The sequence below is a fragment of the Chrysemys picta genome, chromosome 12 (assembly GCF_011386835.1).
Source record: "Chrysemys picta bellii isolate R12L10 chromosome 12, ASM1138683v2, whole genome shotgun sequence".
Lineage (NCBI taxonomy): Eukaryota > Metazoa > Chordata > Testudines > Emydidae > Chrysemys > Chrysemys picta.
This window is the reverse complement of record NC_088802.1, coordinates 34,396,651-34,468,080: the sequence shown is the minus strand read 5'-3', so window position 1 is coordinate 34,468,080 and position 71,430 is coordinate 34,396,651. Positions and strand designations below refer to the sequence as shown.

Genomic DNA, 71,430 nt, shown 5'->3' with positions numbered 1-71,430 from the left:
GGAAGGGAAAGTGACTCAATGGACTTTGCACTTCAGTAAAGAAACTCACGGTTCCGGCTGGCTCAGGTTGTACCCAGACTGCTTCTTCCATCCTTAGCCGAAAGAAGGGGATTTCCCCAAGGTTTGACCTTCCCATCCCTACACAGTCCCCTTGTTCTGCCATCTTCTTCGGTTATGCCTTCACTGCAAAAACTAGGTGTGTTCTCACCCCAAGGTAGCTAGGACAACGTACAACCCCCGGGGAGGCCAGATGCAGGTAATCTGACCTTGATGTAGCTAGTCGAGGTCAACCCTATCCCCCCAGCTGGGGCTGACCTCCGCTAGCTCCCTTGGGGTAGATTCTCCAGAGCTGTGTCGCCACTAGGATTGTACCTTGCAATAGCTATCGTGATATGAAACACCCCTATTGTTACAGCCACAGGGGCTCTGCGGCCTGCAAAACCATGTGTGTGCTGCCCTCTGCTGGTCACTAGAGGGAAATGGATTGTTATTGTTTCAAAACAAATCAGCAGTTGCATATTAAAAAAGGGGTGTGAAGCGATTAGTTGTCCTGTTTTTAACCCTCCCCTCTCCTACTGCCCAGGGGCAGCTCCAGGCACCAGCGCACCAAGCGCGTGCCTGGGGCGGCAGGCCGCGGGGGCGGCAAGCCGCAGGGGGCGGCCTGCCGGTCGCCATGAGAGCGGCAGTCAGGCTGCCTTCAACGGCATGCCTGCGGGAGGTCTGCCGGTCCCGCGGTTTTGGTGGCAATTTGGTGGCGGGTACGCCGAAGGCGCAGGACCAGCGGATCTTCTGCAGGCATGCCACCGAATCCGCGTTACCAGCGGACCTCCTGCAGGCATGCCGCCGAAAGCCACCTGACTGCTGTGCTTGGGGTGGCAAAATACATAGAGCTGCCCCTGCTACTGCTGCTGGATTGTTATGGAGTCCCACGGTTCCAAGGAGGAAATATATGCTCAGTAAAAACACACAAGAACAGAGTTCACACAGGACATGACCCATCAATCCCTCCCCTCTGCCACATGTTAAGCCTGGGGGTGCACAACCAGCCAGGGCAGAGGCCCTGGCAGGTGCAGCGTCCGAAGGTCCATGGCCAGCTCGAGGCTATTGCAAAACCACAACCTCAGGAATCAGCCAAGCAGTGATCAGTGGAGGATGGAGCCATGCCACAGGACTGGGCAGGAGAAAATGGAAACAGGCAGGGAAGGTTCATCAGGGATGGGCTAGGTAGGATAGAGATCATCAACCCAACTCACCATGCGGGTGACCCCAGTGGGAAGCAGCAGGGAACCGGTTGTGCTTGGGAGACATCCCAGTCATGATGAGCTGATGTCTGGAATCAAAAGTCCATGTTTCTCCCTCTTACTGCAGGCTGGTGTTTGCTTCCTCCTGGCCCACAATAATGATAATAAAATTTTAGGGTTTTGACAGAAGTCCTTGGGGTTCAACCTAGAACTGGGGTACCATTGAGCCCTCTGGCATACCAGTCTGGACCGCCTCTCATATTGTGAGGCTGTGACAAACTGCAGTCCTCTCCAGGACTTGCACTCACACAGCCATACACAAACAGGGACACACCCAGCTGCAGTTACATGAATGCTTCTCTTAGCCACTCATGAGCTAACAATAGAAAGGCTCCAGCCAATTCCCTCCAGCTCCTCAGCCTAGGACCCCAGAACTGTACCGTCCTGCCCTGGTCAAAAGCCTGACCAGCGTAAGTTTATTACCTGGTCCGTCCCTCCCTCAATGTGGAGAGGACATGCACCAGTTTTTGTTCACTGAGTAGATTTCCCATGCATTTCAAACAGCACATTGTTTTAGGGAAAAAAATATAAAATAAATGTATTAACTACAGAAAGATAGATTTTAAGTGATTATAAGTGACAGAGTACAGATCAAAGTTGGTTGCCTAAAAAATAAACAAAACTGCAATCTAAATTCTATAAACCAGACAGGATTTGAATCAAGCAGTGTCTCACCCTGATAGTACAAACAGTCCACCAATCTTCCATACACAGGCCGGGCTTCTTTTTTTCCCCACCTGGAACCACCTTCCCCAGTTCAGTCTTTGTTCCTAAGGTGGTCCCAGGTGTTGTGTTGGAGGGGGAGTGAAGTCCAGTGGCGATGCCACTTTCCCCTTTTATAGCTTCTTGCATGTGTTGGGAACTTCATTGTTCCAAGCAAAGTCCCAGCACAGTTTGTGGAAAAGTACAGGCACAAGATGGAGTCCAGTATCACATGCCCTTGCATGCTTTGATAGGTCATGGCAGGGGCTATTACCTATATTCTGGCTAGAATGTCCACAGGAAAGACCATTAGGTGAGGATAAGCTGTTCCCATGGCCCATTGTTTTCACTGATGGGTCATTACCTTGAACAGTTCATTTACAATGTGCTAGCTAGACTGTACTTTGTGGGAGTTACCCAGGAGCAAACACATTTGAATTACAGATGCATAGTCAATATTCATAACTCAAGATACAAAAATGATACATGCACACAAATAGGATAATCATATTCAGCAATTCACAGCTTTTCCATTAACACCTCACATGACATATTTTGTACAAAATGCATCATAATCATATCATACTCATATCGCTATGGTGAATATGGGGTGCAGAGTGTCACTTGGGGTACAGAATGTCATAGAGGTCCGTTCAAAAATATCTAGCAGTCCAGATTCAGCTCACCGTCCACTATTGACCACCCCCGCCTTAGACATTCAAAGATGCAGCCCCCAGAAAACAAAAGGCTTTATAGCTTTCATACAAGACAGTTTCATAGCTACACACAGCAAGGGTAAAATGCTCCCTCCTTTAACCAGCTACAATGATGGAGTCGACCCTAGTTTGGCTCCGAGGGGGTATTTCTGGCTAGGGTTCCCCTCCCCTGGACCCTGGGTGGCCCCTGGCCTAGGGATAGTTAGGGATCCCTGCCGGTCCCACTGACTGCAGTTCAGTTCCATGGTATGCCTCATCGGGGCCCCTCTACACTGTCTTCCTGCTCGGAGGCAGTGGCTGCCATTAGCTGATCCAGTTGTGCCTGCGTAACCCACTCCGGGTGGCACTCTGTCCCCTGGAGGTGGCTGGGCTGCAGACACAGGCTAACGAGCCTGCTACAGCCTCAGCTGACAGAGGTGGGTCATTTAGCTCAGGCAGAAGAGGCTCAGCCGTTCGTAGAGGCCATGGGTTCAACCCTCCTGCGGGCCCAGTGTTACAACGTCACCCCAGGGCAGCTGTTCTGTCATCACAACAGCTCATGCAACCCAGCAACCTCCAAATGCCATGCTCCCCGCAAGGCAGCCTGACACTCTCGAACTCCAGCATCCTCCCAAGTGCCACAGGGCCCCTCCCCCCTGCTACCCTATGGCGCGAGAACCCCCACCCACTCTGGGTGGCGCTCTGGCTCCCTCTGATTGCTGCCAAAATCCTAGGCTGCCTGGACCCAGGAGTTTCTTTCAACCCATCATGGGGAGGGGGCCAAGTGTTACGTTGAGAACTCGGTGGCTGGGCCATAGAGGTGGACGAGCCGCTACAGTCTCGGCTAACAGAGCTGGGCCTTTTATTTCAGGCAGCAGATAGCCCCATGGTAAGATCAAGAGGTCCCAGGTTCAGTCCCAGCTGGTGACAACCCACCTAGGGTGTGACATTACTGCTGCTCAGCAGGCTTGTCACACACCCTTTCTCCTTGAGAAGCTGAGCCCCCCTCCCCTTTGGATCGACTGGATAGCTGCCCACTCCCCTCTGGGCCAGCCAGACCGTGCAATGGCAAAGAAGAAGGCCCCTAAATCAGGCCATTTTTGCCAGCCAGCTGCTGGTGCGATTGCCAGAGCCTTGTTCTCCTGGACATCCGCACAAAGCCCTGCCTTTCACAATCCCGGGTGAGGGGGATGATCTCCAAGCTGTCATGCATCCCAACTTTGTGCACACTTATTGATTTACAGCCACATTTAACAAACAAGCTCCCAGGGCTGGAAGTCCCTGGGCATATTTACATCTGGAAAACATTGTTAAGAAGAGGGATAACTCAAAACACTGAGGAGAGGGATAGCTCAGTGGTTTGAGCATTGCTAAACCCAGGGTTGTGAGTTCAATCCTTGAGAGGGCCATTTAGGGATCTGGGGCAAAAATCTGTCTGGCGATTGGTCCTGCTTTGAGCAGAGGGGTTGGACTAGATGACCTCCTGAGGTCCCTTCCAACCCTGATATTCTATGATTCTATACAAGAAAATAGTCCTTGGAACAGCAGCGCTCTTCACCGAGCAGCTAAGAAAATGAACCTTCGAGCACCCTGGGGATTATGCTTCCCAAATGTGCATATCAGGGAGAGACTAGCCCAGGCAAAGGAGGAAATCTGCACCCTAACCTTGCTGGGTGCTAAAATACATCCAGAAGTTTACCAGCGTAAAGGGGCCAGGAATTTAGGAAAATAAAGAAGGCAATTGTGTTTCCAATAATAAACTCCAGGCTACTTCTAAATCCTGGTTCTAGCATTGCTGATACTATCGCAAGAGCTATGTGTATGATCCAGCTCTGCCGCTCTGGGTATGTATGGGGGCAGGGCAAAGAGCCAGGGATGGACTAGAATCCGAGGACGCCCTCCCGCTTCTCCCCCAGTCTCCCAATGGGGTCAGAACAAGGTAGGGTTACCATATTTTGTGCCTCCAAATGGAGGACACTCCCCGGGGCCTGGCCCCGCCCCCAGCCCCGCCCACGCCCACGCCCACGCCCCAACTCCGCCCCCTCCCAAAGTCTCCGCCCCCTCCCCTGCTTCCCGCGAACATTTAATTCGCGGGAAGCCTGAAGCAGGTAAGGGGGAGTGTGGGGGGAGGAGGCGCGGCCCAGGCTGGCCCCCCTGCGGCTCCAGCCTGGGTTGGCTCGGGCCCTGGGGTGCCGGCCCCGACCGACCACCCCCCGCGGGCCCGGCGCACCCCCCGGCTCCCCGCCCCGCGGGCCCGGCTCCCCGCCCCGGCTCCCGGCCCCGCGGGCCCGGCGGACCCCCCGGCTCCCAGCCCCGCGGGCCCGGCGCACCGACCCCGGCTCCCAGCCCCGGCCCCGCGGGCCCGGCGCACCGACCCCGACCCCGGCTCCCGGCCCCGCGGGCCCGGCCCCCCGACCCCGGCCCCGGCTGCCGGCCCCGCGGGCCCGGCGCCCCGACCCCGGCCCCGGCTGCCGGCCCCGACCCCGGGCCCGGCGCACCGACCCCGGCCCCGGGCCCGGCTGCCGGCCCCGACCCCGGGCCCGGCGCACCGACCCCGGCCCCGGGCCCGGCTGCCGGCCACGACCCCGGGCCCGGCGCGCCGACCCCGGCCCCGGGCCCGGCGCACCGACCCCGGCCCCGGCTGCCGGCCCCGACCCCGGGCCCGGCGCACCGACCCCGGCCCCGGCTGCCGGCCCCGCGGGCCCGGCGCACCGGCCCCGGCCCCGGCTGCCGGCCCCGCGGGCCCGGCGCACCCCCGGCCCGGCTCCCCGACCCGGCCCCACGGGCCCGGACCAGCTCCCCGGACCGGCTCCCGGCCCCGCGGGCCCGGCCCGGCACCGCGCTCCCGGCCCGGCACCATGCCCCCGACCCCGGACAAAGAGGCCCCGGCCGAGCCTCCCGATTTTCCCGGACATGCCCGGCTTTGGGGGATTTCCCCCCGGACGGGGATTTGAGCCCCCAAAAGCCGGACATGTCCGGGAAAATCCGGACGTATGGTAACCCTAGAACAAGGGAGCAGGAGTTTCTCCCCACCGTGCCATCTCCAATAGGCTGTTATTCCTGCTAGACCCTCCAGGAGGCCCTAGTGCCCTCTGCTCCTCAAATACTGTTAAATCTGGTGATTGATTCCATATATAGTGCCTTCTAAGAGTGGTAGGGACTTTGCAGACAGGCCACTCCCAAAGCAAACTGTTCTGTTCCAAAAGATCTGAACATAGAGAGTCTGGAACGAACAGTGCAGGGATCCAGCCAGGTCCCACTGCCGGCTAACTTCACATCCTTCACTCTCATCTCACCAACCTACCCCACCTAACGACACACTCCTTTGTTCCCAAAATGCGCTGGTCTTGCAGTTTGCAGGACAGACCTACACAGGACTAGGGGGATGGCCCTCAGTGACAACACAGCAGAGCACTGCTCATCAGAACAAGACTCCGAAAGGGCGAGGGAAGGGCACATGGACCGAGATGAGCTTATGTTTGGCCTCTTAAATCTGACCATGCCCAAGGTTCCCAACGCTGCACCTTTTGCGTCATGCCGCTCAGAACAGCACGTTGCATTCTCTAGCGCCTCAAAGCACTTTATGCATCTGATGAAGTGGACATTCACCCACGAAAGCTTATGTTCCAATACATCTGTTAGTCTTAAAGGTGCCACAGGACTCTGTTGCTTTTTACAGATCCAGACTAACACGGCTACCCCTCTGATTTATGAGCTTAGGCACAGAGCTGGGAACCAAGCCCATGAGCCCTAAGCCCCAGTCCCCATTTAAGAGTCACAGACGCTCTCGCCATTACTCGTAGGAACGAGTGAAGCAGTTTGAACAAGAGAAGATGCTACCCAAAAGCTCTCCCCACAACCACGGTCCCGCTTTGTTCTGGGGTTAAAACAAGACTGGTCAACTTCTACCTCCTTTTCATGTGCTTTCCCTGCCATGGGCTAGGCTCCAATCAGGCTGAAACACTATGGAGGCTGCTTTCCTGGGGCAAGACTTTTTAAAATGCCCAGTGATTTCAACTCGAGACACCGGAAAGAAACTTGATTTTCTGGACGTGCTGACCCAGCCCCCCGGAAAACCAGGCCCCTTTCAAAACTCTTAGCCATGATCCCTGCAACCCAACCAGAAACAAGGAGGCACAAAGACCTGCCGGAGAAAAAGTTCCATTCTTGTGACATTTCCAGAGCGAAGATTAAGTACTAATCCATAAGTGCCAGGTTCCTCCGGGACCAGGGGATGCTCAAGCCCCGGCCCTGCCCCCACCCGACCTCTTCCCCCAAGTTCCCACTCCCACCCCGCCTCTTCCCATGCTACCCTTCCCCATTCCTGCCCAGTTCTGCCCCCTTCCCCCAGCGTGACCCATCCCCACTCCTCCTCCCTCCCTCCCAGAGCCTTCTGCACACCACAAAACAGTTGATTGTGGCAGGCGGTAGGCACTGGAAGGGAGGGGGAGGCACTGATTGGCGGGGCAGCAGGCGGGCGGGAGGCATTGGGGAGGGGGAGAGCTGGCTGCCAGTGGCTGCTGGAGCCCTGGAGCACTAATTATTTTCTGTGGGTGCTCCAGTCCGGGAGCACCCACGGAGTCGGCGCCTATGGACTAATCAGCTAAGATTAGGAGAAGCGGGGATGTGCTGGGATGCTGATCCCATCCAAAGCACTTGAGGTTTGTCTCACTAGAAGAAGAAGAAGGCACCAATGATCCAGTAGATCACACCAGCTCTTTGCTCGTTCCCATGTTCTTTAGCAGTGATCCAGCTGCCAGCTCTTCGGTATCTGGGACTCTGGGAAAAGGGGAGGAGATCAGAGAAGCAGACAAAATTTTTAAATAGTCCTAAAATCCTTGGAGGGCTGAAAGTTCCCTCAAAGGCAGCAGCTGTCCCATGAGTGAGTTGCTTTCTCTTGTGCTGCGGGGTGACTGGGAGCCTGCCCAGACAGACACACGACTCTGAGTTGTTGACAAGAGCAAGGAAACAGCAAGCTAATACATTTTTAATCTGGAATGTTGTTTACGGGCTTTGAGTCGACGTTTCTTATTTCCCCAGAGACCAAGACAGCAACATTTGAAATATGCTTGTTCTTTGAATTGGCTCCGACTCATCTCAGCCCCACCAACTAACATGATAGCAGCAGAACAAGAGCCATCTGGAAAGGGGGCGTTAGACTTGCAAAGCACTGAATTAGCCCCCGGCGTGCATGTTTCAGCTCCCCGGAGGAACAGAGAATGTTGCCCATTCCAGGAAATAAATTCTCCCCTGGCCTCTCGGCTTTGACTGGCTTATGTCTCCTAAGGGGCAAAACTTAAACAGGCTCTTAAAGTTTATCTCTGAAAGACGATTGAGCAAGAGGAACTGGAGGAGTCGGGGAACTGATCATGAGACTAACATCACCAATTCACGCCAGCCCAGGATTGTTTGCTGGCCTCTGCAGGGGAGATGATGGGTCTCGGTCCAGTTATGTCCACATCACAAAAGCCACGGTCAATTGGCACTAGTCTGCTCCTTTGTGGGGAACCTCGGCAGGAAACCCAAAGGCAGCGGAAGGGCAAGGCACGTTAGCCAGACACTGTGCGGGGGAGTGGGCTCGCATTACCATTGCTTGTGCAGACTCTGCCATTTGGCACAGTCGCTAACCACCACCAGCAAGCAAAGCCAGTGGCAGATGCAACTCGCTGAGCTGCAGTGGGCTACAATCCTGGGATACACACAGGGACTACAGAAAAGCCCAGGCAACCCGAGTGAATAGGGCACTGCAGCAGCATGAAAATCACAGGCTTTAGTTCCCTGGACCTACTGAAGGCACTGGCAGAGTTCCCACTGACTCGAACAGGAGCAGGACGGCGTTCTGTGTTAGGAGCTGACATACCACGTCCATCCCATTTAGCCCATACAACATACAGGGCAGGAGATGCCCTGCCTAGGGTGCTGAGTACCATTTGGAAATACCTGTGCCTTGCTTTTACCGGGCCCACCTGGACGCTAAAGATTAGCACTAAAGCTCTGGCTCTGCACTTGAATTGATCCGGGGTTGCTGTGTTCCCTTGGTGCCCTGGATAGTTTGCACATGCAGCCTCAGAAGGTCGTTTGTCTGTGACTGGAGCTGGTCAGGAATGTACTGACACACTCTTTAGTCATCAGAAAACGCCGATTTGTCGAAAGTGAAAGAGTGAGTGACACAGGGCTGGGTTTGACGAACTGCCCGACTCAAAAGAGTCAAGAGAAAAGTTTAGAAATTGCCAAAATGGTTCGTTTCAACATTTTCAAAATTAAAAATTCCCTATGGAATGGGGATGTGGCCTGATCTGGCCACCAAGCGACTTGTCAATAAGAGGTGCATGGAGGAGCTCATCAAAGCATCCCACTACCAAAAGGCATGTTTTCCTCTCTGCAACAAGCAAGGGCAAGAGCCATCAGCTTAACCTAAATCGCCAACTCTCCCTAGGCGGGGCTGTAACCAACTCATATTCTCTGTGGATCGTCCCCAAAGGGGCTTCAGCGACACACTCACTAGCGGGTCTCACTAGCATCTACTCCCAGTCTACAATTGTTGCTTTAGACTATGGAAGCGTGTCAAGTCATCAGGAGAGAGCACAGTGTGTGCATCTCCTTTGTAAATGGCAGCCAATCACCAATCAACTGCTGCCTCTGCCTACTGGAGGAAGGCTTTGAAATTTAAAGGCACTGTACCCAGAAAACAAAACCACCACAGTTCCATAGCTATATGCACAAGCAACACTGCCCTCCCGTGGCCATTGAGAATAGCATGCCGTGGCATGCAGGGCACAGGACTGTTAGCAGCCTCAGTCATGGCTGGCCTATCATGAAACAGCAGCTGTCTGTAAGCTCTCTCTGCTCTGTTCCCCTAGTGGCATGTGCTGCCAGATCCCTCCTAATAAATCAGAGAATGTTCCCAGCACAGCACTCCTGCTGCTAGAGCACAGAGCTCCACTTGCACCATTGTTTCTCGTTCCAGATGGCTTTCGTGTTGTTTGCTTGTTTGTGGCCTTTGCACTGGCATTGAATCCCTTTTTTCGGAAAGGCCCATTTTTAGCTGCCTCCCAGAGGAGGCAGCGTTTTGCACAGTCACAATGCTGATGTTGGTTGTTTTCCCCGTTGCATGGCTGGGGATATGGAACAGAGGGCCCTCTTTATTCACAGGCCAGGTAAGGCTGAGCTCTGAGCTCCAGTCCCAGTGTAAGGTGCCAGCTCTCAGGGGCAGCCGGAACTGGGGCTCTGGGGTGATAGTCAGCAATGGCAACAATTTTGATTTTCAGCTGGGCTGCTAGGCCTGGGCTTCAAGCACTAGGCCATGCCAGCTCTCCACGCATCAGACCAGGGGATGGCTGGTTTTTCTGAAGAAGCACCACAGCTAAGGCAGGTAGGAAACTGGTCAGGATAAAGGTTTGGGGTGTGATCCTTTTCTTTACCCCAGTGTAAATCAGGAGTCAAGCCGCTAAGGGAGCTACGTGCCCATGTGAATGGCGTGAGAAGAGAATCAGGCCCTTTGTAAGAGAGAAATCGCTTCAGATCCTGACAAGGCCCCTTGCTGGCTCTCCCCTTTCACACTGGGGTCAGGGAATGACTAGGGAACACTTCAGTCAGAGACTGTAGCTCTCCCTAGTTCCCCCTCAGAACCCAAGACCAGCTGCAGCCCCCATGCCACTTCCCACTCTCCCTAGCACAAATCATCCTTTCAATGAGCGCATCTGCCACCCCCTGATGCCGCCACAAGCAAAGTCATTGCAGAAAATCCTTCCTCGGGCCTATAGTTGGACAGACTCTTTCTGTCTGAATCGCTGCTGTAGGTGGCGCTGTGCCACTTTCCCATCCTGAGTGTGTTACCAGAGATGATGTAGGAGGATAGTATTCTTTCTCCTTTTATTCCAGTCATTTAAAAAAAGATATCGAGCCAAAGAGGGCATGTGCCTGGCCTTCAGGTGAGAGCCATGCTGTGCATCTCAGGTGAGACCGTGGTGGGCTTAACTGTGGAATGAAACTGAACTGATTGTTGTTGTTGTTGATAATAAAACTTTGCCCCCCCAGCACTGTCTATGAGAGATTTGCGACGTGCTTTATGAGCATTCCCTCATTTCTCCTTCCCAAATCTAGTAGAGAAACCGAGGCACAGAAAGGATAAATAACTGGCTCAAGACTATACGCTGAGCCTGTGCTACAGCCAGCTCTCCTCCCCCCCAGCTCTGTGCTTTAGCTCTAACACCCTCATTGGCAAGAGGCAGCACCAGCCTGAGTTGAGGGCCAGTTTCTGTCCATGATCTTTCTGCTGTTTACAGAGGTTTGGACGTGCTATGGATGGGAGAAGCATTTCCCCTCAGTTGAGATTAGAGGAGGAGAAAGCTGTCCTGCCTCTTGGGGCAGATGGAGAAGCAGCCCCTTTTCAGGAGAGTTGGTGAGGACTGTGCTGGTTTCTAGGTGCTGGCATTTGAAAGATCAGATGGGTTGGTTCTGGGATGGAAGAAGGCTCATTGGGGCACTGGGGCAATCAGCACATTACGTACTAATATCTCACTGCACCCAGGTTGGTGTCACCAGCCTGGGCTTGCTTTGGCAGGTCTGACTGATGCTCCAACCCCCACCATACTGCAGCCGTGACTCTCAGCTCTGGACCCAGGAGTGGTTTCTTCAGCTTCCTTCTTTCTGGGCTGGACGTTCTCCTTAGAATCAGTGCAATTGCTTGCAAAATAAGATGCCATAAATATATGACAGGTATATCACCAATCTCACAGGCCAGCTATCCTAGCTCTGAATTCCCAGCAGGCCTATGACCAGACACTCAGAGGGCATCTGCCTCTCAAAAGCTGCCCCGGGGAGGTCCACCGCATTCCAGCTCCCTTCTCCCCTTTTAGTAAGTGTTTTATGGAAACCCACCAGCTAATGGGTTTCCAAAGAACCCTACCAAGGTTCCTCTCTGAAAGACCAGGAGCTGCTTCATAACCCTCTCCAACCCTTCCCGTACTGGTAGGGTTGCATTCCTTTGAGCTAGGAAGAAAGTCTGATGTGCAGCAGTCTCAGTTGTACCTTTATTGCTCCAGTGACTGGCCAAGTTCTCTGTCACAAGGCTGCAGAGTGTGGATGGAGAATCAGATCAGTGAGGCTCCCAATGGGATTTGGTCAGTAACAAGGCCTGTGTCTAATACTACTGGAGCCCTTGGAGTTGGAGAGGGATGCATCTGATGTCACCCACAGCTCACTCCCTGTGTACCCCAAAATCCTACAGTCTCCCACTGCCCATCTTGTGCACCCAGAGACCACGTAGTCAGAGGGAGAGACAGAGACGTGGTTTCTTTTCACCGACTAACCCCCCGCAAAGGACACGGGAAGGCCGTGGCATTTGCATGAGCCCAAGGAATAAAGCATAACTGCAAGTTCTTTGTGGCAAAGATAATCTCTCTGTGCGTACAGCACCTAGCACAATGGGGCCTTGAACCTGTCTGTGGCTCTGAGCGCTACGGCATACAACTGATAAGTGACATACCACGTTCCCTTGATAAAACCCTCAGCAGGGGAAACTGGGCCATCCTCCAATGGGTAAAAAACCCCACAAGCAGAGGAGCAAAGGGGGGCCTCATGCTGCCATTTGCCCAGGTGATCCTGGTGGCTGTAACTCCAAACCAGGATTCTCTGTGATGTCCATGAGCCAGAGCTGCTGGGATTCACCTGCCTGTAAACATGGCGGGATCAAGCAAAGGGAAGAGACACCTGGGTGGCAGCATGTTCTCAGTATTTGGATCACTGACAAGACCAAGCACTGAACACGGGATGTTCCGTGACTTAGTGTAACAGGGTGGTGAGGACGGCTGCCGGGCCTGTCATCATGGCATTGGCAGGGACAGAGGAGAGAACAGCAGCCCCATCCCGGAGCTCCGCGCGTCCAGTCTAACCTGGGCATCAAAATGGGGAAGACGACAAAGGGCAACCGCAGGCCGTCTGCCACTTGCTGGCTGGACGCAGGAGCGCACTGAACCGCTCAGCCTCTGGGGCCAGACTGGCACAATTACTCAGGGACATGTTTTACAAGTGCTCAGTGAGCACCCGCAAGCAGGGCCAGATTTTTAAAAGAGCTCAGCTCCAACTGTGTGCCCTGTATGGCTGGAGCTCAGCACCTCATGTACACTCAGCGTGCTGACCGTGGCCAGACTCCAGGAGCCTCTGTCTTGTACCCACCAGAGCTCAGACCAGCCACTGGGAAACTGATTTGTCAACAGCAGCTGGGCTAGCTCCGCCTGTCTCTGCTGGATGTGGCTTTCTACCTCTCCTAAGTAACTCTAAGGTCGCTGGTGCTAGAGTATCTGAGCACCTCACAACCTTGAATGTATTTATCCTCACACACCCCTGCGAGGCAGGGCAGTGTGGTTATCCCCACTGTACATATGGGGAAACTGAGGCTCAGTGGCTAAGTGACTTACCCAGGGTCACACAGAAATCTGCGGTGGAGCAGGGAATTGATTGACCCCAGGTAGCCCAAACCTAACCCCTAACATCCTTCCTTTCTCACATGCCAAAGGCCGATCAGTGAGACCTGGGGCTGGGCAAACCCGTGGGAATGGAACCATCACCCAAAACTTAGCCCCAGTTGGAAACAGTCTGGTTCCCTCCTTTGTTCTCCTTTCCTGCATCCCTGGCTCCGACACAACTCGGGGACTATTTGTTCTCCCCAAATCCATGCAGCCCCCTTGAATAGCACAGCAATATGGCACTCTTGGCACGTGTTCAGACAATTCCCCAGCAGGAAGCAGGGTGAACCTTACCAAATAAATGTGTTGTTGCACAAGATTCAGACAGCTTGATCGTGCGCCACAATGTAGCTGTTTCTAATGATCCTTCAGCATTTGTGACAAGAAGAGACAGAGAGAAACAAGACGTAAGGAAACAATCCACTATCCTACTTTCCTCCCACAAATTGGGGGAGGAAGAGAGAGTTTCTCGACACTGTTTGTCTCTTTAGAACCACTGGGGAAGCGCTCGGATACCAAGGTGCTGTGAGCCAGCTCAGTAACTAGCCAGCGTCCGCTGCTCTTTGCTTGGTTAGGTAGGATTGAGGATGATGGAGGCATAGGCTGATTTCACACTCTCCGGGTTCTAGCTCTGAGCCACCTTTGCACTGAAAAAAGGGAGGAGAAGGGGGAACTGGCTCTGCTGAGCGTGAGCCCCCCCTCCCACCCCCCATTCCCAGACTCTGAAATCAGAGAGAGAACAGTCGTGCCAGGGAAAGCAGCTTACAGCACTTGGGGCTCACATTACCAGCACTTCTGCAGCATGTCTACCCAGGCCTCGGCAACTTGGCCGGGATCAGACTCTCCCACGGCTGAGCTGTTCTTAAGCAATTTCACTGAAACATCAGCTGAACCCAGGCTCCTCTTCCCAGCAGGCTGCCAGGTGCCTGCTCTCCCCTAATGTCTCTTTGACAAACCTAGATAGAGCAGTGGCTTTTGGAAGAGAGCCACCTCCCCATCCTCTGCTCTGAACATGCCTCCTCTGAATTAATTCCATATGGTGACCCCGAGGGAATTCAAAACACTGTCAAGAGATTCACAGCACCATGGTCCCCAGGCCAATGATTCTGCAGTTGCAGAGGGGACTGCTTGCCAACCTCATTTCCCTAGTGAAGGAGGAAATCCTGCTGGAGCTGCGGAGGGGCTTCGGCTCTGCTGGATAGATGCGGGAGGGGAAGGGAAGGCTGGAGACTCAAGGGCATTCACTTCATTCTATAAACTATGGGCAGGCAGCTTAGCTGGGAACTAGAGCTGAGAAAATGTTGGAATCTGCATCCCATGAGAAAAAAAGTCTGACATTTCTTGGTCTGTTTTCATCCTGAATTGGGACAAAAAGTCAAAATATTGACTTCAGCACAGAATGGAAAGTTCTAATACGTTTCAATTTGGAAACATTAAAACATTTGTTTTTGAATCCGTTCACTATTAAACTGCATATGTCTCAGGTGCCACGGTACCTCTTGGGAGTTGTAGTTCAGATACTTCAGGCGGGACTCAGTGGCTGGACTACATCTTCCATGATGCACCACAGGGCTGAGTCAGAGGGAGACTGCAATGCATCATGAGAAATGTAGTCCAGGTGCCTGTAAGAGAGAATGAGGGCATAAAGCCATCAAACTACAACTCCCACGAGGCACCACAGTCTGACCTAAAAAGATATATTTTGAAAAAGGACACACATCAGCAGAGGATCAGTGAGAGTCCACTGAAGGTAAAGTAAGTGTTTTCATTTAATAACATTATATATATATAATACAGAAGTTATATGATGTTGCATAGAAGTTATTAATATTTTCCATATTTATTTAATGCAAGCATGTTTCCCTTGGAGTTCAAATGAGTAAAGGAAAACAATGAGCAAATTTCAGATTGTGAAGTCCTCAGATACTTCTGTAATGGGTCCTTATAAGTGTGACAGATAGAAATAAAACATATCTCAAGCAATTGATAGTCTCTGAAGTATAACCACAGAATGAACAAGTGTACATATGATGACCAGTGCTGCAGAATTTAAAAATGTTTACATATCCCCTTTACAAAAATCTATCAAAGAATAGGGGCAACTTTCAAGAAACTTGTATGGTCTATTTCCTCCAATCTGATTGTAGACCAAAAAATTACTTTGAATGAAAAGATCAACATGAATGAAAATACGAAACATGATTTACAAGAAACTATGTGAAATTACTGGTAAGTTTGCTTATAACACCCCAAACTCAATGCTTTAAAAATGAAGGAAATTAAAAGTTAAAGGTTTTCATAACTATTCATTGGGAAAATGTACCTTTTTTCCAAAAAGGATTCCAAAGAGTTATGACAATCACATTTTTCTATTAAAAATGTAATTAATGACGTTACTATGATGTTAAATTGTCCTATGCGGTCTTAATTATGACCACTTATTTTACATACCACAGCCTACACAATAAAATAAATGGATGAAATGAAGTCCATTGACATTCACTTAAATTTCTTACTAGCGTAACGCCGATGGACCCTGATCATCGGTGAGCAGGATCGAACCTGGGGCCTCTGGAGCTTAGTGTATGAGCCTCTACTGTATGAGCTAAAAGCTCTATGGCTGCTAGCTAAGGCTGTAGAGCAGACTCATAATCTCTCTAAGGCTACGTCTACACTACGGGGGGAATCGATTTCAGATACGCAAATTCAGCTATGGGACTAGCGTAGCTGAATTCGACATATCTGATCCGACTTACCCCGCTGTGAGGATGGCGGCAAATCGACCGCTGCGGCTCTCCCGTCGACAGCGCTTACTCTTACCTGGGCTGGTGGAGTACGCGCGTCGATTCGGGGATCGATTATCGCGTCCCGACGAGACGCGATAAATCGATCCCCAAGAGATCGATTTTCTACCGCCGATCCGGGCGGGTAGTGACGACGTCTCAGTGCCACTCGATGGGACAGAACACCACACCTAGGAAGTGTGTGGGTTACATACTTCCCCTAGCTGAGGAAGCGCATCCAGAGTTTCAGAGAGACTTCCCAGTTGAAATCCTGGAGGAGCCCCCACTTGTAACACTGACAGACCCCCGGTTGTTAGTGGGTGGGATCAAACCTGGGGCCTGTGGAGCTTAGTATGTGAGCCTCTACCACATGAGCTAAAAGCCATATGGCTGTTAGCTAAGGCTATAGAGCAGACTCATAATCACACTCTCCCTCCCTTGGGAACAGAACACCACACCCAGGAGGTGTGTGGGTTACAGTAGCAAAGAACCACATATTTAATAATTAGTTTTTTTTAAATCAAATTAATGTCAAAGTTTAAGAAACGTGAATGTGTTTAAAAAATGTAAGACCATAAACAACTACATTGACTAGGTAAGGTTCTTTCCAACAAACAATACACCAGATATTGTAAATGAATGCATTTTTTCCCTATAGCAAACACAGCTTGTTTGTGTAACTTTACAGATAAAACAATTCCCTTTATCTGTTAGTGTAGTGGTACTTAAGGCTGTATATGACAGTTTTAGCAGCCTGAGGCATGAATTACATTTTTAGTGGATAAATGTGATTATGGATAAAATTTTCAAGAGTGCCTAAGGTGCAGCTCTTCAAAAGTATTTAGACACCTAATTCAACAGGACTTAGGTTCCTAGTTGCTTTTGACAGCACCACTAGCCCCCTAGCTACATCTTTAGATTCCTAAATACCTTTGAAAATCTGTCCCCAAGTGCTAAGACACATTTGAAAATGGGACATAGGTTCCCAAGTCACTGAGGCATTTTTAAATGTTTTACCCTAGATCGCCTTATTTCACTTCTTGGAATCCTTAGGGGGTGCGGGGGGAGAGAAATGTACAGATTGTGTTTTTCAAATGATGAGTTATGAAGAACCTTAACTTTTAATTCCCTTCATTTTAAAGCACTGGGCTTGGGGTACGATAAGCAACCGTAGTCATAATTTAATGTCGTCTTTTCTAAGTCATTCTAAATATTTATTTCAAGAAATCCCTCAGCTCTTCTTGCCACAGAGCCAGGGCCGGCTCCAGGCAGCCAAACAAAAAAAAAAAAAGCCGCGATCGTGATCTGCGGTGGCAATTTGGCAGGAAGTCCTTCACTCTGAGCAGGAGTGAGGGACCGTCCGCCGAATTGCCGCCGAACAGCTGGACGTGCCACCCCTCTCTGAAGTGGCCGCCCCAAGCACCTGCTTGGTAAGCTGGTGCCTGGAGCTGGCCCTGCACAGAGCCCCTGAGGTCGCTGCAGGTACAGAGCACCCAGAGATGCCAGTTGTCCTCTTGACCTCCCCACGCTGTCCCTCCTGGCTGCAGGTGGCAAGCTGCTTAGGGCAGGAGAGCAGCACAGCCGCCCCCTGGTCCATGTGAATATGTGAGGCAGGCACACAGCCAGTGTACCAGAGCAGCACAGTGCCATGCCTAACATTCGGACGTACACACACAGACTGCGAGCTGCAGCATACAAGTCTGATGGGCATGAATTTGAGTTATAGGGGGCATCTCTTGGGGCTGCACTAATTTATGCAGGCTAGTAACAGCGCCCACAGGGCCTTTCCACCTGCCAGGAATCACTGGAGCAGAGCAGCCCTCTGGCCCCTAGCCACACCCTCTGACATGCCACTGGGGCAATCTTCAGCTGCTTGGTTTGGGCACCTTTACCACCCCTTTGCACTACAAGAACCACTTCTTTTACCGGTGTAAGGAAGAGGAGAAGCGGGTAAAGCCTTGGAGGTGTCTGTTATGGCTCCTCTGGTAGCATCTAATGGTCAGTGCCTCACTTGGCTGCTCTCTACCTCCTGTGCCAGGTTCAGTAAATCTAGGCCCACACCTCTTGCCTTTTTGTTTATAAATTCTGGATCCTTTTGTCGCTCTGGTGTCCAAACTCCTTACTAAGAAGTGGGCTGTAGTCCACGAAAGCTTATGCTCTAATAAATTTGTTAGTCTCTAAGGTGCCACAAGTACTCCTGTTCTTCTTTTTACTAAACCAGCTAGACCTGAGGTCAGGCACCGAATGAAATGCAAGGGGTCATGGCCTAGGGTAGCATCCGCTCACAGGAAATGGCTCATTCACAAACCAGGAAGCCTCCAGCCACACTGGCATTGGAGGTGCCAGCATCCCAGCAAAGCTGATTTGATCATATCCAAGCACTCTGAATCCACTGGATGTGAACCCGTGGGGCCCTCACAGCTTAATAACTGGGACCCACTCAGTGCGGCACTCTGTCCCTGCTAGTGGCGGCTGGGTCACAGACAGGTTGATCAGCTGGCTACAGCCTCTCCTAATGGAACTGGATCTTGCAGCTCAGACAGTAGAGGTTTGTGCTTTCAAAACTAGAGGCCCCAGGCTCCACCCCCGCCCAGAGGTGCTGGGCTACATGACCTTCACACGGCACTCATCCTCAGGGAGAGGGGGAAATGGTCATCAGGGCTTTGGGAAGAGAATCTGCCTGGAAGTTAATTTCCCTCAGATTCCATAGGGAAATCCCCACCGACACATTAGGATTAGGAAGTACTTCCAGCCAATAGCTGCTCCCAGCTGTGGGGAGACAGGAAACATCTGGATTGTCATAGATAGCAAGCCCTCTAGAAACACAGGATGCAATCATCAAACAAGATATTTCCTCTCTCCTCCCGCTGGTAGGGATAGTGTGCCACGGGCCCTGGGGCCAGCACAGAGCACTGGGAATGTGGCCCGGCATGCTCATTTCACCAGGATTTGCCATCAGGATCAGCACAAAGATCAACAGACCTGATTGCCTCACAACTCACATACTACACACCCCTGTGCCAAGTGGGTGTAAAATGGTCAGTATTCTCCACTCACTCGGACCACAGGGGTCACACTGCACATCCCGCACTCACGCTGTGTCAGGGTCACGGCTGCACAAATTCCAAGGCAAGGGAGAATCAGGCCCAGTGGGTTAATTCTGAGCTAGCGGTGATTCAGGATCCAATTCTGTGTGGTGCTGAGCATCTCCTGGTATATTCTGTGTGTCCTGGGCTCCAGATTTGAGAGCGCTGAATTTTGCAGGGTTGGGCTCTAGCGTCATCGCTGTCTGATGGGGGCCTGGTGGCCAACATGCAATGTGTGGGTGTTGCTAGTCCAGAAGGACAGATGTCCACATCACAAGAGCCCACTCCCACCTGGCTTAGAAATCTCAGCACCGACACCAAGAAATTGAACGGACCATGGCAAATAAACTCTTCCTCACCCTTAGAGGCGGCAAGTCCCTCCTCCATTAGTGCCCATATTGTACCTCTTTGGAGGACAAATAACTCCAATTTCCAGGGCTGCCAGCATGACAACCTCTTAACAATGGAAAAAGAAGGCAGGAAAAGAGCCAATTTACCTTGACAAGTTAATGTCATAATTGACTCCAGCAATCAGTAGCTTTTAATGAGCTGCTTTGCCCAAGACGGTACTCGAAGGTTCCTGGAGGGACTCAAAAGCTAATGCACATGCCTTTGTGCCAGGATATTAGAACAAATTAATTTATGCCAAGATACTAGAGTAAACACGGCAAACACCCATAGAAATCCCCATGTCAAGTACTGTAATTCTCTCCATATATAGGTATAAAGCAGAGTGCCTGGGTCACACAGCCTCAGGATACCGGAGCCCCGCTGCCCTTGCCCTGGCTGTCAGGGATGTGCAGGGAAGTGAGGCAAGGAGTGCCCCCTTTTAAGAGCAAAGCAGCTGAGCAACAAACTCAGATCTGTGTGTAGACAGGGCTGCAGGCCAGGCTGGGGCTGGGACCGGGTGGGTTTGGCAGTGCTGTGAATGCCAAGAAATCCGAAGGATCCATGTGCTGTGTGTAGCTACGGTCCCCTCTTGTGGGTTTCATCCCTGGGAAAAAAAGAAAAGGATGGTGAGGGACAGCACAGCCCTCCCTTTGCCCAGCTGAGATGGTCAGAATATGGGACCAGCAGATCCCGAGAACTATTCCTGGCTCTGCCAACCCCCCATATGACACTGGGCAAGTCATTTCACTGCTCTGTGCTTTCAATTCAGTGGGGGTGTTTTGAGGGTTAATTAATTGCAGCTTGTTCTGCTGCCTCACTGCACAACTAACCCCACTGATTTCAAAGGGCCACACTCTCTGCAGAGCCTGTGCTGCTCCCCCATGCACAGGGGCTGGAGACCTGATGCCCAGGTGGGAGCTCTTCCAGAGTAGGGGGGGACCCTGGGTAGTGGAGAGCTGGTGCTGTGGCCCTGCACCACCCCTCCCCCTCAGATCCCCCAGGGCAGGGAAAGCACTGGGGTGTCTCTATGCTCTGGCCAGGCCCACCAGCTGGAACAGCCCTCCGGCAGCTCTGACTCACACCAGGAACCCAACCAGCCCCGTCCAGCCTCTCCCACCCCCCAGATATTTTGAAGGGCACCACAGTCATAAAAGGGCCCGGACCCCAGAAGGTGGGGGATGGTGTTGGGTCATCAACCCGCCCCAACCCTGCTCAGCCGGGGCTACCTCCTACCTGCAGGCAGCCTCCATGTCAGGCTGCAGCTCCCATCCCAGCCCTGGAGCAGAGGGAGCTCAGCAATGGGGGAGTGGGGGGAAGAGGATCCAGGGAGGGGAAGGGGGGGGAAGATGAGCAAGTGGGAGTGGGGCCTCAAGGGCAGAGGCTGAGCAGGCAACGGGGCAGAGGTGGAGCAGGGAGTCCGGTTTTCACAAAGCAGTAGTACCTTAACACAACTGCCTATGGTCTGGTCTACATTACAGAGGTAGTTGGACCCCCTGGGTACGCCTGTCCAGCCCCAAACCACCACTCACAAGTGCTTGCAGCAATGCCAGGCTTTCCATCACCTCTGTGCTTGCCCTTGCTCTGAGCAAAGCTCAGCACCATGCCACTCAACCCCAGGACACTCTGCACTGCTGCCCTGATTGCACGGATTCTGCTGGGGTCCTGGAACCAGCCCCTCGCTTCCTCCACCAGCAGACAGGCTCAGCTGCACCATGGGAAGGGGCCACTCGGGAGGTGCTGGAGGGAAGCACAGGGCCTCCAGCAGCTCCCACCACAGAGCTTCCCCACACAAGCAGCCAGCTCTGCAGGTGGGTGAAGGCTGAGCCCTAACCCTGCCTCCCCCCCAGCCCCATTGGGGGACCATGTGCCCTTGGCAGGATAGGGTTAAGGACACAGGCCAGATCCTCAAAGGAGGAGTTAGGAGCCTAAATACCTTTGAGGATCTGGACCATAGCAGCCTCGCCATGCCTCCAAATGTGGAATTGCAGTTCTGCCAGGCCCACAGATGGGCTCACTAAAGGGGAAGGCCCCCATAGCACACCTGTGTCAGCATAGGAAGTCTGACCCTGATCTTCTCACCTTGCACTTAACCTTTGGCTCGAGGACTTTCCAAGTGCTTTTGCTAATTGGCAGCTGATCATGAGTTCCCTGGCCCATCCCATCAGCTGGAGGGAATCACACACAGTGAACATAAGAACATAAGAAAGGCCGTACCGGGTCAGACCAAAGGTCCATCTAGCCCAGTATCCTGTCTACCTACAGTGGCCAATGCCAGGTGCCCCAGAGGGAGTGAACCTAACAGGAAATGATCAAGCGATCTCTCTCCTGCCATCCATCTCCATCCTCTGACAGACAGAGGCTAGGGACACCATTCCTTACCCATCCTGGCTAATAGCCATTAATGGACTTAACCACCATGAATTTATCCAGTTCTCTTTTAAACTCTGTTATAGTCCTAGCGTTCACAACCTTCTCAGGTAAGGAGTTCCACAAGTTGACTGTGCGCTGCGTGAAGAAGAACTTCCTTTTATTTGTTTTAAACCTGCTGCCTATTAATTTCATTTGATGACCCCTAGTTCTTGTATTATGGGAATAAGTAAATAACTTTTCCTTATCCACTTTCTCCACATCACTCATGATTTTATATACCTCTATCATATCCCCCCTTAGTCTCCTCTTTTCCAAGCTGAAGAGTCCTAGCCTCTTTAATCTCTCCTCATATGGGACCCGTTCCAAACCCTTAATCATTTTAGTTGCCCTTTTCTGAACCTTTTCTAGTGCCAGTATATCTTTTTTGAGATGAGGAGACCACATCTGTATGCAGTATTCGAGATGAGGGCGTACCATCGATTTATATAAGGGCAATAATATATTCTCAGTCTTATTCTCTATCCCCTTTTTAATGATTCCTAACATCCTGTTTGCTTTTTTGACCGCCTCTGCACACTGCGTAGACATTTTCAGAGAACTATCCACGATGACGCCAAGATCTTTTCCCTGACTTGTTGTAGCTAAATTATCCCCCATCATATTGTATGTATAGTTGGGGTTATTTTTTCCAATGTGCATTACTTTACATTTATCCACATTAAATTTCATTTGCCATTTTGTTGCCCAATCACTTAGTTTTGTGAGATCTTTTTGAAGTTCTTCACAGTCTGCTAGTATCATCTGCAAACTTTGCCACCGCACTGTTTACCCCTTTCTCCAGATCATTTATAAATAAGTTGAATAGGATTGGTCCGAGGACTGACCCTTGGGGAACACCACTAGTTACCCCTCTCCATTCTGAGAATTTACCATTTATTCCTACCCTTTGTTCCCTCTCTTTTAACCAGTTCTCAATCCATGAAAGGACCTTCCCTTTTATCCCATGGCAGCTTAATTTACGTAAGAGCCTTTGGTGAGGGATCTTGTCAAAGGCTTTCTGGAAATCTAAGTACACTATGTCCACTGGATCCCCTTTGTCCACATGTTTGTTGACCCCTTCAAAGAATTCGAATAGATTAGTAAGACACGATTTCCCTTTACAGAAACCATGTTGACTATTGCTCAACAGTTTGTTTTTCTATGTGTCGGACAATTTTATTCTTAACTATTGTTTCGACTAATTTGCCCGGTACAGACATTAGACTTACCGGTCTGTAATTGCTGGGATCACCTCTAGAGCCCTTTTAAAATATTGGCGTTACATTAGCTAACTTCCAGTCATTGGGTACAGAAGCCAATTTAAAGGACAGGTTACAAACCTCAGTTAACAGTTCCGCAACTTCACATTTGAGTTCTTTCAGAACTCTTGGGTGAATGCCATCTGGTCCCGGTGACTTGTTAATGTTAAGTTTATCGATTAATTCCAAAACCTCCTTTCGTGACACTTCAATCTGTGACAGTTCCTCAGATTTGTCACCTACAAAAGCCAGCTCAGGTTTGGGAATCTCCCTAACATCCTCAGCCGTGAAGACTGAAGCAAAGAATCCATTTAGTTTCTCCACAATATCTTTATCGTCTTTAAGCGCTCCTTTTGTATCTCGATCATCAAGGGCCCCCACTGGTTGTTTAGCAGGCTTCCTGCTTCTGATGTACTTAAAAAAACATTTTGTTATTACCTTTGGAGTTTTTGGCTAGCCGTTCTTCAAACTCCTCTTTGGCTTTTCTTATTACATTCTTGCACTTAATTTGGCAGTGTTTATGCTCCTTTCTATTTGCCTCACTAGGATTTGACTTCCACTTTTTAAAGGAAGTCTTTATCTCTCAGTGCTTTTTTTACATGGTTGTTAAGCCACGGTGGCTCTCTTTTAGTTCTTTTACTGTGTTTCTTAATTTGGGGTATACATTGAAGTTGGGCCTCTATTATGGTGTCTTTAAAAAGCACCAGTGCTCCTCTTTGTACCCTGTCCAGGCAGCTGGCTTGGCTGTTTAGCTGTGATGGGCTTTGCTGGATTCATCAGAGCTCACAGGATATGCTGTAAAATGCTGTTGCAAGGGGTCTCTGCCCTGTTAGGAGCCCAGCTCAGGCTGCAGATCTAACTCATATCCTGTTCTCCAGGCTTAACAATTCCAATCTGAGTTTCACCTTGAAAGACCCTGTGATGGGGGCTGGGAGGCCTAGTGGGTAGTACACTTGGCTTCCAGTCCCTTGCCTCTCTGTCAGAGGGTCAGGAACAGGCACCTCTGCCCCAAGTCAGGAATTTCAGTTTTCCACCCATATCTGGGCCTCAGCCCTTATGGGGTGCAGTATGGGGACCCAGGCCCTCCCCTGGGTCCCAGCCCAGGGCCCCGTGAGAAGCAATGCCTGCAATAAGTCCAAGTCACCTGCCCCGGGCCACTTACCATCCATCTCCCTTCAATTTGAGGGTGTGGCCCCTTATAGTCCAAACAGTTACTTACCAAAGGGTCCAAAGGAGCAGGGCCACGCAGATTCTCAAAGGGTGGGGGGCTGGGGAAGGTTCTGCCCGTGGGCCTTCCCCACTCTCTGCTCCCCCCTCAGGCTCAGCCCTGTCTGGCCAGCAAAGGACTCCTCTCCCCTGCAGCCTGGCCACCACCCTTGGCTTCCACCAGTCAGAGGGGCAGGGCTATCTGAGCCTACAATTGCCTTTTCACCCCTTTGGGCCCAGTGTAGGGTTTGTATATCCCATCTAAGAGCCCAGATTGCTCCACATGCAGTGGCGCGCGAACATTTTTAATAGCAGGGGTGCTATTAGCCCTTACCTCTGTCCACCACCACCACCCCCAGAGCTGAGGCCGGGACCCTGGGCACGTGGGGCTGGTGGCCAGGATCCTGGGTGTGCTGCAGCACCCCACACACCCTTAGTTCCCACGCCTATGTCCACATGCACACAGCATCTCCAGGGGAGGGTGTGGGAGCCACCGCACAGAGCCAGCAGGGGATGTTTTGGGGGATGATGTCTCAGCAAAGCTCTGCTTTGCTGAAGAAATGCTCCGGTCTCTTCAGGGGCCAGACACAGTGCACAAGATGGTGGATTCTTTAGGGCTTATCAGGGAGGCTCACACAGTGAACACACGGAACTCAGTGGTTGCATGCCCTGTTGTAGCCGTTTGGGTCCCAGGATATCAGTGAGATAAGGTCTATCAGTCCCCATCCTCAAAGGAAACATTCAAAAGACAAGCCTGGGAGCCAGGGGCGTAGCCAGGTTCTAAGTGCAGTGGGAGCAAACACAAAAAAGGTACCCCCGCTTGGCTCCTCCTCTGGCCACGCCCCCCTTGGTTCCTCCTCCGGCCACTCCACGCCCCCACTGGCTTCTCTGACCACGCTGAGGCCATGCTGTGCGCCCCCCCTCAGAGGGGATCGGGCGCCTCCTCCTCCCCCACAGCGCCAGGGTGCCCAGCTCCTGGCGCTGAGTCTGGCGCAACCTAGGAGCCGGCTCCCCACGGGGAATGGAGTCTGTCCCCGTGGCTCAGGCGGGGAGCTTCCAGCTTGTCTCCTCCTGGGCTGGGAGCAAGTGCCGGGCTCGCCGTCCCTCCTCCCCAGCAGGGGCTCAGGCAGAGCAGGCTGGCGGCGACGGCTGGCTGGGGCTGCCGGCTCCCCCCGGCAGAGCAGCAGGCGCAGCCTCGGGGGGGCCGGAGGGCTCCTCATGGCGGAGGTGGGGGGAGAGCCCCACGGCTCCGGCCGTGTGCCAGGAGCGGGGCAGCAGGGACAGGGGTGGCTGCGCACCCTGGCTTGTAGGAGGTGTCCCCGCCCCACCCGGGAGGGCAGGCTGGCTGACGGACAGGGCAGATGTCCTGCCTCCAGCCCTCTGCCATGCGACTCTGCCCGCTTCAGCCTGCGCGGGACTGCAGCCACAGCAGCTTTCCCCCTGCCAAGCCGAGCCGGGCTGCACAGGGACCCAGAGTTCCAGCAGCCGCTTTTGAAAAATGTGCTGAGGGGAAGTGGCTGCTTCCCCTGCACCCCACTAGCTACGCTACTGCTGGGAGCTTAAATTCATCACTCTGCTAGACACTAAAAAAAAAAAACGGTCTTAAAACACTGAATTTATGGCTTATTACAGCAATCTGTAAACCCCCACTCCCCCCCCCCCCCCGCTCACCCTCCCCACTTTTGTCCTATGACTACAGGGGTGTGAACAGGCCACTTCACCTTGAATGGTCCCATAGAATATGTACTAACTTCTTATGCTCAACAATCTGTTTGATCTGGTATTTAGCTGTGACACTCTGGGTAAGCTTCCCAGACGTGTAGAAAAGGTCTGGGACTCCAAAGCTGTCTCTCTGACCAACAGAAGTTGGTCCAATACAAGCTATTACCTCACCCACCTTGTCTCTGGAATTTAGTGGGCCAGCTTAAGAAGTGAGTCTGAATTGACATATATTTACAGGTTCTTCTGGTCTGCTCTAGGTGTATATTACACCATTTTAGGCTCCCTGATACTCTGATGGTACCAGTAAGCAAGTATAAATAGGGCTAAAGCAGTGCTTCTCAACCAGGGGTAGGTGTACTCCTGAGGGTATGCAGAGGTCTTCTAGGGGATACATCAACTCATCTACATATTTGCCTAGTTTTATAACAGGATACAGAAAGCACTAGCAAAGTCAGTATAAACTAAAATGAGAAAGTCAGCAATTTGTCACTCAGTGTGCTGACACACTTGTATTTTTATGACTGATTTTGTAAGTAAGTAGTTTATAAGTGAGGTGAAACTTGGGGTATGTAAGACAAATCAGACTCCTGAAAGAGGTACAATTGTCTGGAAAGGTTGAGAGCCACTTGGTTAAAGGGCTCTAACCTACACATTGCCTCTGGCTTTGGCCCAGGTGCCCTACATCAGAAGGATGAAGGGGTGAGCAGACCATGCTGGGATTTGTGATTTCCACAGAGCCCAGGTGCTTGCTGTTAGTGCAGAAAGATGGCCCAGTGGTTAGATGCTGTGGGAGACCCGGGTTCAATTCCCTGCTCTGCCCCAGGCTTCCTATACAAGTTTGAGGAAATCCCTTGAGGTCAGTCTATGCTGCAGTCAGTGGTGTGATGGCAGCATGTGTAGATCTAGCTCAAGTAACAATAGCACTGAAGCTGCTGGAGCATGGCTTAGTCCCTGAGTACACAAGCAGGGTCCCAGGTGGGCTTGTGCAGCCCATGCTGCTCTGGCTTCACTACTGTTGTTACTTCAGCTGGCTATTGGGAGAATAAGTGGCCTGAAAATGGAGAAGAGAATGAGGAGTACTTGTGGCACCTTGTACTCCTTGTTCTTTTTGCTGATACAGACTAACACGGCTACTGCTCTGAAAATGGAGAGGTGCTCAGGTACTACAGTAATGGGGAGCAGGGAAGGAGCTTAGCATGACATCTTGCTACTGTTCCTTCAAGTTCCAGCAATGGTTTGCGACTGGTGACCTAGCAGGTAGCCGCTCTGTATCTCATGCCCTGCTTTTGAGTCTTGCTTGGTCCTCCTTCAGCTGCAGCGATGGCTTTTTCCTAAAGCAAGGCAGGCTGGTCCTCGGAGCTTCGTCCAGAAGGCCAGGCTCTTTGAAGGGGGAGGAATTGAGAAACTAGCTGGCTTTAATCTCCAAGGACTTCTGGCTGAGCAGAACAGGGCTAATTAACCCACTGTTCTTGCTCTAGTTTCCTCTTGGCTCAGCTGTGTCTTACACAGGCAGAATGCAATGTATATATTTGGGTCAGGCCCTTTAAATAGCCTGTGATTTATGGCGGAAGCAGAATTGTTTTGCCATCCCTGGCAGGCAGGATGTCAGATCAATAAACTCTGCTTCCTTCAACATTCCTTTTTCTCTACAGTTGATGCCACAATATTGCCTTGTTTTAACTAGTTTACAAAACTCTGGAATTCTTGGCTGGCTCTGCTGTTACCCTAAATACACTCACAAGCTGCAGAGCCACTTAAACAGATACTGAGCCAGATGTTCATTTGAGCCCTCCTCTTGCCCTGCTTGAAGCTGCATTCCTCTTCAACACCATATTCTTTTGTCTGCTGTCTTGTTATACCCTTATGGTCCCCTCCCAGCTATGCACCCACTGGCTTCACTAGTAAGCAGGATTGGGGGCCTGATGAGGATGTTCCTCTGAATCAAAATGCTGCAGCCAAACATGCCCAAACTGGAGAGTGCTGGAACTTCAGTTCTGGATCCCAATGCTGTGCTTTGGGCTCCACGCTCCTTCAGTTATTTCCCCCATAAAAATCACAGGCTGTTTAAAGGACCTGCCACGAATCTGTACATTGCATTCTGGCTGTTTAGGACACAAATGAGCCAGCTCACTAGGTCTGCTGTTTGCAGCTTATAAAAATCAGTAGTAATATTATGGATGTGCCAGTCATGATTCCCTATATTCATAACTGAAAGTTTCTCCTCCATCAGAAACCTTAACTTTGCCATATAGCAGCACTTTGCAATAACCACATTCTGATTTGGGTATTTTACTGTTTGTGATACCAGAGTAGATTAAAAGAAAAAAGGTCTTTAGAAATCAGTATAATCTCCTGTGGTGTGACTACAGGGCAGAGTTAAGGTTGTTTGGGTGCCCTACCTGTGCATTTAAGAAGTTTGCATTTCTTTTAAATGTAACTTTAGCTGGGTTTATAACACCCGGTTTGGGAAATAAACTATAATCAAATTACCTCATCAGTCTATCATCATCTAGTCATAGCTGTTGCAATTTTATCATATGGCCCTCAATATTTAGTGTTTTTCTTAAAGCCCAACTTCTGGAATAGAAGATGGCATGAGACTCATCTTTCAATTTAAAAAGAGTAAGTTTCTAGACCTCATGGTTACAGAGAGATGGTCTAGACAGTATTTGGTCCTGCCATGCAGGCAGGGGACTGGACTCGATGACCTCTCGAGGTCCCTTCCAGTCCTAGAATCTATGAATCACCATAAAGGCTCAGATAATAAAATTGGCCATCTGTTTATTTGTATTTCAGTATCTGTAAACAAAATCTCATGGTTTTTAAGCAAAATGGTTTTGGGGCCTGCCTCATGATTTCTGAGTGGCTGGGGTTGATAATTCTATAATCAGCTTTCCTATCCATCAGTCACCTACTCACTATCTAGGGACATGCAGGAAAGGAAGGGGAGGGAAAGTGAAAGGCCGGGGAAGGGCAGAGAGAGGTGGGATAGGGAAGAAGGAAAGTGTGCAAATATGCCCAATGATACAAGCAACATGCAAACCAAGAATTATCTACAGAAGAGATCTGGTCTGTAATTTTGAATATTGACTAAATGTTAGAAAAATCACTGTTCTTGGACAGAACAGGCTGAAATTCATGGAGCAAATGACTGGTTATGAATGATTTGCTCAGACAGGATCTAGTTTAAAAAAAAAAAACACTACTTAGCTTTTTTAGAGAACTGCTGGTCCACTCTGAAATCCTGCTTCACTAGAATCACCCTGGAATGTGTCTGTTTGGGTCAGCACTGATATAGTCAGTCCCAGCCTGTCCCTAAGGCCTGGATCCTCAAAGGTATTTAGGCACCTAATTCCCATTGAAATCAATGGGAGTTAGGTGCATGAAAACCTTTGAGGATTGGGCCTAGGTGACTCATGGGTCCACTACAAAAACTACATAATGTGGGCTTCATACTCCACCTTGTCACCCCAGTTTTATACCAATGCAATTCCATAAACTGTAATGGTGTTACACCAGTGTAATTGGATAGAGAGAATTAGGCCCTGACTGGACTCTGTAGTAAATGACTATTTACTGGCCTCTCAGAGTAGCTATTGTTCTTCTATATTCAATTAAGTTGTTGTTTCATTGCAAAATCTTTTGAGTTCTACATTTAACAATGTTGGAAGTAAAACAGGTTTTACTTGAGTAAGCTAAATACTGGGCAGCACAGTATGGGGAGCAGCCCTCAGTGGTGAAAGAACAGGTTAGGGACTATTTAGAAAAGTGGGACATGCACAAATCCATGGAGCTGGATCTAATGCATCTGAGGGTGCTGAGGGACTTGGTTAATGTGATTGAAAGCTTTGAAAAATTGTGGCAATCAGGGGAGGTCCTGGATGATTGGAAAAAAGGCCAATCTAGTGCCCATCTTTAGAAAGGGGAAGAAGGAAAATCTGGGGAAACTACAGACCGGTCAGTCCCCGGAAAAGTCATGGAGCAGGTCCTCAAAGAATCCATTTTGAAGCACTTGGAGGAGAAGGTGGTGATCAGGAACAGTCAACATGGATTCACCAAGGGCAAGTCATTCCTGACCAAACTGATTGCCTTCTATGGTGAGATAACTAGCTCTGGATATGGGGAAAGGATGGAATGATCTATACCTTGACTTTAGCAAAGCTTTTGATACAGTCTCCCACAGTATTCAAATCTTAGACACTCTAGAATAACACCCTACCTACTCAATGTGAAATATGAGTGAGACACCAACACACCTGCTGAAAATTAAATTGAAATCCCCAAGCATTCATTATACAACTGGGCTACACCAGTGGCATTATATAAATCTGGGCACTTAGGGTCTGTCCACACTGTAATCAGAGGTGTGACTGCAGTTCAGGTAGGCATAATCTAGCTAACATGGCTAAAAGTAGCAAAGACAACACAGCAGCACAGAATCCAGCCTGGACTAGCAACACAAGTATGTACTCAGGGCTCTGAGCGGCAGTCACTGCTTTGACTGAACATAAGAACGGCCATACTGGGTCAGACCAAAGGTTCATCTAGCCCAGTATCCTATCTTCCAACAGTGGCCAATCCCAGGTGCTTCAAAGGAAATGAACAGAACAGGTAATCATCAAGTGATCCATCCCTTGTTGCCTATTCCCAGCTTCTGGCAAACAGACTGAAGTGCAGATCTTCTGAACAGGTGAGTGGAGACTTTGGATGAGCATAGGTGAATATAGTTTGTATGCAACGTCAATCAGATCTGGAACTCTTCTACTGTTTCAGGTATGCCACAGCAGAGAATAAACCAAACAGCTACAGACACAAAACAACAGAGCCCTTCACATCAGGGCACCCCTTGCCCTCCAACACTACTCTGGCCTCTTTACAATCTTCCCCTCCCCCTCCATTAGCCTTGAACCCCACCTTTGTCTTCTTTCCTACTTCCCAGTACACCTGAAATGTGGTCTTATAGCCTGTTTGTCCAGCTGCCTCTCTTCAGTCAGTTACTTGCTAAAAGTGCACTTGGAGCCTCCTACAGGCTCTGAGACAGGCACTCATTTAACAGTAACGATTCAAACAAACAAACAAACAACCCACCAACTAACTATTTTGGGAAACATTTACAAAGCAAAGGAGTTTAAATTTTTCCATGACATTTTTTTTGATGAAATGTCTAAAAAATTAATGTTGGATATTTTCTAGGTTTTTTGTTTAAATCAAATGTTTGTTTCAGCAGTAAATTAAAAAACCCGAAAACCTCTCACTTTTTAAATGTGTTTTCCACTGGGGATTAAGATGGGGAGGGAGAAGCAAAAGTGACATTTTTCCAAAATATCCCCCCCACCCAAAAAAAAAAAAAAAAATCAGACAGGCAAAAAGTTTACCAAAAATCATTTTGATTGAAAAAGCATTTTCTGTCAAAAAAGATTGACACACACAACATGGGTTTATTGGACCAACTTCTGTTGGGAAGGGAGACAAGCTTTTGACCTACACAGAGCTCTTTTACAGGTCTGGGTCCTAGTAAAAGTATTCAGTGTTCCATCTTGTATTTAGCTGTCAGATAGTTTAGCACAGCGGTTCCCTGTTTTAATAGGGTCACCAGGGCTGGTTTAGATTTGCTGGGGCCCAGGGCTGAAGCAGAAGCCTGAGCTCCACTGCCTATGGTTGAAGCCAAAGTCCAAGGCAGGGCCAGCTCCAGGCACCAGCGGAGGAACCATGTGCCTGGGGTGGCACATGCTAAGGGGCAGCACATGCTAAAGGGCAGCATTCCGTCCATTCTTGAGGTGGCACAGCCTGAGCGGCTTTTTTTGTTTGTTTTTTGCTGCTTGGGGCGGCAAAAATGGTAGAGCTGGCCCTGGTCCGAGGGCTTCAGCTTTGGCCATGGGTGGTGAGGCACAGGTTACAGGACCCTGCTGCCCCGGACAGTGAGGCTGGGGCTTTGGCCCCCAGCCTGGGGTGGTGAAGCTTGGGTGGGCTCAGACTTTGGTCCCCTCTCCTGGGGTCATGTAGTAATTTTTATTGTCAAAAGGGATCTTGGTGCAATGAAGTTTGAGAACCCCTGGTTTAGCATAAGTAGTTAGCACATTCTAAAAGGGACCATTCAAGGGGAAGTGGCCCATTAACACCCCTGTAGTCAAAGGACAAAAGGAGGGGTAGGTGGGTTACAGATTGTTGCAATATGCCATCACATCACAACAATCTGTAACCTACTAACCCCCCTGAAGAGCTCTGTATAGCCTGAAAGCTTCTCTCGCCACAACAGAAGTTGGTACAGTACAATACATTACCCCACCTACCTTCTCTAAGGCCCTGTCTACACTAGAGTTTTGCTGAAGCAAGTTACACCAATGATCAAAAACTGCTATAATTACATCACTTGTGCATGTTCACACAATGATCCTTCTGTCAGCAGAGCACGTCCACAGTTGGTGCTCTAGCATTGACAGATCAGTGCACTGTGGATAGCTATCCCACTGTGCTACACGGCACCTTCTGCAGCTAGGAGTTGTGGGAAGGCTGAGTGGATGGCAGTGCATTGTGGGTGGGTGTGCGTGCTCAACATCCCATGATGCAGTTTTTCCAATCCCATCATTCCAGTAGTGTAGACAAAGCCTAAGAGGAGCTGAAGAATAAATTGAAGGCAAAGTAATGTACTCTAGAGACTTTTCAGGCAATAAAGATACTGTAAATAAAATAAAATGGGTATACTCCACCTTTGTAAATTGAGCTCTCATCTTTAGTACAGATTCATAGATTTTCACACAAGATGGGATCATAAGATTATCCAGTCTGATCTCCTGTATAACAGGCCATTACATGTTGCCCAGTTCCCCCTATAAACAGGGCTGGCTCCAGACACCAGCTTCTCAAGCAGGTGCTTGGGGCGGCCGCTCCGGAAAGGGGCGACAGGTCTCTCACTCCGCCTGGGAGTGAAGGACCTCCTGCCGAATTGCCGCCGCAGATCGCAATCGCGGCTTTTTTTAAGATCGCGATTGCAGCTTTTTTTTGTTTTGTTTTTGTTTTGGCTGCTTGGGGCGGCCAAAACCCTGGAGCCGGCCCTGCCTATAAAGTCCAATAATGTGTCTGATTAAAGCACATTCCAAAAAGCCTCCAGTGTTGGGAGGGTGTTATAATAGTTTATCTCCCTCACTGTCAGAAATGTGTGCCTTATTTCTAATTGGCATTTGCTTCCCTCCTTGGGCTCTTGGTATGCCTTTCTCCATGAGCTCTAAAGTACTCCCATTATGGATTAAGGAAAGCTTACCCAACTCACAAGCACAAAGAGTCTAAGGGTGCTGCATATGCTCCAGGATGTTCTTGTACCCTAGGGGATCATGAGCCCTTGGTTCTGTTCCAAGCACCGACCTGCTGTGTGACCTTAGGCAAGTTGCTTTATCTATTTTCACTGTAACCTTAGTGGGGTGGGGACTCTTTCACTCTGTTTGTGACGCACCTGGCATAATGGGATCCTGACATGTCACAGGCCTCTGTGCTACTGTAACAAAAACTATCGATAGAAATCCCATAACTGGTGTCAGGCAGATAGCCATTTTCCTCAATAGGTTTTGTGTTTCTTCTGGGTGTCTTTTGTGACTAAAAACTCATGGGCAAGCTGAGGACAGTAGGTGGCTGTGGGGCCATTTAGCATACAGACAGCTGGAGATGGGAGCATACCCCAGACATCAGGAAGGATGGTTTTAGGCACAGACTCTGACAGCTGGAGATGGGAGCATACCCCAGACATCAGGAAGGATGGTTTTAGGCACAGACTCTGAAGTCTATTCCCTGATCTGCCACAGGCTACCTGTGTGAACTTGGCAAATCACTTGGGCTGTCTGTGCCTTAGTTTCCCCGTCTGTGCAATGAGGGCAACAACACTGTCCTGCATCTCAGTGATGAAGTGAGGAAAAATCCATTAATGTCTGGGAGAGGCTCAGATACTAGCTAGGTACCTACATGCCATGCTAGACAGACTCCCATGTGCTGATACCTCAGCTTCTGGAAATGCAGAATCCAGACCTCTTACATGGGGACTGATTTCAGCAGAGCAGATTTAGGAAATTAGAGGGCCAGATTTTCTATGGCATTGAGGCTGCTTTGTCTCACACCATCAGCATAACTCAGACTCATCGACTTTAAGGTCAGATGGAACCATCATGGTCATCTAGTCTGATCTCCTGCACATCACAAGCCACAGAACCTCACCTACCTACTCCTGTAATAGACCCCTAACCTTTGGCTGAGTTACTGACATTCTTAAATCAGGATTTAAAGACTTCAAGTTACAGAAAATCCACCATTTACACCAGCAAGTAACCACTGTCCCATGTGGCAGAGGAAGGCGAACCCCGCCCCCCCGTGTCTCTGCCAATCTGACCTGAGTGAAAATCTCTTCCCGACCCCAAATATGGTGTTCAGTTAGACTCCAAGCATGTGGGCAAGACCTGCCAGGCAGACACCTGGGAAAGAATTCTGTAGTAACTCAGTCCTCCCCCTCTAGTGTCCAACACCAGCCATTAGAGATATTTGCAAGCAGTCACCGATGGGCCACGTCACTGTAGGCACTCTCATCATCCCATCCCCTCCATAAACTTATCAAGCGCAGTCTTGAAGCCAGTTAGGTATTTTGCCCCCACTGCTCCCCATCAGGAGCAGCAAAAGCTTCCTAAGAGTACAGGGCCTCAGGGGCTGCCTCCCTGCACTGCCCCTTCCCCCCGAGGCCCTGCTTCTGTACTACCCCCCTACCCCTCCCAAGCCTCCACCCTCACACACCCCCATCTCTGCCCCCCCACTAGCTTCTCTCCACCCCCCCTCCCCTCAGTCGCTCACCCTTATGGCTAGTAAAGGCATGGCCCCCTGCCCACACCTGCAAGAGCAAAGAATCTTCCAGAGCAATGGTGCCACTCAGTCTCACTGCTGTCCTTGCACCAGGAGAAAGGGCTAGAGACAAGGGGTGTGGCCAACTCCACCTCACTGATGAAATCTCTCAGCATCCGCTTCTACAGGCCAAAACACCAGGGAGAGAAGTCCATGCCCTGGATGGGTGATTTACAGGACTGAACCTAGGCCCTCAGAATAGAGGCACACAAGCCTCTATGGCACAAGCTAATAGGTCCTTGTCACCGATGTCCCAGGCAGTACCAGAATTAAACTTCCATAGATGGCATAGTGCAACAGCAAGGCACTCTGGGATTACATCATTGGTGCCTAAGAACCCAAGACAGGCAAAGTGCCTTAGGGCAGCAGGGGTGGATTAGATCAGCTCACACAGAGGTAGGACATGGATCCTGACCCCTCAACTCCTGCTCTAGCCACCAGACAGGAGTATAGAAGACCATTCCCCAAGCCATTGTCTCACCAGTTCATCCAACAGAGCAAGGAGATGTGTGTGTCACTTGCCACCTACTCATGAGGTGATTTCCCCTCAGAGGTGAGCAGCTAGTCATTAATCTCCTGTGTAACAGATCACAGACTCACCACCACAGCACCTCCTGCTGGTCATCTGCTCTTTCCAGCATTCAGAGCACTTCCTGCTGGCCAGTGTCTCTCCTACCTCAGGCCCTCCCTGCCCTTTACCTCTGGGTTCTGCCCACTGCAGTCATCACACTCTAGGTCTCCCCTCCAAGGGGAACCCCCAACACTCTAAGCCCACCTTGCCTCAGTGGCTACTGCCAGTTGTCATCTAGCCCCCTTTCTCTGGGACAGACTGCAGTCTGTAATGGCCAGTCATCACTGGCAAGGAGGTTGGACCAGCAGCCTTTACCTATTTCCAGGCTACACCTCTTCAGCCCTGGTACCTCTTTAGACCTTAAACAAGCTCAGTGGTTTGAGTATTGGCCTGCTAAACCCAGGGTTGTGAGTTCAATCCTTGAGGGGGCCACTTAGGGATCTGGGGCAAAAATCAGTACTTGGTCCTGCTAGTGAAGGCAGGGGGCTGGACTCGATGACCTTTCAAGGTCCCTTCCAGTTCTAGGAGATAGGATATCTCCATTTAAAAAAAAAAAAAAAAAAAACCTCAGCCTGGGGAGGTGTCAGGCTGGAGCTCCTCTTGCCTTTCCCCTGCTCTGCTGCTGGTACCCTCTGTTCCCATGCAGCTAGACCCTTCTCCCTCCAAGGGTGGAGAGAAATTCTAACCTAGGTCCTCCCTTAGCCCTTTTATCAGGGCCTGCTGTGGCATGATTAGGTGTGGCCCCAGCTGTGCCCACTTCCCCAATCAGCCTGCCTTTTCTCCCAGGAGCAGGGTATCTGCCCTGCTACACCTGTCACAGTCGTGCTCCACACTCTTCACTTCCTCACCCTCGTGTCCCGCCCCGATACAAAGTGGCGGGACCTCCTGCCACCTGTCGAGGGTGAGAAGCCCCGGTGGGCCAGCCTCTATTCCACTCTGGTCCCGAAGCCCGCCGGGGATATCAGCTGGCGGCTCCTTCATGGGGCCGTGAGCACGGGCGTGTACTTGGCGCGGTTTACCCCTGTCCCAGACATTTGTCCTTTCTGCGGCGTGAGGGAGACCCTGGCTCACGTTTACTTAGAGTGTGCCAGGTTGCAGCCCCTACACCGGCTCCTCACCGATATTATGTTACGTTTTTGGTTACACTTTTCCCCTCACCTTCTCATTTATGCACTCCCTATCCGTGGCCCCACAAAGTCGCGGGACCTCCTGGTCAACTTCCTCTTGGCCCTGGCTAAACAGGCCATCTATAAAACCAGGGAGAGGAGGTTGGCCGATGGAGGTTCCTGTGACTGTGGGGCCTGTTTCCGATCCTCTGTCCGTTCACGTATCCGGGCAGAGTTCCTCTGGGCGGCGTCCACTGGCTCCCTTGACGCCTTTGAGGAGCAGTGGGCGCTGTCCGGGGTTCTCTGCTCGGTGTCCCCGTCTGGTTCTCTTCTTTTGACCCTTTGACCACACTCCTGTCCCTGTTTTTACATTAGTTGTCCCCCGTAATTATTTGAGTTCCAGGCCCTGTGGATCCTCCCCTTAGGCTGGGGGGGGATCCTTTAGCAGGGGATCCTTTAGCATATTCCCAGAACCCAATATGTACACCTGTCACAGCGAGGGATTCAGCATGCGGCTTCTGCCATCCTCCTTCCCTCGCCCGCCTAAGCCTAGGAACTGCGCCTGCCCCTCTCTTGTGGTACTGCAGCTGCTGGCTCGAGTCAGACCAAAGCCATCAGAGGGGGCAGCAGCAGGACTATGCCTTGGCTTGCTTTTACAGCTTGTCTCTCTTGGTGGCAGGGCAGGGCCGTGCCAGTTACCGGCACTAGGACTCCCAGCAGGGAATTCTCCCTGTTCCGAAAGCCACCCAGCTGATTTGGCCTGACCATGCAGGGCTGGTGTTTGGTGGGATGATGCAGACCATGAACAACACACTAAGGATGACCAGCGCTAATCAAAAGCTGATGTTGCACAGCTCAGGCCTCACACCCACACAGGGACTGTGCGAAACAATGGGATACGCCCAGGGAATTCACACTCCAGCTGCTACGTTATCTCGTGGAAACAGGGAAAAAACTTGAGCTGGAGCTATTTTATTTTCAGACAAGTAAAATCATGTTGGTTTTATAGTAGACTGGGAGCCCAAGGGAAATTAATTCACCCAACAGCAGAAATTCTGTCATCACACATATCAGTCAGTCTGGATAATGGGAAACTCCAGGTTACAGGAAACAAGTGGCGGGGTCTGGCCTAAAATAACGATCAAGGGAGGCTATGAGAAAGCAAGCGAGCCAGAGATTTTCTTCCTGACTGCAAATTCGTACAAGTGCACATCAAAGGTGCAGGGCAGTTTTTCTTACACCCAAGACAGGAATATTGCCAGTCCTAGAATGGAGTTTGCATAAAGCAACATGATTGTGAGCCTGGGGCCTCAGCTTGTAAGATGCTGAGCACCTCGTCCCTGGGAGCTCCTTGTAGGACTGGCTCCCTGGTGCGTCAGGCACATGTTGCACAATCTATTTGGTGCTGTTGGCCAGGCTCCGTTTCTCTAGCCCTGCCCCCTTTTCCCCACTACAGCAGCGGTGGGGAGAGTGGCATTACAGCCCCTCTGTCAGCTCCATTGCTCTGGAAGATCATCCACTGGGGTGATCCTCCTTGAGCACATTACACTTCCCCTCTGGGGACCTCTGGTTCTCTTCCCGTCCTTTGTCTGTTCGGACGGTCCGCTCTTCTGGGCAAGGGCCATCTCTGTGCGTGCGTCTGTGCTGCACCCAGCACTGTGGGGCCCAGCTCTAGGTGCTACTGGAATATACAGAATAGTCATCAGGTGAGTTCTGCTACCCTCGATAGACAGAGCAGCCCCTCTGATGGGCGGCAGGGAGCCTCCCCCCGGAGCAGGCTGGTGAATGCCCTTCTCATTGCCTACCTTCTCTCTATACGTTTGTCTCCTGAAAGCCAAATGCCTAGACCCCAGCCCCTGAGAGCTGAAACGTGTCACCAAAGCATGCTGGCAGGCGGCAGCATCCCCCCATTGTCCTCCCAGATCTGAACCCCCGAGTAATGCAACTCCTGGGCCCTTTAATTGCTTTGGTCGACGTAATCCATTGGTGAGTGTCTGTTCCAGGTCCAGAGAGGCTGAGTCTATTACAGCCCTAGCTTGGGACCTTTAAGTTGGAGCTGAAGCTGCTTGTGCTATTAGCACTGGAGAATCCCGGTTGGATCCCCAGTGGGCTGGCACTGCCCCCTTTTGCTGTCTGTCTGGTTCGGGGGCACCAGGGTGTGTCCTTGGCATGCAGACGCTCTGCAAAAGTTGGGTCCCGTTGAGCCAGCAGCTTCTTTGGGTGTAAATCACAAGGGTGACCACCACTTCCAGCAAACAGTGACCCCCAGAATCCCAGCCTTTTATGCCCAGCCAGCACTCCAGCCAGGACATGCAGGCAGCCAGGCTGAAGATGCCTTTGGAAGCCTCAAGGGCCCAATCCTGCAAGGTGCTGACTGCCCTCCATTCCTGGTGCTCAGCACTGTATGGGCTCAGGTCCTAAGTTCATGTTGCATTAGATACGCCCCATGGCAGCTGTGATTCCCAAGGCAACAGCTGTGAGGCTCTAAGGTCCTGGGGCAATCAGCCATTACATAAGACCATGGACACCTATAAGCACACAGATTGTTTTTATGGTAGCACAACATGAGAGCTACCTGAAATGAGCTGATGATTTTAGCCAGCTCCTAGCACACAGGTGGCTGCATCCCATCGCCATTGTCCTCACGGTAGGTTTCATCTGCTCTATTACATGGGGAAACCGAGGCACATTGTGGCAAGGGGAGGGGTTTTCAAAGGGCTCCTAAGTCATTTAGGTACCAAATCAAACTGAAAGTCAATCGGCCTTGCACTCCTAAGCCACTGAGCCCTTCTGGAAAATCCTGCCCAGGGAGTCCGTGGGGTAGCTGAGGCTAAAACTTCACAACCTGTCTTCATCCCTGCAGGCTGGATGGCCACTTTAATTCTGAATAATAATAATACTAATCCCTAGCTCTTACCTAGCGCGTTCCACCCCCTGAGCTCAGAGCACCCTCCAAAGCAGGTTAGGAGCATTAGCCCCCCATTTACAGATGTGCTGCGCTTTCCCCACCTGTAAAACAGGGACCGTGACCCTCCCTCCCACCATTCCCCATCATTTGTTGCAAGGCTTCTGGAGCGATGGAGGGTCCCTGCCTAAGACAGGATGCAGGAGCTGGGGGAGTGGTGGGAAAGGTTGCTGCAGACATACTGCAGCTAACTCACCATTCAATTCAACCAGGCTCATGTCTGTAAAAGGGTTGGCAGCACTGGCGTGACTCATTGTGGCTGGGTGTGGCACAGCAGCTCTTTCCTCATCTAGTGCCCCCTGCTGACAGCTGCTCCACCCCCTGTGGTGGTCTCTCTTTACCAAGGAGGTAGGCACAGATTTTACAGATGGGGAAACTGAGGCACAGATCTGTTAAGTGACTTGTCCGAGAATATCAAGCAGGCCAGGGGTGGAACCAGGAACAGCACCCAGGCTGCTTTCTCTCCTAGGCTGCACTGCAGAGGTGTCAGGTGCCTGGTGGGACAGGAACTCTCACATGGTGGACATTTGGCCTTCCCTCCTAAGCCAGGGCAGGTAATCTTTCTATATTTTGCATACACCAAATTGCATACACAGATAGGGCTATGTACCACATTATTATCTGAGATATAGCGAGAGTGCTGCCTGTCTGACAGGGACTCTGAATAGATGGGACCTATGAAACTAACCATGAAGGTTTGGAACCTACTGGCAGAAAAACACTGTAGAAGGGCCAGGAATTATTATCTGGGGAAATTTCCTCAACAACTAAAGAGGTGGCGTGAGCCCGAGTGCCAGGAACCCCTGAGATCTGCTCTGACACTGACTCCCAGGGAACCTCTGGCCTCATTTAACCTCTCCATGACTGGCTCCCCTACCTCGGAGAGGCACGGTGGGTTACTCCGGCATTTGTGCAGTGCGGTGCAGATGTGAAGCTTCCACAAACACTAGCTTTCCTTGTTAATGGGCTGCAAAGGGAGTCCTGTCCAGTTCCCCAGAGAAGCATCACAGAGTGATAGAAATGAGCACAGGGAGGACCAGTAAGGATCATGTCCCAAGTTTTCTCCAGAACAGGGGTCAAGACTGTTTGAAATGTCCCCAGTGAATGGGTCTCCTCACACTTCTCTCTTTGAGATGCCCCCACAGCCTCTCAGCTTGGAAAGCTCTCTTCATATTCAGCCTGAGTTTTCTTTGATCGATTTCATCCTATCTCCCTAGTTATTGGACACAGGGTCTGAGAGGTGCATTGTAAACTGTTCGGGACAGGGACCACCTACTCCTCTGTGTTTGCACAGCACCTAGCACACTGGTGTCCCATTCTTGGATGGCCCTTAGGCACTGCCGGAATAAACACAATAATAATGATGATGTGTAGTTTCAAGGTGATCCTGCGTGTGCGAGGAGGGCGGGGCGGGGCTCCATCTGGGATACAGATGACTCTACCACACACACACTTTGGAATCCAGTGAATTTTGTACCATTGGAATGTGAATGATTTTCTTTGTGCCTCTTTTCCCTCTGACCAGCCCTTGCTTTCTTCTCCCAGCAGCATGAGGAGGATCGGCTCACCAACACATTTCCTGTGGCTACCCCATCCCCTTCCCCCAGAGAAAGAATGCAGCTTTGCTAAATCAAGGCCAGAGCAAAGCAGAAAAAGTGCAGTTTTGTACTTTTTTTTCTGGCCCACTTTGAATTAATTAAGGAATGTGATATAAACTATAAATACCTCCTTCCCGTCTGATTGATGGTCTTTTTGTCCTGGATCGGTATGCGCCTAATCTCTGATTAGAAGCCCACCATCTGTTTTTATTGATTTGCTTGCCAGAGCCTATTGCTCTGTTTGGCCTTATATGGGAAAATTAGGTATGTGGCAGGCAAGCCAGATTCTAGCCCACTATTACATCATCTCTTAGAACTGCTCAGGAGTCTCAGCTCAGTTCAGGCCTCGGTCTCCTGGAATGCTCTATTCACTGACTGTGTGAAACTTTAACTTCTGTTTCCAACAAAGCCCCATTCTTTACTGAAGCATCTGCCAAGTTCAGCCTCCCTCCATGTAAGTCATTATCATCAGCCCAGAGTGGGGAACTGGTTTTTGCACTTCAAGAAGAAAAGGCTTGAGTGGTTCCCCGCGTCTTCATCCATAAATCGGGCTGCTGCTGGCTCCATTCAGTCACTTTCAGTAAGGGGGGATGTCTCCCTAAGAAAACATTCAGAGTTTATTCATTCAATCTGAGAGGGATTCAAGCACTTTATTAACTGGGCAGATGATACTACATGATCCCAGACTGAGAACTCCATTAAGCCACAGTTACAGTTGTAAACATGTGCTAGGTCCAGAGGCAAGCAAAAAGTAAAATGTTTAAAAAGCTGGAAAGGCAGCGGGGAGGGTCCCCAGACTCAGTTCTGCACCCTGCTCACCTGGGCCTCCTCCATGTCAGGCAGAGAGAGGTCAGCCACAAGTACCACAGCAAGTTGGCATCTTAAACATTGTGGGTAACATTTTCAAAAGCACCTTACCAGCTTAAATTACTTTGGCCCAGATGCTCGAAGGTATTTAGGCTCCTCACTTTGAATGAAATCAATGGGAGTTAGGTGCCTAAATGCCTGTGGCTTTAGCCACTAAGGGGCCAAGTCTCCTTGACTTTCAATGGGACTTAGGCACTTTTGATAATTTGCCTCATGTCTTGCTAATGTGGTCATGTAGTTTCCCTGTGAGCAGGGTCTCCTTGCTGTTTGCAGTGGGACGGAGATTCCATGAGAACATACATCCCGAGAGAGCCCTTGAGCTGCAAGGCTGGGTAGTGGAGTGTGAAATCCTCCAGTAATGATTTCCAGAGGCCGAGGAGAGCTCTGCAGCACCTTGCCAAGGTCACTGCTCACCGGGAGAGCAGCCTGTCCTCTCTTGCAGCAATCCGACATTGCTAGGCAACTGCAGAGCTGCGGCATGGGGGAGTCGCATCGCTAGGGAAACCCACCGTGTCTCCGTGGGAGACGGGAAGCTGCTTGGCTTACATATTCCATGAACATCCAATACTGGTGAGACATAAGACAGGAGAGAGGAATGGGAGCAAGACCAAGCCTTTGCTCTGCACTGATGACATGACTGGAAATGCCGAGAGCTGCAGCTGCTAGGTTCATCTGCTGTTCATTGCTCCAGTGGATTCTCTGACTCCCCAGTAAAGGGGTTTTAAAGCATTTCCCTGTTGGGGTCGCCCAGCTATAGCCTTCAATAAACACTGACATAGCAGTGGCTGGGACAATATTGCTCTGAGCCCAGTCCCGTCCTACCAGGGACTCCACCAGGATTGCAGAAGGCTTCCTCCTCTTTCCCTGCTAAATCTGGGCTATTACTCCAGTGCCGAGTCCTACCGGCTTCATCTGGCCTTTGTCAGTTAGCAAAGTCCCGGGGTGACATCCTGGCCCCATCGAAGCCAAGGGGAGCTTTTCAGATTCCTTGTATTCTGTTCTTACGCTGTGCCAACCACTGTAGGATCTGAACATCTGGGTTTGTTCTCCAGGTTTCCCTACCACACACATCACCATGGTATCTGAGTGTGGCATCGAGACACAGCTTGCATGTGCCTCTCAAAGCTCATGTGATGGGAGGCTGGGCTGAGGTTGGTTGTTGATCCTTGTTATTGGTGAGAGGTGCGGCTGCCAGATGAGGGCTTGAGTGTCTGAGCCACATGCACGGGGCCCTTGCTGGTCGGGGTAGGGGGATTTTTGGATACTCCCCGTGCTCTCCGCAGGCTTTTCATTGGGAGGAAGAGTCTGCAAAAACACAGTTTGTTGCATAGTTAAAATCAGGACTGTCTCTATAATCAGGACTCACAGCCAACCCCCTAACTTCCCTCTCTCTCTACTATGTAGGTGTGATGCTCTGTAACTCGGGGGAACACCCAGCACCCCCATGTTTATAATCTTTATAAAATGATTGTGTGGTATCCAATGCAAAGTTTGTCATGTTGGGTGTCTTCGGAAGGCTCATAATGCACTGAGCATGGTTGTTATAGTGATGTTATAGTAATTGTTACAGTAATGTTATAGTAAGGTTATCAATTTCTTTGTTAAATTGATGAATTAATATAAGCTTGCAGCGTCCAGCGGGCATAACTAGACACTGCAAGATGGAGGGTCCTAGGGTTGTGTCTGGCCCGGAGATATTGGCTCGTGTCATTTGCTTGCTAGTAGCTGGGAGCAGCTTACATTCCAGAGGCTGTGCGTGAACAGCCCAGGAGTGGGGGTTCTCACAGCAGAGCAGGGTAAGGCTGGCTCCCAGAGTCAAGGATTGAAGTGGCCTAGCAGATCACTGGTCCAGACAACACCAGAGGGGAACGTCACAGTAGGAATAGTCCTGCTGTGGCGCTACAGGAGAATGCTGGCTCTGTATGAAGGTTGCAATATACCCTCTGGCAGTGTGCAGTGATTGCCCCAGGGGTCTGGGACAGCATCGATAGCTGTGCTTCACGTTGACTATCACAAGGCAGATTGCAGTGCTCCTTGCAGCAGGGACCATGTCGTCTCACATGTTTGTACAGCACCTAGCACAGTGGAGTCCTCATTTTGATTGGCGCTGCCAGGCACTACCACAGTAGAATTGGTTACTAGGAATAATGATGTCATAACAATTTAGGAAGGATTTTGAAAAGCATCAGAGGGACTGAGGGGGCTGAAGTCCCATTGACAGTTGGTGAGACGTTTGCTCCTGAGTCTGAGTTTTAGGGGCTTCTGCAAATGGCACAATGAGTCACAAGTTCAGCCCGTAGGTTCTCATGGGTTCTCCACAGGTGCCTCTTGGGTTTTATCCATTCGTTCAAGGAACATTTTAAATGAACACCCATGAGCCAAGGGGCTTTTAGCCAGCTGTCCATGGAGAATGTCACAGTTCAGGATAACTGCACCTGTATCATCCTTATGGTCTAACTAAGGCACGCACCTTTGTGCCCAGCTCCCCAACCATTGCCTCTCTTGGGCAGAGAGCCATGTCTCTCTCCCTCCTGAAGGGGGATTTCCAGACCGTACCCAACAAAGTCAGGCTGCCTAAGCCAGCCTTCTTTGCTTTTCCCCTCAGAGGTGGTACCTGGAGCAATTGCCACAGTTACAAGTTCCCACACAGCCCTTTCTAAGCAAGCACATTTATTGCTAAAGTGAAAGCATGACAGAGAAAACATGAAAACAATAAAAGAACCTACATGCACACCCGTAAGCTTACCAGAGACCACCCCAACTCCAACAAGGGCTCTGGCTGATGAGCATCCTTCAAACCCTACCTGGGGGTTTTCCTGGGGTTACCAGTTCATCACCTCTTTTGAGTAGTCAGTCAGTTACTTCTTTATACAGTTTTGTCTTTGCAGTGTCCTCATGTAACAGGGGGATCAGAAGACAAAAGGTCCCCTCCTCAGGGTGAAGCCTCCAAGATTGAGGGCTTGTCTACGTTACCCGCTGGATCGACGGGCAGCAATCAATCCAGCGGGGGTTGATTTATCGAGTCTAGTCTAGATGCGATAAATTGACTGCCTAGCACTCTCCTGTCAACTCCAGTATTCCATCAGGGCGAGAGGCGCAGACGGAGTTGATGGAAGAGCATCAGCTGTCGACTTACCGCAGTGAAGACACCACCGTAAGTAGATCTAAATACGTTGACTTCAGCTAATGGGACCTGTGGGGGTGGTGCCTGCGGGCGAGAGCAGCGCGTAGAGCCACTTGCTGCACCTCCGCCTAGAAGCCAGACCTGCTGGCTGCTCCCGGGGCGCAGCGCCAAGTCAGGACAGGCAGGAAGCCTGCCTTGGCCCCCTCCCCCCCCCGCACCACTGACTGGGGAGCCACAGAAGGTAAGTCCACACACCAACCCCGAGCCCCAACCCCCTGCCCCAGCCCTGAGCCCCCCCAAACCCAGAGCCCTCTCCTGCACTCCAAACCCCTCAGACCCACCCCATAGCCTGCACCCTAACCATGATCCTGATCCTGCAATCCCTTAATCCCATAGAATCACAGGACTGGAAGGGACCTCTAGAGGTCATCTACTCCAATCCTCTGCACTCATAGCAGGACTAAGTATTATCTAGAACAGCAGTTCTCAAACTTTAGCAACCTCTGGATCCCCATTTTGATTTACATTTTTTCACAGACACCCAAGTCCCAGCTCAGTCCCAGGCCTCACCCCCACTCCACCCCTTCTTCCCAGGCTCCGCCCCACCTCTTCCTGCCCCCACTTCACCCCTGGCCCTCCTCTGCTGCCCTGAGACCTTGGCTTTTGGCGCATGGCACAACTTGTCATGCTCTCCTGCTTCCCTGCCAGCATACAGACCTGCTCGTAAGGGGTGCAAGAGAGACTCCACTGTTATCTCGAGTATTATCAGCAGACTGTTTGAAGTTCAAGTGAATGACTGAGCTCATTTTTCAGAGAGAAATTACCACATTAAAATTAACCAGCCCTATAAAAATATAATAGGCTTGTCTCTCGAGGGGACTGTTTGCAGAAGTGAAGTACAATGCGACAGAGAACAAGAGACAGGAACCCTGATTAGATCTTAAAATAGACCAGAGCCTGACATCTGAGATGAAGAAGTGGATGGACAGTTTCCACCTCCCGATAACCTCAAGCCAGTGAAACCACAGAACGACTCAGCCTCACTGAGCTGCATGGATGGCATGCTGCCCGCTGGCATCACAATGAGGTATTGTACTACGGGAAGGACAAGCCCTGTCAATGAAAGAGTAAACACCAACAGTGCTTTGAATGTGGCTGGGCTTTTCAAAGGACCTAAAGGAGTTACACGCTGTTGAATTTCAATGGAATGGGATGCCTGAGTCTCATAGGTTCTGTTGAAATCCCTTGTGCAGAGGACTAAACATATGTGGGATAAAATTTTCAAACGCATGTAAGTGACAGAGAAGCCTGAGCCCCACTGAAGGTCACTCTGAGCAAAGGCAATAGGGTTTAGGCTCCTGCATCACTTAGGTGCTTCTGAAAACGTTCTCTTTCTGTTAACATCAAACTCAGGTTCAGGTAGGAGTGTCACCAAGAACCACAGAGATCCTCAGCCAGAGACATGTTTTAACAGCACAGGGTTCATGTTCACCATGGACGCTGTTTGCTGCTACATTTCACTCAGTGAAACTTTCCAGGCCAATTTTGTCTCTGCCTCACACCGCTGTAAATCTGGGGTAACCCTCTCGATTTCAACAGATTTACACCGGTATCCCCCAACCCAGAATTTGGCCCTGGTTCTCGTGCACTAGCACAAGCCCTTCCGCATACTAGAACACTTGTGCTAACACTGAACATCATCAGTCAACAAAGCAAGGCCTCATCCCATGAAGTGTTGAGCAGTCTCAGTGCCCCGGGTGGATAATACCAACAGTGACCAGCCAGCCCCTAGCAGGTTTGGGCACTTGGGGTACGTCTACACTGCACTAAAACACCCACGTCTGGCCTGGGTCAGCTGACTCATGCTGCGAGGCTGTTTCACTGGGGTGTAGACATTCAGACTCGGGCTGGAGTCTGGGCTCTGGGATCCTGTGAGGTGGGAGGGTCCCAGAGCCCAGGCTCCAGCCCGAGCTTGAACGTCTACACTGCAGTCTGACAGCTCTGCAGCCTGAGCCCTGTGAGACCAAGTCAGCTGACTGGGGCCAGCTGTGGGGGTTTATTGCAGTGTAGATATACCTTGGGAGAAGCAAGTACTACCCATCTCCTCCCCATGTGGCACTCTGTTCCCATCTTGTGGTGGCTTGCCCCAAGGCCGCTACCTCACTAAAGGCACCCCGTTCCTTTATTGGATGTGCGTCAGTTATGTACAATTATTTCACAGGTGCGCCCAAACCTGCCTCAGAACCAGACCCCTAGGCTTTGTGGGTGTCTGAACATCATCCCAGATCCAGATCTTGCAGGTGACTCTATCTACCCTTATGGGAAACCAGCTTGAGCGCTTGGCCTTTCCCCACAGAGTCTGATGTGTCGTCACCCCAGGGTTTAGCCTTGAGGAACCAGCATGGTTCCATTGAAAGGGTGCTGGACAGGGAGGTATGAGGCCTGGGTTCTGCGCCTGGCTCTGCTACTGACAGCTGTGTGGTGCTGGGCAAGTCTCTGTGCCTCTGTTTCCCCCCCACACACACAACCACACATCCTTTGTAAGGTCTTAGGGGCAGAGACTGTCGCTCACTATGCATATGCAGCATCCAGCATGATGGAGCCTGATCTCAGGTGGGGCCTCTAGGTGCTACCATAATGCAGACAATGCTATCAGAGCATCCTAGATAACATAGCCATATATTTGGAGTGGCCACAGCTGTCCTGCAGTCAGTCCATTAACCTTGCGATTTGACGTGAGCGAATGGGTCACATTTTCAAACATACCTAAGGGACAGAAGAGCCTCATTTCCATTTTCAAAAGTGACCTAGACACTTGGGAGCCTCATGGAAAGTCACTTGAAAATGAGACTTAGGCTCCTAAGTCTCTAGGGTCTGTCACATTGCAGCTGACAGCGAGCCTCCCAGCCTGGAGAGACAGACTAGCAGTAGTGTGGCTCGAGCTAGCGACAGACAGGGCGATTTCCTGCAATACCCTAGTCAGACCTTGGGGAATTAAGTTCACAGATCTCAGGAGTTCATCTTATTAAACATGCAAATGTTTCTGTATGCTGGTGAAATGTATGTAAGTTCTTTAGGAGACAGCATGGCTAATGTAACCCTTTGGAAGTGTGATGAGCTTCGGAGGACTCTTTGTAATAAAAACAACAAGGAGTCCTTATGGCACCTTAGAGACTAACAAATTTATTTGGGCATAAGCTTTCATAGGCTAAAACCCACTTCGTCAGATGCATGGAGTGGAAAATACAGTAGGCAGGTATATATATTAAGGAGCTAGACAAAGTAAGGGGATTCCTAGGAAATCCTTGGGAGGAGGGGAATGCAAATGACCTACCCCTGGATCCAGCCTTTTGAAGCTGGTCTTCAGCAGGATCCCATTGTCTGGCTGATTACCTATTCACAGTCACTTCAAAGACCCAAATTGGATAAAGGAGTGACTCTCAGTGTATGTCTACACAGCAATGAAAAACCCACAGCTGCTGGCCTGTGCCAGCCGACTCAGGCTCATGGGGCACAGTCCGTGGGGCTGTTTCATCACTGTGTAGACTTCTAGACTTGGGCTGGAGCCTGAGTTCTGGGACCCTCCCAGCTCACAAGGTCCTAGAGCACAAACTTGGAAGTCTACACAGCAGTGAAAGCACTCCGCACCCCGACCCCTGCAAGCCCAGGTCGGTGGGCACAGGCCAGTCATGTGTTTTTCTTTGCTGTTTAGACATATCCTCAGAGTCTTGAGGGTTCTGAGCAAAAGTTGTTATGAGCCACAGGAAAAGCCTGGGTGGGGTTGGAAGGGCTGTGCACCAGCCAGAGCCCTTGTTGGAGTTGGGTGGGGTGATCTCCGGTGAGCTTATTAGCATGTGTGGGGATTCTCTTATTGTTTTAATATGTTGTCTCTGTAGTGCTTTTACCTTAAAAAAATGTGCTTGCTTAGAAAGAGCTGTGCAGTAACTTAATTGTTACGATTGCAGTGTGTGCCGTCCGGGAGGAGAAAAGCAGAGCAGGCCGCCTCAGACCATCTGACTGTGCTGGGGAGCTCTTACAGGATTGGAATCGGGACACTTGATTCTGTTCCTGACTCTGCCATAGACTCACTGTGCGTAACTCACTTAGGCAAGGCATGTCACTGCTCTGTGCCCCACGTTCCCCATCTGAAAAAGGAGACTAATATCTAAGACATGGGTCAGGTTTTGAGGTTTAACCAGTGAGTTCACATGTGTAGAGTGCTTGTAGACCCAGGAATGGAAGGCACTGCAGAGATTGGAGGATGATTCGGAGTCATCCTTGGCACACTTTTCTCTCCTGTATTGACCAATAAGGGACTTTGGAATTCAGGGTAGACTTTATAGCGGTCCAGACAGCAGGTCACATCCTGAAGCTTTACTCACTTGCTACCCAGGCAAAAATCCTTTTGGCTTCCATTGGAGTTTGACCTGAGTGAGGACTGGCTGTGAATTGGGCAAAGGCCTCGTGTTTTGCTCATAGTGAATAAAAGTAAGGCCCAATGCTGCAAGGAGCCGAGCACCATTGACTCACAGTGCACACTGAGCCAAAGGGAGATGAGAGCGCTCAACGTGTTCCAGGCATGGAAACAGCTAGTAATCATGCCTGGTCCGTAGAGATCAGCCCAAGGAAGGGAGGTCTCCTTCCCAAGCCCCACCCCACTGTATGCCAGCCAGGAGAACAGAAAGGCAGGAGGGTCATAACTAAAAGAAGAGCCCTTTGAAGGTTGTGTTTGTCCTTCCTTTGTATTATCAGTCAAATGAAGGGAGGGAGGAAATGATTCCAGGGCTGAGTAGCTGCCAGTGTCTCAGGGAACCAGACAGCCAAGCAGGGCACCATGGCTTTGATCCAGAGCCCATTGAATGCCTTATGTGCTGTGGATCAGACCCCCTGAGCAAGAAATCCTCCTCCTCACTGACCTTCTTCAAGCCTGGAAATAGGCACACCTCTGTCACGGGGGCTTAGGGGCAATTCAGTCAATCCTGCTGCCATGCCGAGGGAAGGAGTGTGTGACCCACTAAGGGCTCCTTCCCATTGGTTCTGCATCCTTCCACTTCTCCGTTGAAAGCACTACCTATGTTCTTTAAGTGAGTGGGGATTGCACCATCCTGCTGCTACAAGGTGTTGGGGAGGAGCTGGCTACCCAGTGGTCCCCCAAACTAGTCATAGCTCACTGATGAGGAGGCTGCAGGTGGGACTCCCCACTGGCACCCAGTCTACTGAAGTGGGATCCGGTGCCTGGGAGGGGGGGTTAGTGTAAAGAGGCTGAAGCCATCAAGCAGATAAATAGTGGTGTTCTGGACAGGGAAATGGATATGGGGCCAGCAGAGCTGGGTTCTGTTCTTAGAACTGCTCCAGAGGAACCGGGTAAATCATCTGTGAAGGAAGCAGCCTCTAAGGGAGATGTAGTCTGTCCAGGGAGCCTGGCTTATAGAGGACAGTGGGGGGGACGAGACAGCTGAAGTACACCTTCTACAAGGCACTGCTGCTGACCCACACTGGTATGGAATGTTCCATTGTCATTTGCCCAAAGGAAACAACAAAACATTTTAACAAAAACCAAAATTTTCCCACAGAAAGTTTCTATTTTATGGAAATTGCATTTTCCATTGAAAAAAATATGCCCAAGGTGTGGCGCTGGATCGTCCCCTCAGGCTCCCAAGCAGCCTCTCTTCAGTGTGTGTCAGTCAGAGAGGTGGATAACATGTTGGCAGATTGTTTCTTCTTGCAACAGCTCAGCATGGTATTTTATTTGAGCTGTTGTTGGCTGTAAAAGCACAGGAAAAGTGATCCTAGATTCTGTATGCTCCCTGTGACAGAGATCATGTAGACAGTAACTGATTAACAAGTTTAATCAGCATGCAAAGTAGGCTGTATCATACATGTGATAATAGGTCAGCTCTCCAGCATATAAGGTATAACTTTCTCCAGACTGTTGCTGAAATTCTTGTGGCAAGTTGACTATTGTGTCGTATCTTTCAGAGTCTGAGGTCCCAATGCCAATGGCTCATCAAGCTGACACTATTAAGGCACACCAGCTCCATAGCCAACAGCACACAAGGCAGTGATGTGGTCAGCATTGTGTCCGACCACCTGTACTGCCCGAGCCCCGTGGGTCAGGTGCCTATTCTATAGATAGGAGAACTGGAGGTGGCCTTTCAGTGTGAGATCAAGCAAGACCCAGACCCACAACCTTCAGGACTGTAGTCAAGCACCTTAATCGCCCAGCCACCACACCTCTTTCCAGAGCTGTAAATGAATGAAACACTGCCGAATGTGTCCTGAGGTTACCTGGTTTGGAGCAGGTGACAGCAGAGTGACTGAGGAGGTACAGTCAGGTTGCCTGTAATTCTCCTTTGGATCACACACTCTCCTCAGCACGTAGCTTCATAAAGCTGTTGAACACACAGCCTTCTTCCAGAGTATGAGATATATGCTGTGAATTCAGAGATGTTTGACAAAAGCCACATTAATGACAACAGCCATTCTCTAGTCTATAACGTTCTTGCTGCAAGCCTGTGTGCAGGTGTGATCACGTCTGCTTGTTGCGGGAGAACAGCAAGTCAGCTGGCTCTCATCACATTGCAGAGATTTTGCTGGGCGATGCTTAAGGCCCTTTGTTTTCAGTTTTTACTGATTTTTACCAAAAATCTCCTAGGTTTTACAAAAGCCATTACTCAATTTTTACTGATTTTTGCCTGAATTTTGGAAATGCCAGAACTCCCTGGACCCAGTTCCCCCTCTGGGCAGAGAGATGTTACTGAGCCAGAAGTTCTTCTTCCAGAGCATGGAGCCCGCGCCAGAAGTACTGGAATGATTCAAGCACTGGCATATGTACTGTTGTTAATCCCACGCTCACCATACTTATGCATTACCAGCTTTACAGATAATGTGGATAATTATTAGCATTCAAAGCAAATAAAAACTAGTGAGCTACTTTTTGCACTGTAATGGGTCAGAAATGAAAAACTGTATCCGATCCCATTTCAGAACATAAAAGTTTTGTTGTTGTTGTAATAAACACTGATAAATCCCCAGGAATTTTAAAACCCAATAAAAACGGCAAACAAAGCACTTTAGCTGTGTTGTCCCAGACCAGGCATGCCTGGGGAAGGTGGGAGGGGATGAGGATGGGAGCGGATGAAAGCTCAGATCATTCTCCAAGAGACAGTATTTGCCTTGGGCCTGCTCCTCTGTCTCACTTCAAGATTCACAGTTCATGATGCTCTCCAGCCTGATTCTCAGAGGAGCTCAGTGCAGTGCATAGTGGGTGAGGGAAGACCAAGATTGCTTTGTGCCCATTTTGTGGCTTTCTGGATTCTGGAAATAACCAAGGATTATTTCAGTCCTGAGCAGACCTATGGTCCCTTGCAGCAGCCCAGAATAGCTAGAGTGTAGCACACACGGAGCGTAACTCCCGCTCCCACCTTCCCCCCCACAACACAACATGCTCCTACATGGAGGCTGGCAAGGGATTGACAATTTAGGTCAATTCTTCCAGCCCTGTGCCACCCAGGGCAACCTGCTGTGTCCAGGAGGTTACCATGAGACCACTTCCAGTAGATTTAGGTCCTCTGCATACCCCCTCCACCAGCATAAGAGGCCATCAGAGTAGGGCCTGACCTTCCATGGCCTCCTGCCACTGGAGACAGCCTCCCAAGTATCCGCAGTGAAATGACTCCCCAGTGGATTTCCTGGAGCAACTGACTAGGAACACAGAATACACAGAAATGATCCCAATGTCTCTGCTGGACAAAGCTGGGCAAAATTCTCCCTCAAAATGCTTTTTTGTTGGCAAATGGCTTTTCGACTTAGACATTTGATCTGAAAAAAACCCTGGTTTTCCTCAAAAATTTGGGCTTTTTTGTCAAACCCACCCCCCTGAACCCAATTTCTTTTCATCTTTCAGCAACTGACTTTTTTCAGTTAAAAAACACACACATGTTCACTTTTTTATGAAAAAATGTGATGAAAACTTAAAGTTTCTGTTGAAAATTTTCACAGAAAAAAAAAATCATTCCCTGAGCAGGGCTGTGTCCGGCACAGCTGGCTTTGAACGCAAAATCCCCAAGACCCCCTAACAATTCAGAGGGGACAGGTAGCTCAGGTGACTGTTGATGGGACACAGGGTCCTTCCGCTCAAGGTCATCAGTTTAGTCAGTAGTGGCCAAAAGCCCCGTTCATCATTATTATTGAGGCCCTGTTGTGCCAGGCGCTGTACATACACATAACAAGAAGACAGTCTCTGCCTCAAAGAGTCCTTAGACAAGGCAGAGCCATGCCCATTTTACAATGAGGCACAGAGGGATTTGCACAGCATCACAGAGGGAAACTGTGGCAGAACCAGGCAGTGAACCGAGATCTAATGAGTCCCAATGCAGAGCTTTATACATACAGCAGTTCTTCCTCTCCAGCCGCTCTGTCATGGCCTGCATGAAATGACTGGATGGTGCCCAGCCAGCCCTCAGCAGTCAGGTGCCCTCCTGGGCAAGAAACATGGTTCACAATCAGGACTAACTGGCTCCTCTTTGGTATTCTCAGGCCCCGGTCTGAACAGAGAGAGGGATTAAATGATACCATCGCCCCCAAGAGGCAGTCGCTCCAAACCAGCATAGGAGGGGGGCACACTGGCACGGCGATGGGGGAAGCTTACACCTGCTGTGCCTGTGAGCTGAACAAACAGAGAGGGTTGCTCTCCCAAGCGCTTAACTGAGCACTTTAAGATGAAGAACCCTCGACAACTCTCTGTAACTCCGCATGTCTCCAACATACAGTATGCGGGCAACGAACACTCCTGTGTGCAGGGAGACACCAACCCCTGAAGCCTGGCTGTGGTCTCGCACGATGTATCACTCCCGCTTCCGGGCTGAAGTATGTGCTGCATCAGCCTGGTGCTCTCTCTCTGCGTGGAAGGGTGAAATCCCCCCCCCCCCCCCCACCATCTCCCCGAAAGCAATCTTTAATGGGTTTTCATTCAGCAGGATTTCTGCTGACGGGCTCAGAAATGTTGAGCATCCCATCTTGATTAGTTACAGACCTTCTTCAGCATCCCACCTTTCCCAGAGTAAGAGGAGGCCTGTCCACAGCTCTCTGCAGTCTCAGCTGTATGCTTCACTTTGGGCCTTTCTGGTGAATGCAGGCAGGTCTGCTGTCATTCCTCCTCTTTTGTCTGATGGGGAATGGTGGCTGCTGTGAATCTCATAGCGTGACGGGGCCCAGGAGTGCAACCATCAGTGGCAAGAGAGAAAAGATCGACTCGTGTCCAGCCTGTGGGAGGAGTTCTGGGGTTCTAGAGAACTTGGAGTAGCACAAAGAAACAGACAGGCAAGCTGCTTCCCTTGAGGCTCAGCCAAAGTAAATGGCCATGAGTTCATACGGCAACATTCACACCCACACACCTCTCAGCTGTCCTTCCCTTCCTTTCCAAGGACAGGCCTTATTTTAGACCATGGAACGTGCTCCATCAGAGCACAGATTTGTTAACCAGAGCACACTGCAAAATCTTTTTTCCCCGGTTGGGTACATCCTCACTGTTGAGTTAACCCAGGCTCAACCTCCTCCACCATCCACACAGAAAACCCTCTGACCAGCTTTGGAGGTGCTTTAAGGCTGACTTAGCTGACCTGGCTGCAGGAGGTGGGTTAAAGCCAGCACTACACATTTACTTGGACTGGAACCCACCAACTTTGCAGTGAGGATTCAGGCTGAAATTCTCAAGTGCTGAGCATCTTCTGATGCTTTCCCACAAGTCCTCTGAAAGGGCAGACAAGTTCTGCCACAACTGACTGGGAAAGAATCCAAGAGTGTCTGATCACAAAGCAGCATGAGATATGCTGTGTGCCTATGCACATGTGCCTATGCAGAAACAGTGAGGACACAGTAATTCAGATAGGGCTTTGCAATGGGGATGCTCACACCCAGGGTAGGCTAACCCAGGTCCGTGATCCAAGCACCAATCACCCAGGTTAACTCTGTAATGAAGACATGTCCCTGGTTAAGGTCATGGAGGAGATAATTAGGGGCAGTGCTTATTTGCCAGCCTCCATGTTGACCAGCACACCGGGGACTGAAACAGGAACCTCAAGAGCTAAAAGCATGAGTTATTACAGCTTGCACTAACACTCCCAAGCTATGGGTATAACATCCTCAGAGCCTCTGCAGATCAGGCTTGGAGAGAGACCTGTAACACACACACTCACCACTGGGTTACACTTTGTCTATACATACCGGTATGTTATAATTTTACATCAGTGTGATAGGCGCCCAGAGCACTGGGTCAGTGTGGCGCTCTGTACCTCAAAGTAGTAGCCTGGAACCCCCATATTCACCACTGTCATATAATTATGATCTATTTTGTACAATGCATGCCTTGTGAGGTATCATTTTAAAAGCCTTGATCTGCTGAACATTAATATCCTGTTGGATTGTCTGTGCTATCATTGTATGGGAAGTTAGGAAGCTTTGCTATATGTGTTACTGAAATATGATGTGAGGTTGGGAGACGCCCAAAGCCAACCTTTCAATTGCGACGAAGGAGCAGCCAGACATGTGCTGATGGCCCATTAAAGGGAATCCACTCTCCCAATGGCCATTCCCAGAGACTTCTCAGAGACAGCACATATGCAATGGAGACTCCTTGACCAATGGCGACTGCCTGATCCCCACATCACAGCAAAGAACTTCCCAGCAAGCTGGAAGAAAATATAAAAGAGAGAAAGTGACATCATCACTTTGCCTCGCTCTCCCTCCCTGGAAGAAAAAGACTTTGAATTGGGGAAGTGAGGTCCCAGGCTGGAAAAGAGTCCTGGTCTGTGTATTGAGGAACTGTAACCTGCTTGTACCAACTGTCAGGGTGAGACACTGCTTGATTCAAATCCTGCTTAGTTTGTAGAACTTAGGCTGGACATTTATTTGTATTAAATTTATTTTGTATTTGTATCTGAAAAAATAAATGTTAATCCCACAGTTACCTACATTCCACCTAGATTTGGTGTCCTCTTACTCTTGGAAGTCATTTACATTGGAATATGGCACGCTGCTCCTAGAATCACAGAGTTATTTATGTGAAGGGAAGGAATCCCACAGCACCAGGAGTTTCCTACATGAATAATTCCCACGTGTCCCTCATTCCTGGCCTTTGTCAAACATTGTGTCCTATCTCTGGGCCCTGGCAGGATGAGAGGTATGTTCAGAGCTGAAATATTGTAGCCACCCAGTGGTAGGAAAGCTTGCGGTCTCTGAAGCTCCGCTCCCGTTGTTCTGAAGTTGAACAGGGAGAGGCTCCCATAACTCAATCCATCAGTGTCTGCAGCTACAATCTGGCCACTTTCATCTGACATTAAATCACTCCAGGAATCATCCTTTAGAAGCTTCTGGGGGGATGGAGGTCCCAATAAAAAAGCTGTTTTCTCAGTAAACGTGAAAAAAATCTTCCCTTCATCTGGATCCAAGGAGAAGCCAGTCAAAATATTTGCATAAGCCTCATGAAACTCATCTTGCCAGTGCCCATCCCAATGGCAGCAATGCTCTAACGCACAGCTACACACCCAGAAATATGAAACCACTGAGCCCCCTCAGGGGCTGGGGAGTGGCCACATTCCATGCTCCGGCCACATTCCATGGCTTACGCTTCATGTTACCACTCTGCACTGCAAAGAATCGCATTTGTTAAATGGCTGAAAGCCTTTGATATCGGTGTGAGCAGGAGGGACCGGGAGATTTGGTTGTTTGATTGGGGTGTGAGCAAAGCATCCTAAAAACTTGTAGGTGACTCAAGCATAGGAGCCAATCCCATTTGACTCTTTTATTCCTGACTTTGCTACACAGCTCTGTACAGCACCTTGCGCCAGGTAGTGTACTAGACAAAAACCTAGCAAGCAAGATTCCTCACCGTCTGAGTGTTACATTGCAGCTTGTCCTGCAGGAGGAACAGAGCCTTTTCTCCACCCTTGTGCAGTCCTGCAAGATCCAGGCAGACCACTGACGCAAGCACTCCGGTGACCAGTGCACGAGAGGGTGTGGTTAATGCCCCCAGTGGCATATGATGCCATCCAAAGGGGTGTGGCTAATCAGGTTGTGGGTGTAAGCAGAGCACCACCCCATGGTTCTTTAGCATCTGGCAGAAGGTGCTGGGGAGGGACGTCTGCCACACCTCCAGGTGTAAGGAGAGCTACAGAACATGTGATGTCTGCAGCAGTACTTCCATGGCTGTCAGTGCCACAGCATCTGAACACAGAGTAATCCCTAACAGATTGTATCTTCACAGCACTCCTGTGAGGAAGGGAAGAATTAGCTCCATCGCTGAGCCAAGGAACAAGGTAAATTAAGTGACTTGGCCAAGGCCATAGAGGAAAGTCAGTGGCAGAGGCAAGAAGAGGCTCACAGGTCTCCTGAGTGCCTCCACTGTGCCCAGACTTCCTACACTCAAGCTACTCCTCACACCAATGCTCCCTGTGACCTCTGGCCTGTCTTTCTCCTGTGCAAACAGAGCACCTCCGAGCCCCACAGCTCAGCCACCGCAGAGAGAAGCAAGAGCATAAATAGGCCCATGCTCTAGGCTGAGTAAAGAGCTCTTTAGAGCACTTTGCGATTGTCCATCTGATCAGAGGGGCCCGCTCAACTGTGATGGGTTCGGTCACAGAGACCCCCTTGGTCACCTGATGTGCTGAAATTACCTCTGAGCCCGTTTTCCCTGCCAGCTTGGGACTCCAGAACCCTGTCTTGATGAGCCAGACATGCTAGCCTGCTGCAACATAGACTCAGGGTGTGGGCCACGCTCCCAAAGCTGCAGACTTTAACCAAAAACAGCTCAGCAGGTCACCTATCTCCAGCACCCAGACACCCAGTTCCCAATGGGATCCAAACCCCAAATAAATCTGTTTTACTCTGTATAAAGCTTATACAGGGTAACCTCATAAATTGTCCACCCTCTGTATCACTCTGTATCACTGACAGAGAGATCTGAACAGCTGTTTGCTCCCCCAGGTATTAATCACTTACTCTGGGTTTGTTAATAAATAGAAGTGATTTTATTAAGTATAAAAAGTAAGATTTAAGTGGTTTAAAGTAATAACAGACAGAAAGTAATAAAGTAAGGCACAAAGCAAAATAAAACAAAACATGCAAGTCTAAGCCTAATACATTAAGAAACTGATTACAGGTAATATCTCACCCTCAGAGATGTTCCAATAAGCTTCTTTCACAGACTAGACGCCTGCCTAGTCTGGGCCCAATCCTTTCCCCTGGTGCAGTCCTTGTTAGTTCCAGCAGACATCTCAGGTGGTAAGCAGGGGCTTTCTCATGACTGGCAGCCTCTTTTGTCCTGCTCCACGCCCTTTTATAGTTTTGGCACAAGAAGGGAATCTTTTGTCTCTCTGGGTCCCCACCCCTCCTTCTAAATGGAAAAGTTCCAGATTTAAGATGGATTTCATTATCAGGTGACATGGTCACATGACACTGTAAGACCCCTAGTCTCCATTCCCTATGGGCTGGCCCACAGGTATACAGGAAGGCTTTCAAGTAACTAAGGCCATTTACAATTGATTGTTTCTGGAGCACCCTTAATGGCCTTCACTTAATATGTTTACATCAGTGATACAAATTTATATCTTATTCTCCTAACTCCAGATATAGAAATAATACATGCAAACAAATAGGATGATCACACTTAGTAGATTACAAGCTTTCTGATGACACCATACAAGGGGTATTTAGCATAAAGCATATTCCAGTTATGTCATATTCATGGGCATATTTCCATAAAGCATATGGAGTGCAACGTCACAAGGAGCAAGAGCATAAATAGGCCCATACTCTAGGCCAGGGGTCTCAAAGTTCCAGCCCACAGGCCCTCTGCGGCCCAAGAAACTCCCCACTGCGGCCCATGGAAACTTTTTTAAAAAGTTATTTCATCCGGCCCTCGGGCTGCCGGCTGAGGGGAGGTGGCGGGAGGGTAGCGGGCAGGAGAGATTCACGTGCCCCTCCCCCTGGCGGAGAGACCCATGCAGCCACGCTGCTGGCTCTGTCTGTTGCAGGCACCACCCCCCACAGCTCTCATCGGCTGGGGGAGAGGGACAGAGATATCATCATTAGTCACCAGGCAGAGGCAGCCGTGGAGGCAGCATCATTAGTTGCCGGGCAGAGTCAGCTGGGGTGGCAGGGCCGCCCGGGGCGGGGGGCAAGTGGGGCAATTTGCCCTAGGCCCCACAGGGGCCCCCACGAGAATATAGTATTCTATAGTATTGCAACTTTTTTTATGGAAGGGGCCCCCAAAATTTCTTTGCCCCAGGCCCCCTGAATCCTCTGGGCGGCCCTGCGGGGCGGCATGAGGCCAAGGGAGTGAGGTGGCATCATTGGCCCGCTGGGAGGATTTGAGGACTGGCACTGGCCCTAAGGTAAATTGAGTTTGAGACCCCTGCTCTATGTTGAGCAAAAAGCTCTTTAGAGCACTTTTTGATTGTCCATCTGATCAGAGGGGCCCGCCCAAGCACCATCTCTTTCCCTCTCGACCGAAGTTTACCTTAGGAAATATAAAATACCAACTGCACAAGTCTCCAGGCAGGCAGGCTTTACATTCCCGTGCCCAGAGCTCATAGAGACAGCCAAGCCTGAGGACCTGGCTGGGCGGCAGCCAGGATTCCTAGACAAAACACTTCCCACTCCTTCCCCAGTCCCGATGAAATCACCGAGCAAAGTGCTCGTGACAGACAGGCAGCAGAGTGCCTCATCCCAAGCCAGATGTCTGCTTGGGACTGCGAGGGAAAGAGAGACGGAGAAATAAACACACCTTCCCGCGCAAATCCCCCAGCTGCTAGGAGGATGCATTCGCTGTTAAATCAAATACATATTAATGACCCAGCTGTGAGCTTGGCTCCCTCGAGTCCCACAACCTCAAATAAACATGTGTCCCCAGTCACCAGATAATAGATATACCTCTTGGGCAGAGAGCTCCAGGGTGGGGGAGGGGACTTGCTCTGCCTAATTTTGAATCCATGTGTAGTGGAACATTAGCGGCCGAGCAGGGCGGGCAGAGAGAATCCAACAGGAAAACGAGGTAAAAATGGAAGAGAAGGAGCTGGGAGAGGAGCAGAGAAAAAGAAGCAGAGAGGAAAATTAGAGCCAGTGAGCTGTGGTGACTTGTGCCCCATGGGCCTTTCATTGCCCCCTGCGGGTTTGCACTGGGGTGGGCCTGGCTAGGGCATGTGCCGATTCAGGGCATCCCTGCAACGTCCTCTGGCAGGGTTCAGGTGAAGCTCCAAGTAGAACTGGCTTCGCGCTCCAGCAGTGAACCCTCAAGAGGAGAGCTCAGGCACAGTGACCCTCCCCACCGCTGACATACACCGCCCACCCGCTAACCCTGCAGGGGCAAATGGGGGGCTGCACTGGTGCAAACGGCTGTAGAAGGTGCTGTGCAAGGGAGGCCCAAGCCTCCCAGGTCCTGACTCCCATTCCCCTGCAGGACACTCCCAGCACCCTCCGGTCCTCCCACACACATTTCCCGCTTCGCTCTCGCTCAGGGGTGCTACGTAGAAACAGGACTGACTTTAACATTGAACCCCAGACCTGGAGAGAGAAGCACTTCCAGGACAGTAAGGTAGAGGAGAAAGCTGGGGTCCTCCAACAAGCCGGCTTTCCAGAGTTCATGGAGTTCCCAGGTGCCTCTGGCAGCCTTTGCATGCTAATCACACTCCTTATCCGAGAGAGGCCCAAGCCCCAACCCCCACCCTGCAAGGCTAGTTTGAACCCAAGTTTTCAGTTCAGGCCCATCACTACCTATTATATAGAGTGCCTCTTTGTTTAAGGGAGGGTCTAAGCTACTGAGATGTTTGTCTGCTCCTTCTAGCCACACAACTTAACAAGCCTGGACAACGCAGCTTCGAGGTTCCCCTCCAGGGGATCCAGTGAAAGCTGTGATTTAGAGCGTTCTGCATGTGGCCTTTCCAGAGGTATGACTGAAATCTTGGGCTGAGTGCCAGCCCTAAATAATGTTACAAACTTACTTTTCTCTCTGGTTGTTCTGCAGAGCAGGTTGTTGCTCTTTGCCCTGGGGAAAAGCCATAATACTGGGCCAGTATTTTGAACTTTCATCTGGGAATCCCAAAGTTCTTTGCAGACATTCCTTACCCCTCAGAGTAGGGTTGTCAGGTGTCCGGATTTCAACCAGAAAGTCCAGTTGAAAAGGGGTCCTGGCAGTGTCCGGTCAGATGTACTGACCAGATGTACTGACCAGACACCAAAAGTCTGGTTACCGCAGGTGGGGGTGGCACCAGGTCATCAGCCCGCGCCAGCCCCTGCTCAGCCAAGGCTTCATAGATTCTAGGACTGGAAGGGACCTTGAGAGGTCATCGAGTCCAGTCCCCTGCCCGCATGGCAGGACCAAATACTGTCTAGACCATCCCCGATAGACATTTATCTAACCTACTCTTAAATATCTCCAGAGATGGAGATTCCACAACCTCCCTAGGCAATTTATTCCAGTGTTTAACCACCCTGACAGTTAGGAACTTTTTCCTAATGTCCAACCTAGACCTCCCTTGCTGCAGTTTAAGCCCATTGCTTCTTGTTCTACCCTTAGAGGCTAAGGTGAACAAGTTTTCTCCCTCCTCCTTATGACACCCTTTTAGATACCTGAAAACTGCTATCATGTCCCCTCTCAGTCTTCTCTTTTCCAAACTAAACAAACCCAATTCTTTCAGCCTTCCTTCATAGGTCATGTTCTCAAGACCTTTAATCATTCTTGTTGCTCTTCTCTGGACCCTTCCTCCTACCTGCATCTCATGGGCAGAAAGGCAGACTCCACATCAAGCTGCAGTTCCCGGAGCTGAGGAAGCCCAACTGGTGGGGCGGGAGGGGAGAGAGGTGAAGAGGATCAAGTGACAAGGAAGGGGGGGGAGAGCAGCGAGCAATGGGGGGGGAGGAAAGAGAGGAGTGAGCAGGGGCAGGACCTCAAGGGAAGAGACGGAGCAGGGGCAAGGCCTTGGGGAAAGGGGCAGGGCAGGGGAGGGGTCTCAGGGGAAGTGGCAGGGCGGGGGTGAGGCTTTGAGGGAAGGGGCTGAGGCGGGGCAGGGGCGAGGCCTTGGGGGAAGAGGCGGGGCAGGGGTGGAGCCTCAGGGAAAGAGGCAGAGAAGGGGTATGTGGTTTTCAGACATTAGAAAGTTGCAAGGCTCAGAAATATTGTAGCCATTTTATAGAGCGAGAAACTGAGTCACAAAAAATGAAGAACTATGTCCAAATGCATGCCGGAATATATTCTCAAGCACACAGTTCACCAAGAGCCAAGCTATTTAGCAATTTATTGCATATGTCTACACTGCAGTTGGAACTGAGCATCCCAGCCCAGGCAGACAGATTTGTATTAGCGGGGCTCATGCTAGTGTGCTAAAAATAGCTGTGTGGCTGTTGCAACACTAGGAGAAATTCAGACTAGCCAGCCAAGCCCATCTAGCCCCCTGGGTCCGAGCTCCAGTGGCTAGCTCAAGACTCTGCCGGCGCCACAGCATCCACACCAATATTTTTAGCATGTTCGCACGAGCCCCACCAACACAAATCTGTCTACTCAGGCTGAGAGCCTGGCTCCCTGCTTCAGTGTGCCCCAAGCGAGGCTGGGCTGGTAACTGGACAAAGGGAGCCTTTGGAAACAGGCGCCTTTAAGATGTCTCAAATAGTGGGCCCAAAAGTCACTTCTGAAGGCCTTGGTCACTGACTAATAGGGAACGTACATGAGGCCTCATCTAAAGTTGGGACTCAACCATTGGTGGCCTGCAAGAGGAGCCTCTGAAGCAATGCAAATCCCTACAAGACAAGGAACGCGGATATTTGCACAGGTTGAATTTGCCTCTGCATGAAACTGGAGTTAGTTTGGGATTGTTGAGACAAAGGACATGGATCAAGGAGTCCTTTGTGTTGCTCACTGGGCTGTTGTCTGACAGATGCACAAGAAATGCCTAAGGGTCATGGACAAGAACTGAGCTGATGAAGCAAACCATGGGATAACTGTATTGGGTGCCAACTGTATTGTCATTGGGTCCCTCAATGTGATGTTTGCTGCAGTGCTGATAGACCCTAAGTGGGTCTCTGAGAAAGAGATTGGAAAACATGCCTCTGAGAGGCTCTAGGAGCTCCGTTTATTTAGCTTAACCAAGAGAAGTCTAAGGGGTTACTTGATTATAGTTTATAAGAACGGAAATACTGGGTCACACCAAAGGTCCATCTAGCCCAGTATCCTGTCTTCCGACAGTGCTCAATGCCAGGTGCCCCAGAGGGAATGAACAGAACAGGTGATCAAGTGATCCATCCCGTCATCCATTCCCAGCTTCTGGCAAACAGAGGCTAGGGACACCATCCCTGCGCATCCTGGCTAATAGCCATTGATGGACCTATCCTCCATGAACTTATCTAGTTCTTTATTGAACCCTGTTATAGTCTTGGCCTTCACAACATCCTCTGGCAAAGAGTTCCACAGGTTGACCATGCATAGTGTGAAGAAATACTTCCTCTATCATGTTCCCCCTTAGCAGTGGTGCAAGTAGAAATCATTTCTTGCCGGTACTGCACTCATGGGAGGGACACAAAGGGAGGCACATGATCTCCCCACGTGACCCTCCATGTGACTCCTCCCCAGCCCAGGACCCCCACGCTCTCCCCATCCCCTCTGACACCCCCCTTACCTGTCTAAAATTTTACAACCGCATCTGTTAAACTGATGCAGTTGTAAAATGATGCTTTACTTCCAGGTGTCATTGAGGATCCATCAGCACCCCAAATTGAAAACTTCTTAAATGAAAGAAGGATAGGAAGGACAATCACCCCACTTTCCCTTAACACACTATCAGTGTCTCCCTTATGTCCAAACTAAGCGCCTCGCACAGGGCCGTCCCTACCCATACGCAAAGTACGCAGCTGCATTTGGGGCACCAAATTTCCTGGTGCCCTGCACAGCTGTGTGCTGCTCCAGCCCCAGCCGTGCCTCTTCCCACCCCTGCTCCACCCCCACTCCAAAGCCCCCACCCTGCTCCGCCTCTTCCTGCCCGTGCTCCGCCCCAGCTCCACCTCCACTCCCCTGAGGACTGCAGCAGGGCTGGGCCTGCACTCACCAGCAGCAGGAAATGCAGCAACCCGGCCCCAGCCATGCTACCGGTGAGTGCTGGGGGGCGGTTCCTCCCTGCCCCCCAAGCCGGCCCCCCCACCACAGAGGCCTGGGGCAAGCCCCCTCCCTCCTGTGGAGGCCTGCCCCCCCCTTGGGGGGGGCTGCATAGGACCCCAGAATAGCTAGGGATGGCCCTGGCCTCGCAGCTTGCCTTTATCTAAGTATTGCGCTCCGCCAGGCACTAGAAAAGCCAAGATGCTGCGCCATCTGGGTTTGACGGAAAAGAGGCATAGAACTGTGTGTGCCATGTGCATCTTGATAGAACTACAGCCCAAATTGTTTTATTATTTTCCTCAGCATGACATAGAGGAGGGGCAATCAAAATCAACCTGGCAGAACATACATGAGAACTGTCTCTGGACAGATAAGCAATTGATTAAAATCACATTCTCGGATCTCTTGGGGCCAAATCCTGTTCCCATTGAAATCAAAAGGCGTTTTGCTATTGAGTTCAATGGGAACAGGCTTTGACATTTGTAGAGGAAGGAACAAAACCACTCAAGCAAGGGCTATGTTGCTTATACCACAAGTATCAAAGGCTGCTGACTCATGTGAGAAAGTCAGCAGAGCAGACATCTGATCTTTGTCCATTGTAAGGGAGAAATCAGCAATCAATGAGGCTAGAACAGTCTCTGTACCATATCCAACTCATAAATCTATCTGCAAAGGATCATGGAAATATGAATGTGACATGTTGGACCCCACTTTCAGGGTACCACTGGATGTGTCAGGGTCCCACGGAGCTTGCTGTCCCTACCAGCCTGGGTTTCCCTTGCACTGGGCTGCTGTGCCACTGTGATGGGTTGGTTCACTGAGTCTCTCCTGCTCCACCAGCCTGGATTCCCTCTCCCTGTTTTGCTGACTTAGGCTCTCTGGCCTCTTGCAGCGTACACACACACACACACACACACACACACACACACATCAGCTCTGTGGGAGAGGACTCATCCAGTGCTCATGTGTACACCCTTTTGGGTAGATGAACCCAAAATAATTCTGCCTTGCACTGTATAGAAAGATCTGCACAGCACAAGCTCATAAGAATTCATCCTCTCCCTCAATGTGGAGAGAGGTACGCACAGCTTTTTGCCATCCCAGATATGAATTGCACAAACTGGATTTTGAAATAAACAGGAAATAAGTTTATTAACTATAAAAAAGGTAACTTTTAAGTGGTTATAAGAGAGAACAAACAGAACAAAGCAGATTACCTTAGTAAATAAACAAAATCAGCAAATGGAGTTTAGCACAGTAGATAGATAGGATATACTTAAGCAAATTCTCACCCTGAGTGATAAACAGGTTGACAGATTCTTAAGGCACAAGTTGCTTTGGCTTTCCCAGGTTTTCATACATAGGCTAGCAATCCCTTAGCCTGGGACCATCACTTCCCCCTTGTTCAGTCTGTATTCCTCAGGTGTTTCCAGGTGTGGTGTTGCAAGAAGAGTGAGGTCCCCTCATGTTATCATTTTCCTCCTTTTGTATCTTCTTCCCACTTGCTGGAAAGCTCTTTTGCTGAGAGCTGTGTCATATAGTTCCCATTGTGTAGTACTGTCTCTGAGAGGTTTCTATTGTACATAGTTCCCAGAGTAATCCTTGTCCTTTGTGCATTTCCTCAATAAGCCATTAACATTGTTTGGCCTTTTTACTGTTGTACCTGAAAGGCTGCTTGTGGAGGTTTTCAACCTCACAACATGTTTCAGTAACACATACATAGCCAACTTTCATAACTTCACATACAACGATAACACATACAATCCACATAGATATTAATGTTTATCAGATCAAGACTTTTAGAATGATAACTCACAAGACATGCTTTGTACAAAACATATCCTAATTACATGACAGTGGTCAATATTGGGGTGTCAGGGTGTCACAATGAAGGCTCCAGATTACCTTAAAGTTGTCTAAACTCCATCTTCCTTCTCAAGTGGAAGGGAAGATTAGAGATAGGGTGATAACTCACAAAATTGAAATGGTTTCTTGAGCAGAAGCCTAACTGCTGTGTATTTGAGGGAAGATGGTATGTTGTGTTCCCACAGCAGGGAAGCACTAATCCCAACCAGCATTGGATTTAATATCTCCAGGAGGGGCATGGTGGGTCAGATTTGCAGGTCATAAACTAATGTCCTTCCTAAACCTCCAAAACTGTAGTAACTGCAGAAACTGGACAAATTTGTAACAGAGAAGAAGCTGCATTTGTCCCTTCCAATCACAGTTCTGTGGATACTGGTGGGGAGGCTGCTTGTCTTGATGATTAGAAGAAATGGAATGCAGGAGGTGGACAGTTCATTTGTTTGACCTGTACTCCCCTCAAGTAGTTCACTGCCAAGGAGTAGGTTTTGTTTGTTTCTCCTGTAGGATGACCTTTACATATCCGATAAGAAATATCTGTACAAACAGATGGCAAGATTCAGCCTATCAAGCAAAGGTCTCAATTAGTAGCAGCAGTGCAGAGCCAAACAGTCCCAGTGCTACTGACATCCCTTCAGAAAGTGCAGCTTAACCAGATGGGATGCTAGCAAGGAGAACAAAGGCCCTGGGTTGTAATTGTAGCTAACCCTTGTGTGTATAAAAAAGGTTAAGGGAGGCTCTTATTCATAGAATATCAGGGTTGGAAGGGACCTCAGGAGGTCATCTAGTCCAACCCTCTGCTCAAAGCAGGACCAATCCCTAGATAGATTTTTTGCCCCAGATCCCTAAATGGCCCCCACAAGAATTGAACCCTGGGTTTAGCAGGCCAATGCTCAAACCACTGTGCTATCCCTCCCCCTGGGGGAGCTTGTGTTTGCACCAGGATATCAGATAAAGCTAGGGTAACTTAGGCACTACAAGAACTGAAAAAATAGATGCTTTGAAAATGTCAAAGTTGAATCCCTTTATGTTAAAATATAGGTGAAAAGAATCCATCTTCCCTTCTGACTTTAGGAACTCCTTATGTTACCAAATCTTCAATCCTTTAGGAAGAGCATAACTGTAGCAACCAGCACGGAACACAGAGGGAGGAGAACATGTTGCAGGAGTGAAGGAGGCACCAGGAAGCGAGCCTGTCTGCATATAGCTATAATGTTAGCCGCAGTTACAGTAGCTCTGTAAATAGTTTACTTACGTAGCCAGTGTAGGTTTACAAGCATGAAATCCTTTCATGTTATTATACAGTCTGCAGTACATGAAACAGTAACACTTCTCTCAAAGCTTTAGTCCCCATACATTCTGCTTGATTCTGTAATATACAGTCTCATTTCCTCTCCAAAAATTTACATCCTCCTAAAAGTACTAGTTGTTTGAGTTCATGTTTGCTCTTGTGCCATGTTCCATGACCATCAACACAAAAACCTTAGGGTCTCAATAGCTACCTAACTACAATATTAGTTACATCAATTGATAGTCATTCAAATAGCTAATTCAATTAGTCAGTTCAATAAAGTAATTTTCAAATTTATGACAGCAACTTACCAAATCAAAGACATTTCCACAGCGGTGCGTAGTAAGCCTGCTCCGGTTGCTTTGCTTGCTCTCATTGTGCCATGCCCTCATTGTGCCATGCCCTCCTGTGAATGGGCTGCCCAACGTCCCTTGCTCAACTATGATTTAACATATGCAGCAGGATTCCACTCAGTATAGGGAGGGCCAACGATTGAAATAAAAAGTAGATCCGCCACATGACGAGTGGTCAGTGTAGTCCGTTTATCCGTGATTATGTTGTTCAGAACTCTGAAGCCTCATTTGCAGTCAACATTACTCGCTGCAAGAGTGTCTACAGCGAGGAGTAATTTCTTTAATTTCTCAGGAACCGTCTGTCCTGCACAACACTTGTATTCAGGGCCAGATTAACTTTTTGTGGGCCCGGCGCCAAACATATTTATGGGCCCCATAGGGCAAGGTGCAGGGGAGGGCGGGATGGTCAGTCTCCAGAGTGAAGGGCGGGCTAGTGGCAATGAGGCACAGCACGGCGGGAGCAGCCCCGCTCCGCGCAGCCCAGCAGGAGGGTACTTTTACAAACCTGCAGCTGCCAGACGCACACTGGCCTGCCCCGCCCTGTGCTGCTAGCATGCCCCTTCCCCTTGAGGGCAGGCCCACACCACACTGCCCCGCTGCCAGTGCCCCACCCTTATGCCCAGCACACCCTCACCCAGAGACCTCCACCACAAATCTCCACCCAGTCTTATTAATCTCTCCTCATATGAAAGCTGTTCCATACCCCTAATCATTTTTGTTGCCCTTTTCTGTATCTTCTCCAATTCCAATATATCTTTTTTGAGATGGGGCGACCACACCTGTATGCTGTATTCAAGATGCAGGCGTACCATGGATTTATATAGAAGCAATATGATATTTTCTGTCTTATTATCTATCCCTTTCTTAATGATTCCTGACATTCTGTTAGCTCGTACCTACCTGGGGAACAAATGTTTGATAATGGGCTCACTAGCAAATGGAGGAATAACAAGATCCAATGGCTGGAAGCTTAAGCTAGACAAATTCAGACTAGAAATAATGTGTAAATTTTTAACAGTGAGGGTAATTAACCATTGGAACAACTTACCAATGATTGTGCTGGATTCTCTCTCACTGGCAAGTTTTAAATCAAGATGGGGTTTTTCTTAAAATCTGCTCTAGTTCAAACAGGAATCGTTTGGGGGAAGTTTTATGGCCTGTGTTACACAGGAAGTCAGACTAGATGATCACAGTGGTCCCTTCTTGCCTTAGAAGCTACAGAAAAAAAAGAGAGAGATGAAATATCAGGTTAGTGTATGAACTCAAAGCTTTAATCCCTAATTTATTTGACTAAGTTCCTAGTATGTGCCCATGTTTAGAAGAAAACTTCCATGAAAAACATTTTTTCCCCTCTTTCAATTATTATAGGTGCTCCTTAAGAATATATTATATAATATATTATGATAAAAGAACACACATCTGGACATAATCAGCTGTGGAACATCTGGCTGACATGGCAAGAACAAAGCCTCCAGAAAACAATATTTACCAATCTCTGTGTTATCAGCAATGTTCCAGTGCAGACACATGAACGCCCGCATCTGGCACAGCAGAGCAGCCAAAGGGGCAATTCTGAAGCACTGAGGGTCTTTGAGAATTCCATGCTGGAACTGATGGAGTCCATCTGGGGGATGAGGAGAAGCCATTTGTGCCCCGAACGCTTCCTAGTGCTGAAATATGAAGCCAATGTCAAAGTCCACAGTGCACGATGCAAGACAGAAATCTGCCACGCGTGGTGGGAGGGCCTAGGAAATGACTAGTTTGGTTAGGAAAGGATTTTTTCCCTGGAGAATCATTACAGGTTTTCAGCAAAAATCCAAGAACCTGAATATTTTCCTCCAAAACTAAACTTGCTTGTGAAAAAATTTGGTTTTGATAAAACCCCATTGTAAACAAACACACACAATCTTTTAATGCTAGTACTAGCCATGAGGAGCTTGGAGATATTGTGCAAGTGGAAGGAGCATGCCTGACTCAGCAAATCCCAGCAACAGGTTTCTCATAGAGTAAGATGAAATTAAGTAGGACTATGTACCTCACACTTACACAACATGGCTCTGTCACCCTCTAGTGACTAGTCCTTGGGTAGCAGTTTATGAGTCAGCTACAACCCAGCTCTGGGTGGGGTGTCTTGGCTCCTTAACTCAAGCAGCAAAGACTTATGCTTTTAACTCCAGAAGTTTAGGGTTCAATCCCTGCTGCCCATAGCCTCCAGGGTTGTGTCATACAAGCAACCATTTTCCAGCAGACATGGCAGCAAGGGCTGATGTTAGCCCCACACCTCATTGTGACAGGTCTTGAGGCCTGAATGTGAAGTCAGACGGGTTCTGCTTCAGCAAAGTCACCAGTGGTTTGCCTTATAAATGACTCTAGTTCAGAATGGACAGTCAGAGAGGCGCATCCTCTGGCCGTAGAGGAGGCAGCACTGGGAAGGGAATGCTGAGCCGGCCCAGCACCCAGCGAGAGAACAAGGAATAACGAAGAGGGAGGTGTTGACAGGCTGGAGTAGACATGATCTGACCACTCGTTGTGAAATGAGAAACTGCTGAAGTGCTGGGCCCTGCTGAAATCCGGGCCCTGCTGAAAACTGCTGAAAGCCATGGGCCTGCACTAACCAGGATACCTCTACAGCAGGGGTGGCCAACCTGTGGCTCAGGAGCCACATGCGGCTCTTTAGAGGTTAATATGCGGCTCCTTGCATAGGCGCTGACTCTGGGGCTGGAGCTATGGACATTAACTTTCCAATGTGCCAGGGTGTACTCACTGCTCAACCCCCTGCTCTGCCCCAGGCCCTGCCCCTACTCCACCCCTTCCCCCAAGACCCCTGCCCCTTCCCCCGAGCCTGCCACGCGCTCTGTGCCCCCCCCCCCAGCCTCCTGCACATGCGAAACAGCTGATTGCGTCAGGCTGGAGGCACTGACTGACAGGGCTGCTGGCGGACGGGAGCACTGGGGCTGATGTATTACTGTGGCTCTTTGACAATATACATTGGTAAATTCTGGATCCTTCTCAGGCTCAGGTTGGCCACCCCTGCTCTACAGGGTGTTCATCTAAGAATCTCACCAACAGCTGAGACAGCTGGCCAGGATGCTCCTAGACATGTGTGAGTGCCCGATGGAGGGAGAAGGAACCTCCCATGGGCCCCTGCTCAGGAGCCAACCACAACCTTAGCTCTCACAGTCTGGAAAGCAAGGGAAAGGGGGGTGTAGTTAGTGCCAAAGATGGGGGCAGCACTGGGCATGGGGTGACACCGCTGTGGTGTGAGCTCTCGCAGATCTCCCAGAGTAGTCTCACACATGGTGCTTTGGGGAGCTGCTGTTGCTAGTTTGGTATTACCAACCTCAAGCATTCAAACTCCTGAGTCAGGCCCCCCCAAAATCATGAGATGGCTTAAAATCATGAGATTTAAAATAAATAAATAAATAGATTAAATAATAAAAAAGAATTGTGGGTTCTTTTTATTTGTCTTCTAGTTTCTGAGCATTTAGGCCGCACTCAGGTCACATTTTCACTCTTTTCTCCACAAAGGCTAGGAACTTAACTTTTTTTAAATGAAAGCTGAGAATCTCCTGCATTCTCCTGTTTCCAGGTGCTGCGACTTTTAGAAATCACAAGACAGAGCTGGCAACACTCATTCCACTAACGGATTACCCCTGTAGCATAGGTA

The 71,430-nt window shown here is 50.0% G+C and overlaps 2 long non-coding RNA genes across 3 annotated transcripts in view; both read right to left on the bottom strand.

The window, feature by feature from the left end:
• The window catches only part of LOC135974773 (uncharacterized), a 2,920-nt gene extending 427 nt beyond the window's left edge, over positions 1-2,493 (bottom strand). The window contains exons 1-2 of the long non-coding RNA XR_010591857.1: positions 1,977-2,493; positions 1,254-1,386 (exon numbers count right to left, since the gene is read on the bottom strand). This is a non-coding gene — a long non-coding RNA (uncharacterized LOC135974773). The remainder of the gene's footprint in view (positions 1-1,253; positions 1,387-1,976) is intronic.
• Positions 2,494-14,979: 12,486 nt separating this feature from the next.
• LOC122172268 (uncharacterized) lies at positions 14,980-69,654 on the bottom strand. 2 transcript variants are annotated; one of them, XR_010591856.1, is made up of 6 exons: positions 69,253-69,643; positions 67,722-68,978; positions 53,514-53,667; positions 51,410-51,554; positions 41,258-43,302; positions 14,980-20,027 (listed from the first exon to the last, which is right to left on the bottom strand). It is a non-coding gene; the product is annotated as an uncharacterized LOC122172268 (long non-coding RNA). The 2 variants fall into 2 exon arrangements; XR_010591855.1 differs by lacking the exons at positions 14,980-20,027; positions 41,258-43,302; positions 51,410-51,554; positions 53,514-53,667 and having other exon boundaries at positions 65,382-68,978; positions 69,253-69,654.
• Between the last annotated feature and the right edge of the window lie 1,776 nt (positions 69,655-71,430).